Below are 72,089 nucleotides of genomic sequence, written 5' to 3' on the forward strand. Positions count from 1 at the left end.
TCACACTTGCGTTTAGGTGGATCATCTAGTAATTCGAGCAGTTAAAATATGCCCATAGATGAACTTGTTGACATATTACTTTCAAGAATCATGCAAAATTTTGTAATGAATAAAGAATTATTATTTTTTTAAATGTTGGGTTTAAGAAAGTTTTTAAAAATGTTGATTTTTTAGGGATGTTAGAAGTATGGGTATTTATTAGATCCAATCCAGATCTAAATTCAAATAGTAAAAGTGATGTGACTTAAAGTTTTATCCATCCAAAACTTATGGGAGAAGCAATAAAATAATATTTGTATTTTTATGGGACCCACTAGTTGCTTTTATAGAATATTTTATGTTGGGTCTACAATTATTTTGCGAGGTCGCGTATTTCGGGGGCCCTCAAAAGAAAGCAAAATTGGTCACAAGCTTCGTCTTATTGAGACCAACAGTTTGGTTCGTTAAAAACTTTTCATTTTGCTTAATGAAGCTGATATGACTGTCTAAACTTTTTTTGACAAAAATCATCGAAGAGATACGTGTACGTATTCTAAACATAAATAGTTGGTAGAAATTTTTTTGTTTCGTATTCTTAGGTCAATACGATAAATATACATAAGATACCTCATATATTTAACTCAAAATACCGCATAAAATTCAAAGGCCTTGCAAAACAATAACGAGGGGATATTGAGACCACTATTCTGAAAATTTAATATGCCATAATCATTAAACAGTAAATAATATGAGCAATGTGCATTGCACAGTAAACTCTAAAACTGAAAACCTCCTACAAAAGTGATCAGAAAGTCACTGCCTTTTTGAAAAGGATCTTACAAAACATTAACGAGGGAATATTGAGACCACTATTCTGAAAATTTAATATGCCAGAATCATTAAACAGTAAATAGTATGCACAGTAAACCCTAAAACTCAAAACCCCTTACAAAAATTATCAGAAAGTCAGCGCGCCTTTTTGAAAAATACGAAATTATGTCCATCTTCTTAAAATTTTAAAACTATACGTCATTGCTGTAATAATGATAAATCCGACCACCACTATGAAAAATTTTCAAACACAGTTTATTTTAATCACTGATTTATTAAATATTAATTTTTTGTGGTTCCATTCGCAAATATTAAAACAAAGAAATACACGAGAGAGACCTTAAAAATGAAAACTTTGTACTGGAAACCTACCCATAAAAATGAAAAACCGTATGCTTGTATTATAGGGTTATCCTCATCTCACCAAAGAAGAACTAAAGAAGGCGCAGCAATCGGGTTCCGACTACGGCGGCCGGCCAATCGGTCGGCGACGGCAAAGGCGGGGAACACACATACAGAGGCGAACCTCTCTCCCCCGAGCTTCTCAGTTTTGCATAGAAGATACAGGGGACCACACATACAACGGTGATCCTCTCCCTCTCTCTGATCTCGGTTAAACCCCGTTTTTTCTCTCTCTGTCGCTCGGTTTCTCTCCCCCTTCTCTCTAGAGGTATCTTAGTCTCCCTTACTCTCTGCGACGATTTTGGAGGGGTGATGTGTTTGGAAGCGATGAGAGTAAATGTCCCATAAGATAGGGCAATTAGGGTTCTGAAAACCTTCAACCAGCAGAATAGGATTAGGGGTTTTAAATGTGAAAAGAGCAGGGTTATGAAACCCTCAAACAGAGCACAGAGATCAGATTATTTGCATCCAAATGGTAAAAAAAATTCTGTTCACACGCATATCAATATACGGTGTTATGCATGTGCATATGTGATTGCAAAACTTGATTATTTTGTGTGTTTTTTTAAATTTTAAAATCGGTCCAGCCACGCATGCGGCTGTGTATGTGCATCTGAGCAATACAGAGACAAGGCATACTTCTGCATACATGCCCATTGTCGATCTTTATAAATCTGTGTTGTACGAGTTCACCGATTTGTCACACATACGGTGCCATGATATTTTTATGTTATTTTTATTTATTATTCATCATTTAAAAACTTATAATTACAAATTTATGTATTCATGCATATAGCTTTGTATCCCCATGATTCACGCACACATGATTTGTTCATTCGTGTGCATGTTAGATGTTAAACATGAATATGCACATCCAATTAGAAGATTACATGCATACATGGTATTGTGTATGTGCATCTAAATATGATAGTGATGTATGCATGTGCTCAAGTTTTCATGCATCCGATACATTAGTATATGCATGTGTCATGCTGTGAAGCAAAAGAGATGCGTGCAGAAATGTCCATGCACACCAAGTGTTTGCTAAAACGCCTCAAAGAGGTTGCAAACACAAACATTTTTTTTTTACCCTGGATATGGCGATCTTGGCGTTCAGCACCGACCGAGGAATGGGCTCTGAAACCACTGTTGAACTAAGTACGTTCTATAGGCTAGTTTGGGTGTGGTCACGAGTCATGGGGCATGTGCTAGAAGGAGGACTCAAACCTTCATTTTTGTGTATCCACATGCTCTGTCCTGTGTAAGCTATTCCAACCTGTTCTCCAAGCGGGCATCCACTCCATCCTCTGATCAAAACCCTTGACTGGATTTTTCATATATATGCCACTAGAGGATTGGATTCATCCCACCATCCTGGAGAATAATGCCTCATGTATTTCATAAGCATCTCCATAACCAAATCATGGTCATCCTACCACTGAATATGGGGATTGTAACCACCCATAACTTTCTAATTGCACTAAGTGGGCCCACCAATTTAGTGCTCCATTGGATTCCTTTGTGAGACCCAATGGCCATACTTTGGATCCAATACCGGACCCAACAACCCTAACAGACATCATTGGCAAAATTGTCAAGGGATCGCAAGGAGCAAGTTCGACGAGGTAAACCCACCAATTTTTTGCACAAATCACCTTAGTGGCTACTTGGCAGTAAATCGAAGGGTGAAAATTGCGATTCTCACTATTCGCCCAAGATGTATTATTGCTTTCCCTAAAAACACAAAGAAGATCATGAAAAATTGTAGAAAACCTCATCAAAAATCAATTTTTTTTTTAGGGTTATCATTCTAAATTATTGGTTGTGCATGAAATATGTCGTTTTTGCTGGAATGGTTCGATTTTGGGTTGTGTGTTTGGGAAAATATAATCTCCGCAAAGCAATATTAATTTCTAATTGTTTTTTTTTCTGTGATTTTTTGGGTGATTCCTCACGTTTTAGGGTTGCAAATGTCATCACTAGCGGCATATGTGAACAGCCTGTAACACAGGGTTATCCCCTGGAAGAAGCGTTGCTTACAACCAGCTTGAAGGTTAGTGTATTTTCTTGGACTCCTTTTTCAGATTTGCTAATTATTTTTCTTGTTTTTTATCGATTTTCTATCTGTTCTGTTAGATGATGCTCTCTCTCTCCCTCTCTCGATAATTTCATTCAAGTTTTTCTTGTATCCTCCACTCATTTTGTGATTTTATCATGATTTTTCAAATTCAGTATAGTCCCGATAGGGTTGCCTATTTTGAAAATATATTTATTTTGAAGAAGAGTCTGGATAGGGTTGCATATCTTCCACTTTTTCTTTATTTTCTTTAGGTTTAATTATTTTATTTTTGCTGAAATTTCCTGTAATAAAACACAAATTTATTGTTTCATATCTTTTTCTTCACCAAGAAAATCCTGAAACCCAGTTTTTTGAGAATGATCTAAAATGTTTATTGCAATGTTGTGAATAGCGTTGAGGCATAAGACCCGCTCATGAAGCGAGGCGTAAGCTTTACAAAAAATATAAATAAATTGACCAAATAAAAAAAAAATAAAGATGCTTCATTTATGTACTATTAATGAATTATTGAATATTTTAATAGACAATCTTTAAGAAAATCACAATAACTAGCATGAACCACTCTACATATTTGTATAAAGGACAACATAATGCTATACACCACACATAGTTATACATAGTAAACACAATTACATGATACAAATAGCATGCCACTCGTATAAAGCACAAATAAGCAACAAATCAATGAATTACTAAATCAATATATAATTAATTAATTAACAAGAATAAAATAATTTTTTGATTAACATGCCCGATTGTTCAAGAAGAACAACAAAAGAAGAACAAAGAGAGTGAGAGACAAAAATACCTTCTTCTTCTTCCGAGAGAGAGAGAGAGAGAGAGAGAGAGAGAGAGAGAGAGAGAGAGAGAGAGAGAGAGAGAGAGAGAGAGAGAGAGAGAGAGAGAGAGGCCTCCCCTAATTTGGGTTAAATGTGGGCTTTGACCCCCATTTGACCCAACTTCAATGAGGCACACAACAGCCTGACTCGCGCCTTGCCATGAGGCGTGCACCTCATAGCCTATGAGGGGCACGCCTCATGGCATTCACGCTTTTCCGGTGTGTCTCGAGGCACCAAATACAGTGCTTTGCCTCACCTCGAGGCGTGCCTTTTGCGCCTCGAGGTGCGCTTTTAACAACACTGGTTTCTTGGAAACATAACTCACAAGGTGAAGATGATACTTATTAGCTCATGGTAGTTTCATGGTGTATAAAACCCTTACAATACAAGTTTTGTTTTGCCAAGAACGATGGAGAAGGATGGCCTTGATGGTGTATGGGGGTAATGGGTCTGCTCATTCACGTGTAACACTAAATTATGTAATAGTTAAAGAACAACAAAAAATAATTTAGCTAATAGATTTGCCATTGTCTGTGGGTTTCTGTTTTTTGAATGTTTCATTAAGATTTGCGTAGATGTTATGAGTGAACTCTTTATGTTGTTTCAAAATTTTGATTTTTTGATTTTATATAATTTGTTGGATCAGGTTATGGATGCACAAGGTCTGTTAGGATCATTAAATCATTGGTATTTTTTTCTTATTTAACTATGTAATGAATAAGTAAAGATTGATAGGTTCTTAGATTGTTGAATTGGTTTCTCTTGTAATTAATTAATTAATTATTTCCAGTTTTTTTATTATCAAAATGTGAAGGTAATTTTGTTTCCATGTTGATCATGATTGTTTATTATGCCAATTAATCACAATTTGCCGAGGAATCTGACCGCCAAGGCTGACTGACATTTTTGCCAATCAATCATGACTTGCTGATTAAGAAACCCACACAGAGCTCCATTTTCCCCACATACTCATTACCTTCTATCCAGTGTTCTCTGAGTAAATTCAAGCCCTTGCATCTCTTCCATCTCTCCTTCGCTTTCTGAAGCTCTAAAAGTGCTCCAGTTTTGTAGAATGCCCTCTTCTCCAGCGTAGTTCCGATCAACTCAGGCGAGTACAAGTCGGTACTCTTTCCTTTTTTGAACTATGGTATTTTGTTTGTTTACTGTGATTTTCTGTATCCCTCTTTTTCCTTCAACTTCGGATTTTGGTTTTCTGTATGCCTTTTTATGTTTCTTCCTACAAGCTCAGAAATTGGTCTGTTGATGGAGATTCTTCCCCAAATCAAATATTTTCTTGGGATTTCCCATAATTTATTCTGATCATTTGCTTAGAACCTTCATTTTTTCTCACTAATTCTTATTCTTAATTCGTTCTGAAATGGGGACGTTTGATGGGGTTGTAGTAGTTTATCAAGGATATCTGATGGGAATTTTGAAGTGGTTCCTGAGCATCTGGTTTTGGTTAGTGGTTGTTAGCATAGTTGCTCTTGAACTGTAATGAGGTTTGGCCATCAATTATGATGGTAACTTCACTCACTCCTTTCTTCTGGAGCTTTCTTAGTCATTGAGAGTTGCAATTCTATTCCATTTGTTGGAGATGATGGCATTAATTTTGGCTGCTTTTCTATTACTGCTTGGCCTTGTTGTTTTCCTTAAGATCTTATACCGCCAAGCAGAGACTATAAGCCTTCATTGCTATTTGAGTGGAGTCTGTTGCTATTTGAGTGGAGTCTGTTTTATGAATGTTTTTGGTGATAAGAAAGTGGTTTCTGCGCTGTGTCTGTGTTATTTATATACAAATTCTGACACTACGCGAGACCTATTTCTAGTGGAAGCTATAAGGTATCATACCCTGGGGATTATGAAATAACAAAAAAGTAAAAGTGACATTTTCTCCCCTTGGGATGGGAATGGCAGAGCCCTTCAAAATGCTCGAGCCAAAGCTCATGGAGTACAACATCCAGGTACATCAACTCCTTGCTAACACTGGAGTTGCCAACAACCGATCCCTTTAAGGCGTTGAGCACAAGGTTGCTGGACTAGGAAGTGGAAGAGGGAAACGATACGGGAAGCAGAAGTGAGAAGTGAGAAGCGATGCATTTAAAAAATGTATAGGAAGCGGGAAGCGAGGAATAAAAAATATATATAAGAATTGAATGAGAATCAAAATGAAACACACATAAAAATCAAAATAAAAGTGACAAATATTAAATTTCATGTTTTTTATGTAAGAATTAAATTTTTAACAAAATTTAAAACTGATGACTACCAATTTAGAGAAAGCACATGGAAATGAGTGAGAAGAGTTAGAGAAAACACTTGAAAACAAGAAAAGTCAGGTACGGGAACATATAAGAAGAATAGATGAATCTTGTGGAAAGCACAAGAGAAGCGTGGGGGAATCAAGGTTCATTAAGTTTCGGAAGCAAGGAGTATCACACTTTTCAAGCAAGCTTCTCACCTATCTAAGAAGCTTCCGATAGCTCTGGTTGAGCATCTGCAAGGCCCCCATTTTGTAAAAAGATAATTGTTTCAAATGTTTTGATTACCTCAACCCCTCTACATGCTAATAACCAGTTCATCATGTTATCCATGATTTTCCATCTTGTATCCTACCCTCTTCTTTGTTTCCTTTCTTGGTGGTCTGTTGTGGGTATTTTGATTGTTCTTAGTGTTGTGAGTATGCTGAGTGGTTTAGTACATCCAGCAACCAATTGCATGTTCTGAATAACCGGATAAGCAAGAAGCCCACTTCTTCCTTACATAACGGGGCGGGGTTGCGACATCATCAGATTTGGAACATCTTGATTGCATTGCCACTTTTCTATGACATTTGAATCTCTAATGTCCTGAAACTATTATGTTGACACTATTCCTGTCCCACATGTTATTATGGTTTTTTCTTCCCGTTCTTGGTGGAGTGAAATCTTGTCGACTTTATGCTTGCGTTTTCGCTGAATAAAATAAATAAAAGTTGTAAGTTCTTCTTACTGTCAATGTATCTTGAATCTGTGGATGCAATATTTGCAATAATCAGTGAATCTGTTATGTTATAACATAACCATGCCACTTGTGTGTTGCTATTTCTTTATTTTAGACGAGTGGTACCTGTTATCATGTGATATTTTTGTTCTATTTAGGCATGGCAAACTCTCAAGATATTTCAAATGAAGTAGGATGGTATATACTTGGTGAAAATCAGGAACATGTAGGCCCCTATGCCATCTCTGAGTTGCAAGGTCAGTTTTCTAATTTACAGAAAGGCCATTTCATGATAGTATTTGCTGAGCCCATACTTGTGATATGTTGCTGCTGTTGTATTTTCTATTGCATGGCAACCTATGTAACATGGACACTTCTAAAAGGGTAACACACCCATGTCACAACCACACCAATGCGGGTGCGACACTTAGCTATGGCTTTCTTTGTGTCAGGTGAAGTCAACCACACTAAGGTCCATTTCTGTCCGAAAGTGTATTCAGTTAACCATAATCAAGTCCAGTTTTATCTATATTACATGCACACACACCTCTCTCTCTCTCTCTCTATATATATATATATATTAGTAATGCTACAGTGCTATAGGAGCACCTACTCCCACCCACTAGAGTTCATAGTTGTAGGCTGCATATTCTCAATCAGTTCTTATAGATGTATTCAACATAGTTTATTTGATGAAAATCACGTTTTCTGGACATAAAAATAGGTTTTTTAAGTCATTAAATTTTGGTACATTGTGAACCATTGATTTTGAAGATGTTAAAAAACCTACATGTATGCCATAATCACATGATCCAAAACTTGTTTTCTACTAAATAAAGCTTGTAGATCATATCTATAGGGTCTGATCAACAAAAAAGTTTGAAAATTTGAAATGTTATAGTTTTTATTAGGTGGGAGGAGTTGCTCCAGGAGTCTTTTGAAATTGTCGTGCTGCACCCCTCCACACCTGTATTGCATCTGCACCACCACCTATGTGACATAGATTGCAATGATTTTTTGCTGTCTCACACTTTGATATATGTTAGTTTTCTTCTATACTCCTGCTCCAGAGTCTGTTAATATTTATTTCTAACATACTCATTCTTTCATCCTTTTGTTGAATTATGACTTTTTTACTTTTGGATGTTTTGAATAAAAAAAGAAAGAAATCATAGTTCTATTTGGCTGGTTTGCACATTTCAGTTGTCAATATCTCAATCAAGAGTCTGTTGAGAGAGTTGAGACTATATTAGTTGGTTGACTGGGTTTTGCATTTTGCGTGGTCAGAGCATTTTATGAATGGTTACATATCAGAACGGACACTCCTTTGGTCTGATGGGAGAAGTGAGTGGATGCCACTGTCTTCAGTTCCTGAGTTATATACAAGTTTGCCTTCACGGGAACTCTCTTCTGATTTGCAGCATGATAATACTGCTGCAGGTAAAGATCCTGGCCAATTTGAGGACAACTAATCTCTGGTTTGTTGTATCTGAGTATGTACAGTTATTCTCTTATTTACAGAGAGTTCGAATACCGATAATGATTTCCTTAGATGGCAAAAAGAGGTTAGAGAAACAAAGGCTGAAGCTGGGGCTATGCAAAATGGTTCTAAATTGGACACTGAAGCTGCAGGTTTGCTTGAAGATGCTATTGCAGATGATGATGATAGGCCTCAAACCCCACCAGATGGGGAAGAAGAATTTGTTGATGATGATGGCACTAGATACAAGTGGGACCGTGGTCTTAGAGCATGGGTTCCTCAGGTGGGTCTACTTGATAAATAATTACTCATTTCTTTGTTCATTCTGCTGTTTATGCTGGCACTGCATGCACTAGTCATATGCAATATCGACGGCTGTTTGCACACAATTCTGTTATAAACCTAATGTGCATCTGTTGTGATATTTACTGCTTTATGTTGCTATTATAGATGTAAGATAGAATTGTTTCGAAGTTTTCCTTAGGTAAGCAGGTACCTTTTTGATATATCCACGAAAGGACATGGACATATACTGGAGAACATGCATGTACAGACACCAGAAAATGCTTTGATATATGATACTGAATGCCATTAACTGAATGGATAAAGTTAATAACTTAAGATATGATATTTATTACCTACTTAATGCTTGCCATGGCTCATATTTAGTGATTTGGATGCTAAGGTTACAAACTTGATGCAGTGAAAATAATGGTAACGATGAAAAACCTGGCGTGACTTTGAAAAGTTTACGATATGTTGATGGTTGTGCTGATCATCAGTGTCAGATTGAACACGATATCCAGCTGACTGTCGTTAATTTGCTTGGGTTCTATAAATAGTATCCCTTTTGATTTTCTAGTTGACTGGTCCTCTATATGTTTCTCATCCAAAGGGTGCCAGACTGAAAAGTGGAAGCCAGAAATAATTCACGAAGTGGAAGCTAGAAGCGAGACATTTTAAAATTTATAGAAGTGAGAAGCGGGGAATCAATTTGAAAGCCAAACAGGAACTGAATAGGAAGTGATATGGGAAGCAAAATAGGAATCAAACGGGAAGCAAAAAGGAAAGAGAATGAGAACTGAAATAAAATTGAATCAGAGGCAAAATAAGAAACTAGAAATAAAAAATAAAATAAAATGAAAAACAAATGGTTTTATATGTTTCCTATGATCCATGTGATTCTTGTGATATGAAATGAAAAAGTTATGATATTAAAAGTTAAAACTTAAAACTAAATAAAATATGCAACTACAATATTGTATTAGCTTTTGACTTTTAAACACCAAAAAGCCATTTGACATTTCATTTTTCTCTTGACGGGTGCATTGCCATTCTTAAAACAATTAGGCATCATACTAAGTAAACCATTAGCATATATGAAGTCAAGTTTTTATGTTTGAAAATGGACTTAGAAGTTGTTGGATGCCAGAGTAGAGAAGGGAAAGAAAGGAGAAATAATGCCATATTATAAATCAAATTTATTTTCTAGTAGCTTTAATTCTTTTTGATTAATATTATTATCTAACTTTTTTCCAAATATATTATACTATTCAATTTAAAAATTGAAATAAAAAAGACTGTTCTTAAATATCATGATTTTTTCGTGTAAGAATTAAAATGTTCTCAAAATCTAAAAATGATGGTTAACAATTTGGAGGAAACACATGTGAAGTTAGTGGGAAGCATGAGGAAGCACATGGAAATTGTGAGAAGTAGGAGAGAAGCATGTGGGAAGCAAGATTCCTAACAACTTTTGAGAGTGACAAGTATTGCGCTTTGGAAGCGAGCGTATGAGGAAGCACACTTTCCAAGGAGCTTCCTGTAACTTTGTCAGATACTGAATTTTGTGCTAGGTGCCATTAAAGTTCCGATCTGTTTATATATAACATTCCATGTGTAAAGATCCAGATCTTATTGTGTGGCATTTGATTAAGAGTTGAATGGCACAAACTGAATCTACATCTGGATATATTGGGGCTACCTACCTTTTGTAGGACTATTTTTACCTGGACCTAAGCTGAAACCTGCTTGTGTACAAGCTTGGTAGAATTGGACCTTTTATAGGTCACATTAATTTATTTTCTTTCAGCACTTCTGAAGTGCTGGTACCGGTTCCAGACCAGGGTCCAATTGGGTCTGCCATAAAATACCGTAGCCAGGTCCTATAAGGATTGCATGAACTGAACAACCTGGTAAAGTAATATTTTTTATCTTTTTTACATTGAAAAATCACGGGTCTAAATAACAATTCGGTTGAATCTAGGTCTGGTACGAAATTTCACAAACCATACTCGGCTCCTAGCACTTTTGTTGGTACAAAATAACTATCAACTTTAGTGGACAAAAGTGAAACTTATGCTATTTTTTATGTTGCCAAGAGTTTTGAGTCACTTAAAATTCACAGTGGCTACTTTTAGAACGTACATCTATAAAGTATCCTCCCCAAATTTATGTCTGTGTAGGCATGCATATAAGTCCATAGCTGATGAGGAGGACAAGAAAATTCCCTTAGAAATATACTTTTTTTAATATAGTGCACTATAAAAAAACACGTGTGAATAGTGGTTGAAGCATGTTGAAATTAGCTAACATGATGAACATCTTGAACAATATGTGATCTAGTGATAATGAGATAAGTGTTTCCATTGACATTATTGAATGGCTCACATTTGTATTTACAACTTTTGGAGTATCCATGTACTTATTATTAGACATGTCTGATCTTGATGTTATATCAGTTGCAAATTTCATTTTGTGAAAAAAAATGTGCTTATGATGGAAGTTTAGCTCTATTACAAGGAAGTATTGAGGGAATTCCATATCAGTCAGTTCAAATTGTATATGAAGAATTCCATATCAGTCAGTTCAAATTGTATATGAAGAATTCCATATCAGTCAGTTCAAATTGTATATGAAGCTGTTTGTTAATGTACAATACCCTTTTTGTTGCTACCAGTTATGATCATATCGTCAATGTAAATAAGTATAAAAACAACTATGAGTCGTGATATCATAAATAAGATTCAAAACATGTCTTTAACATTGTATTATTAAACCTTTCATGCCATGCTTGAGGAACTTGTTTTAGACCAAAAAGTGTTCTGAACACGTAAAATAAACCATTAAAAACCTTAAAATCTAGTGAGAGACATAGTCCATATACACTTGTAATTCTTCATCAAGAATGCATTCTTAACATCATTTTTTATGAAGTGCACTTTTTAATGGTGCAAGAAGACAAGTGTTCTAACCGTGATCATTCAAGCAACTGGAGAAAAGTGTTTCCTCCCATTTTATTACATATTTCTGGGCATAACCCTTTGCCATAAGTCTTGCCTTATAAAGAGTCCCATCACTTCGTCTTTATCTTGAACACCCATCTACAACCAATGGTTTTCTTCTCTCATGGAGGAACATATTATATTCCAAGTTTTTTCTCCTTGTTAAGTGTCAATTTAGTTACAATCAACTTCCTTGTAAGACATAGGTTCAGAGAAAGAATGAACTGTAATAGGATGTCTTTTATATTGAGGACAAACAGAATCATAGGATACAAACGACTTGGAGGAAGAATGATTCTGCTAGAGTTGGATCTGTCCGGGAATCATCATTCCTAGTTGCTAGAGATTTAGATGAAACAACCAGATGCACCATTCAAGATACTTTTATCTAGAGCGGGATGAAACTAATTTGCATGCCACCTTAAATATTGCACAAAATGATTGTGAGAGATTTGATCATTACTATCTAATCCCTCTGAAAGCTCGGAGTCATTTTAGATAGAAATTTTAACAGAAATGGATAATCATCATGCTTGAAATAAGAATCTCTTTCACATAATTAGACATGTGGAGATCTGGACATTGGTCTCCTTCTATGTCAGGGATTCGGCCAACAGGGTGCCACACCCGCGTTGATGCGACACGACTTGGGTGTGGGTGCGGCATCCGGTGCGGTCCGCACCCAGGATCATAAATGTTCAAATCTGGACTTGAAAAAAAATGGTAGGTGGCTGGGCGGGGGATTAGGGCAAAAAATTTACCCCCTCCCCTTGTCCTCTGAGTCCTCTTCAACTCATCTTCTCCTTCGACGCTCCTCCGGCGACTGCACGGGCAAGGTATGTCTCTCTCTCTCTGGGTTCTGCGCAAGTCGGCAACCCAGCCCAGCAGGCTGGGTTCTGCACCAACAAACCCAGCCCAGGGGGGTTGGGTTTTGTGCCGAGTCACTAATAAACCCAGCCCAGCAGTTTGGGTTCTGCTTGCTGTTGAACCCAGCCCTGCAGGGCTGGGTTCTGTGCCTACAAACCCAGTCCAACAGGCTGGGTTTTGCTCGCTGTCGAACCCAACATTGCAGGGATGGGTTCTGCGCCGACAAACCCAGCCCAAGAGGGTTGGATTTTGTGCTGAGTCGCTGATAAACCCAGCCCAGCAGGTTGGGTTCTGCTTGCTGGTGAACCCAGTCCTACAGGGCTGGGTTTTGCTTGCTGTCGAACCCAGCATTGCAGGGATGGGTTCTGCACCGACAAACCCAGCCTAGCAGGCTGGTTTCTGTGCTGACAAACCTAGCCCTACAGGATGGGTTCTGCTCGTTGTTGAACCCAGCCCAGAAAATTATTAGGATCATTACTTCGGTATGTAATTATGCATTATTTGCATCTTTTAGTAGTATACTGAATAATTTACTTCTTTTCTGCTTTACTTGTTTGATTGTTTCTGTAATATATTTAGGTTGATTTAATTGTGGTGTTAGTTTGTATGATGAAGAATATAATTGTAGATTGTTAATTTGATTTATTGCATTGATGATATGAAAATTGTTTTTTATTTCATTAGTGTTACTATTAACTGTTATATATATATATACCCTCCCGCACCCCTGCACCCAAGTTGTTTTAAAGTGCAGCACCCGTACCCATGTGACATAGGTGTCCTTTATGATTTTTAGTGTAACCAAGAAAAACACATGGAATAGCTTTAATTTGTCTGACTTAGAAGTCAAAGCATGGCACCCAAATACTTAAGAAAAGCAAGTCGAGTAGGACATAACCCCCTTATAAAACCCTGTGTTTGAGCAGCTACTTTGATGTATCAGAGTATGCTGGTGGTAGCTGACAATCAAAGGAAAAATCCTGCATACAAGGTCTAAGCTCAAAAAAATCAAACCACCAACTGAAAACATCTCTGAACTGGACTCTTATTCAACAGCAAATGAATCTGATGAAAAGCCCTAGCATCTGGTCCAGGCATAAGATGGTGCTTAGACTTCCTGGCAAACTAGCTATGCCCAAAGCAGGTTGGTGCAGATACTGTGAGGGGTCGATACCAACTAGCAGCAACTCTACCAGATAGATTTAGAACAGCACAAACTATGGAACACCTGTGATCGAAACCCCACATTCTGATATCATATTATTGCAGAGTTTAATAGTTGAAAGAAAAACCTGAAATTGTTTTTCACTGGAAATAGCCATTATTAATACATCTTATATAGAGAACATTACAACAGTCAATAAAAGAATGTAAAAGACCAATAGGTCCCTGTTTATTATTCACATTTGCGGAAGAGAAAAGGCTAAAGGATTATGCTATCCTTTCAGAATATATAGAAATGCTCAATAGTCCCTGTCACTTAACAGTGTTAGTCTTCTAATCTTATGTGCATGATATTAGTTAAAGATAATATTTCTATATCTTTTGTCCAAATGGTGAACTTCAAATGCTTTTGATATATATTTAATAAGTTTTCTGCTTCAGTTTAAGTGACGACTTTGAATATTTAAACAGGATGACTCTTTTGATGACATGAAAAAATACGCACTGGAGGAGATGACTTACTTGAATGAAGAAGAGGTCTTTCCAACACTAAGGGCTGCAGGCACCTCTGATGGTGTGGAAAACAGTGCTGAAGGCAATGTCGACGCAAAACCTATACCAAAAAGGAAGCAACCTGACAAGCAAAGTGATAAAAAAGTAATTTACTTGACATGTTATGCTGTAATCATGTTGTTTGTGATGCCTTCTTATTTAACATGTCATATTGCTAGAGGCAGATCCTTGTCTGTATATTAAGACACTTTCATATTTAACTGGTTTGGATTTGAAGAATTTCTCTTTTGTAAATACAGATGATTGGATCTGTGATACTAGGTTGGAGATGTGCACTGGTAATGGAATAACGGAGAGATACCTGACACATTCAAGGTCTTCATGTTACTTTACAGGAAGCTAATAAACAGCTGGATAGTTGGTTTGAACTAAAAGTCAATACACATGTCTATGTGACTGGGTTGCCGGATGATGTAACAGTTGACAAAGTAAGTACACACCATTTGTGACTGTGCTTTTCTTTGGTTATTTTGTTTTTCAGATGTTGTATCAATATGAAGTGTCTTAAAAAAATCCTAAACTATGTTAACTATGTGCTGTACCTATACAATGGTGTTGGCTCCTCATTTTGTGTATCACTAAGTTAATGCTGAAGTCCCACAACAATTTTCTTTTGAGATCCGATTATTAGACAAAAAAATAGCTAGAGCTCCATTCCTTAAATCAAAATCCTAAAAAAAAAAGCGTAGCCGATTCCTTTTGAGATCTGATTTCGCATGAAATTCAATCCGGTGCCAAATTCCAGCTTAATTTTTTGTGGAGATCGTGAAACTTTACATCAGATTGTGCTCAGATCAAGGAGTGACAACAAATCTAAAGAGAATGCGATCAAGACCGGAGTAATTGGAAGCCGATCCATCAAGATCTAACAAAAAAATTGGGTGAGAATCCTTTCTTGGCCGTTAATTTCAATAGATCGAGTTCCAAATTACAGAGTTCAGATTGCTGACGAGATCAAGGTCTGAGCGAAATTCATCAGATCTGAGCTAAGACCAATCACGTTTTGGACGGTTTTCATGCAATTCAATGTGAAAATCAAGTTTAACACTTTAACGTGTAGATTGGTGGGCGATTTGGATGATTGTTGTGAAATCTGATTGAATTAAGATTAATCTAGCATTCCCATGCTTAAATTGTCTTTTTGGGGGGGGGGATTCGATTGGAGATCTATGGTTGAACGCTAAAATTGTGCAAGAATTAAAGTTGTTGTAGTGAATTCTGGCCATATCTTGATTTTTTCTGGTGAGACTCTTGTTGTATTGATTGATCCGAGTAAATCGGAGTGCTCTCTTCTACGATGTCGGATCGAGCTTCCATATCATAGATCTATCATAATTAGTCTCAACTAGTGCACGGACACTGAAAATTCCAGCCATCCATCATCAGAATCTGGTAGAAAAGTGACCAGAAAGTCGCGCGGGTATGGGTACGGAGGGTATGACACGGCAATTTCAAAAAATGCGGGCATGGGGACACGCCTATATTTATTAAATATCACATAAATACAAAATAAATTCAAAATAAACTGAATATAATATAAATATATCTAAAATATATATTATATACTGAAAATATATTTATAAATTATAAATTGAATACAAACTTGTATGTACGGAGGGTCGTGTCGACATGGGTACTGAGGGCAAAATGGAGTGTCCGTGTGACATAGGTTGTGTATCATTTATGGCTGAGATTTAGAGGGTGGATTCTATAAATTTTGTGCTTGAGCTTAGAATTTTATCTCATTCAAATTGGATATCGGGTGAGTGCCAGAAGCTCCTTCAAGTTTGGCTAAGTTCAGATTCAGAATTTCTGTTACTGTACTGCTTCACAAAGACGATCTGAATTTGAAAAATTAGTTTGAAGGAGAAATTAATACAGTAAAATTTTGCAAAATTCTCTGTTGATTGCTGTATTTGTGTAGAAGGTGATAGAATTATATTTGAAGTGAATTAGGATCATGAAGTTGCAGAAACATCATATTTCCGATACCCTATCCTGTGTAAAATACCCCTCTGTAAGCATTCCTGAGAAACCCTGGAGTTCCAACCCCATTGCTCTCAAACTGTACCACCTCAAGACCTAAATTTTGCAGACATCTAGACCTATCCTATTACTTTCCAACCCCACAAACCTTACCTTCACCTGAATTATAGATACAATCATTTTACTAGACCCTATTTTTGCTAACTGAGCAACCTGTACTCTGTTGCAGAACTGAACAATGTAGTATAACTAATTTTCCTACTCTAAACCTCACATAAAATTCCAGAAAAATCACATCTAACCAACATTACCTACATTGAGAGCAAAGCGAACTCTTGGCCTGAACCTACCCAGAAGCCCCATTTTCACACCCCTCAAAGTCAGGACAGAACTCTTTGACGAGGGCAATGCAGTGCATTCTTGAGTAGTAGCAAGGTTATGACTACTAGGGGTGAACATGACCTGGTGGAAGGCCTTCAGGTTGAAACCCAAGAAAAAATGGATGCTATTGATGACAAGATTGATCAGATGAAGGGTGAGTTTAAGGCTGAAATGTAGATCTTGGCCCGTATATTGGAGGCTCTTCTAACTATAGGAGGGACAAGCATGCACACCATGCACCTCAAATATCAAGCAGGGTGAGAACTCAATACTTCATACGGAGCAATACAAGCCCAACAAACTCTATTGAAATTCCGTATTTTCTCTGGAGATGATCCCACAAGTTCGTTCTTCAAGGTGGCACAATACTTCAAAATTTCTCAAACTTTGAAACTTGAAAAACTGAGCATGGCAACTGTGTATTTGGAAGGAGAGACAATTTGATGGTATAAATGGTATGAGTCTTATGTTGGCACTCCATTTTGGACATCAATCATGAAAGCTCTTGAAATACACTTTGGAAAATCTGCATACGAAGATCACAATTGGGAACTTGTCCTGGATCTGCCAAAACCAGGAGTGCAGTGGAATATCAAACCAAATTCGAGCACTTCAGCAACTTAGGATCTGGATAGAACCAATACGCTCTAATTGGGAACTTCATTGCTGGTCTTAAAAGAGAGCTTAGAATTGAAGTGCAAGCTCAAAGACCGATCTCTCTTATTCAATGATTTTAGATGGCAAGACTAGCTGAAGATAGACTCCTACGTCAAGGCAAGTGGTGGGAGCAAGAAACCAGACTCAGTAAAGGCAAAGAGCATTCCAAGCATGATGAGAAGACCCAAGAGTTCATCAATGTGTCCTCAAAATCCCAGACACATGTACCCAAGAAAATGAATGTAAAAAGAGTAACCAATGAGCGCATGCTAGAGTGCCAAAAGCTAGGCCTTTGGTTAGCATCATAATGAAAGATGACAACCCGACCACACATGTAAGACCCTCCAATTGTACATTGTAGAAGAAAAAAATAGTGAAAAGAGTGACGATGAGGAGAGTGAAGAAGGGGAACAACAATCTACCTATCTGAAATTTCCTTTCATGTCTTAATGGGAAATCCAAATTCCAAAATCAATGTGGTTTCTTGGGTCAATCCAAAACTTTTCCATCTCCATCATTTTGGACATTGGATCCATCCACAACTTCATTTGCCCAAATACCATTCAAAAGGTCAAATGTGAGGGAATCCCAACCCAAATTAGAGGTGATAGTGGGTAATGAGAGCAAAATGTATAGTGAGACTAGATGTACCAACTTAGAGCTCACTATCAATGGGTTCGAACTCTGGGTTGATTTGGAGGTCCTACCCTAGAAGGAGTAGATGTAGTTTTGTGTACTCGATGGCTATAATCCTTGAAAAAAAAACTAGAGTTATTGGAAGCTTCATAGATAGGTGGGAAGCACGCTTCCCAGAAACTTGCTTCGTTAGTGCAAAACTCCTTGCTTCCAAAACTTGATGTGAATCTTCATTCTCCCACACTTCTCCTATGCTTTCCACACATTTTTTTCTTGCTTCCCTACATGCTTCATATGCGTTTCTGTCACACTTCTTTTCATGTGCTTCCTTTCACGATTCCCACTCACTTATGTACTTTTTCTAACTTGGTAATCATCATTTTTAGATTTTGAGAAAGATTTATTTTTTACACTAAAAAATCATGAAATTTAAGAATCATCATTTTTATTTTAGTTTTTATTCCCTTCTAGCTCGTTTAGTATTTTGCTTCCTATTCAATCTTATATCACTTTCTTTTTTAATGCTATTTTTTGTTTTTAAATTGATTCCTTGCTCCACGCTTTTTATAAATTTTAAATACCTCGCTTCTCATTTGGTTTCCCCCTTCCGCTTCCTAGTCTGCTAACTTTGAAAAAACACGTGATTTCAAAAAAGGAAGGTTATTTTTCAACATAATGGGGATAGGGTAAAATTCAAAGCTACCCAAGAGACGTCCATAGAAAAAGCAACCAATGAGAGCCAATTGAACACAATGTATGGAGCCTACATGCATGCCTTATGGGCTAAGAAGAGATTGAAGAAGGCCAACTTTAAGAGAGAAGAACCAGACATAAAGAAGCATGCATGCTCACATGCCACACATGGATTCTCACCATGGAAACAAGCAACATTTGCTCCCATGCTTTTTAAGGATACTCGCCATGGAGTAATGTTGCATTCTTAGAAGATGGAAGACATGGCCCTTGTGGTGAAAGTCTAAAAATAGTTTTGGATGAAAATGAATAAAGTGGGAAGAGTGCTTAACCTTGTTTTAGAACAAGGCAAATTGAAGGGTGGATTGGTATGAGAACGCCTAGCATGGCTCGTCTCATTGGGTCCATCTCCATTGTACTCTTTTTCTATTTGGTTCTTCTTTTATAATTGGATTGGATCTATAGGAAGCATAGATCCATATCCATGCTGTGGTGGCTCTTGTAACTCATACTTTTGCCCACTTTCTACTTACATTAGCCATAGAATTGAGAGACTCTTGGGGAGGATCTCTCACTTCTAATTGAGGACTTGACTCATGAACCCTACCTTTCACACTAGGTTTAGGATGATAAACCCTTCCTTCCGCTATTTCCCTCCATTTCCACTATTCCCAAGCTAGCCAACCCCCTTAAATTTCCCAATTTCCTTGCAATTTCCACCCAATCCTATCCATCTCCATCCCAATCAGATCTAGAAACCTAATATAAATCTGATTGGGTTTTGCTATTTCTGACATGATCATGTTCAGTTTATGTTCATGATCAGACTATTATACGTCAGGAGTCTGATCCATTCAATCTGATCCGCCCCATCTGCACACCTTGGTTGTTGCTAGGATTTAGTCCTATGAATTCCATGTGTGAAAAAGTATGACTTGCTATTCTGAATTTTGTGACAAAAAATGCATTTAGTTTATATCATTGCACTTTGGGTTTGACCATGTATAATCAGATTCTAATGCATATTAAGATGGATTCTGATCACGATTTGAATATTAAAGTGTGTTGACAGCTAAGATTAGCATGCACTCTGGTCCAATCTAAGCGTGAACTGTCAACATCAGTTGTTATTAGTGGTTTTTAATGTGGTTTTTGTTGGACTAGTTGTAGGATTGATGGTTCAGCTGTTGTGTTCAATTGGAAATTCAATGATCTTAGGTGTGTATCACTGTTCAGACAATCGATTTAATTGCTTTAGCTAGCAGAAACCTTTCTCGAGTCAAGCACCTAGTTATATTGATGTAATTGGACATATCACACACATTTGATCAAGCTGCACTTAATTTGACCATGTAACCCTCACTGGGTTGAACTACTTTTTAGTTTATGCGTTAGTATCTGATGTCTTTGCCAAAAAATCTTCTTATGGATATAACAACCTCAAAATGGGTTGCCTGACTTTCTATCTGCATGATGTTACTGATAAACTGCAAGCCTTGCAGGTAGTGGAGGTGTTCTCAAAATGTGGTATCATCAAAGAGGTTAGTAGCTTTATGTTGACATTGTTATTCCATCAAACAGTATATATCTATGCTACATACCCGCAGAACATGCAGTCAATTACTTATGTCCATGGTTTGATTTTTGGTGGACTGCATTTTTTAGACTTGTGTTATCTAGGTGATAATATTGTTTCTTCAATTGGGGTGCTGGTATATGGTCAGTATGTCTGGATGAATATAAATGAATATCTTGAGCTAGTGGAACTTCTGATACTGGTACCTTTTCTAAAGCTTATGCTGGTAAAGATTGCACATGATTTAGCTGATGCAATAGATTTTCTAATAATAGTGCTGTGTACCTTTCTTTTCTTTTCCTTTATTTGATAATCAAGTTGGTTTGATCAGAGTATCCAGTTTTATTGCATCTAATAACTGAATACTTTTATGAACATTAGGGGCACGTTTGGAAGTGAGAAATATGTAGGAAGAAAAAATCTGAGTTTTTTTCTAAAAAGTACAATTTTTGATAGGAAACATTCCTCCACCGGGGCGGGGGTCTGGAAGAATGTTTCCTACCAACAGAAAATATTGATTTCACACACACTCTCTCTCTCTCTCCACCACCCATCTCACCACCACCACCACCCATCACTACATCTCACCACCACCACCATCTCATCACCATCCCACCATCACCACCACCATTCATCTCACCACCACCCCACCACCACGACCACCACCACCACCCACCACCACGACCACCACGACCACCACGACCACCCATCTCAACATATCTGACCACCACCACCCACCGTCACCACCACAATTCACTGCCACCGCTTCCCCCCTTCTCTCATTTTTCTAACATTTTTCCATGTTATTTTTCTCATCCTACACAAACAAGTGAAAAATTTTCTTTTAAAAAAATTACCATATCAAAACTTCTCATAGGCAATTTTTTTTCCTATGAGATTTTTTCTTGCTTCCAAACGTGGCATAGGAGAACATTCTGGTGATTTATCTTCCCATATATGATTGGAAGCCAATCTACCTATCTTATCTAGGTAATTCTGTAGTCTATTCAGTTGGAACTCTCCTGGACACAATCTGGTTGAAGTGAAATGTGCAGTTGACTTGACTCTGTAAAACCTTGGTTACCCGGCACTTTAATGTGCATAGAAGACTCACAGTCCATAATGTTCCTAGTGTCCTTGTTTGAGGATTCTGCATCTCTTACATTTTTCTAAGGTTTCCCTAACACATTGGTTTGTAGCCATTAGCCTACTATTCTAGGTGTTGAATCTGTTGATTGAAATCTGTCGATTGGTTTGCAATAGTTATGATGAATACTTCATGTATGCAGCTTCTCATGGGCTTCTTTTACATGCTTTACATATCCAAATTGTTTTTCCATTATGTATCTACTTATACAACTAAGTTTAAGACAAATTACTTGAACTGGTAATTACTTTTATCTGCTTGATTCATTATACATGCACATGGACATTGCACACATGTATCATATTTTTGTTGTGCTTGAACAGTTGGGTTGTATCACAGATGGTCATATGAATGTTTTTCTCTCCAAATTGAATATGTAATCTCCATCCTTTATTGGTTTTGCCTTGTTTTTAACAACCCATGAACCTATACTTGTCCCATAGGAAGCATAAGGCAACATAAGTTGGTTTTGCCTTGATTTTGCTTGAGTAGATGCATTTTTAGTGGGCTTGCTTCAGGTTAGGATGAGCCTTGTCCACATTCATCATATTCAGGCTGATATAAATGTTAGTCTTAGTTCAATGAATGTCATCCCTGGCCTTCTGTTTACTTGTTTCAGGGCTTAAATCCGCTATGTCGATTCTGTATCCAACTGCAGTCTTCTTGCATGTAACTGTAATGAAATACATGGAAGTACATATACTAGCCACCAACGGCTTACAAGATCACACTTACACATGTGCACATACACAAGTTCACTATGGAACTAAACAAAACCCAATAAGGCAATAACAAGAGTGTAAAAAATACAGGATATTATTAATCAAATGCTTAAAACAAACATTCAAGAACAAGGGGGTTTTAACTCCTAATTATACACAAAGAGACCCAAGTAGGAGGGGCTGTTGGGACATCCAAAGAGTCGCTGGGAGCTCCCAACGGTCATATTTATGACCGTTGGGCAACCCCAATGACTCTTTGGGCTCCAAGTCTTTAGATAAAAGACAAAAAAGAAAAATTGAAAATGAAAATACTAAAAACTATTATCTGTAGTGGATATTTTATTACAATAAAAAAAGACCAAATTACCTTTGACTCAAATAAGAAATTACATACATATAATTTAACATCCCCTCTCAAACTTGTGATGTAAACATTGAAAGTTTGTTGAGAAGGAACAAAAAGCGTGGAGCAACAAGAGCTTTAGTGAAGAAGTCCTCAAACTGAAATTCATGAGGTGACAAAAGGGCAACTCAATAGTTTCAATGTGCTTGGTGCGCTCATGGAAAGTGTGGTTGCTGGCTATATAAATTACACTTTTGTTGTTACAACACATCTTCGAGGGTTTGGAGTTGTCGATACCTATGTCTCTGAGAAGATTTCTTAGCCATACAAGTTTCATAGTTATTGTTGCCATAACTTTGTATTCAGCTTCAGTAGAGGATAATAAGACCTTTTATTGCTTTTTGCATATCTAGGAAATCAGTGAATCTCATAAAAAAAACAGAGAAACCAGTAGTGGAGATTCTATCATTTGGATTTCCTTTCTAATCAACATTAGTATAGGCAAGTAAATCAAAAGATGAGGATAAAAAAAGCTTTTTAGTTATGGTGTTCTTGATATATCTGACGATTCTTAGAACAATACTCATGTGCACAATAGTTGGAGCATGTTGAAATTGACTAACAGAGTGAACTGCATGTGCTATATCTGGTCTGGTGATATACATATAAGTGAGAGACTCAATTAACTGTCTGTAAGGTATGGGATCTTTGAAAAAAGTCATATCCTCAAGTCTTAATTTAACATTCACCACTTCAAGAGTTTCTACATTCTTATCATCTGAAATTTCCTATTTACTATAGACATCTGCAACAAGTTTTATTTGAGAAAGTATGTACCCTCTTGGGGAATAAGCAATTTCAATTCATAAAAAATATCTTAAGAATCCCAAGTCTGGCATATCAAAATTTTCTTTCAAAACATTTTTAACATTACTAACACCTTGTTTGCCATTTCCTATTATTATCATATCATCTATGTAAAGTAGAAGGATAACAATGTCGATACCTGTACTTTTAACAAAAAAAGTAGTGTCAGTATAGCAGGAATGAAAACTCAAATTAATCATATCATTACTGAATCTATCGTGCCAGGCCTCAGGAGCTTGTTTAAGACCATACACGACTTTTAAAAAGTTTAAGTGATTTTTCTTTTTCAATAACAAATCCCAACGAAGGATTCATGTATACTTCTTCATTTAGTTCTTCATTAATAAATACATTTTTGACATCTAATTGATATATAGGCCATTTTTTAGTTGAGGCAACAACTATTAGAGTCCTAACACTAGTCATTCTTGCTACGGGTGCAAAAGTTTCCTCACAGTAAATTTCGTATTCTTGGGAGTATCCTTTAGCTACTAACCTAGCTTTATATTTTTTTAGAGTTCCGTCACTTTTGGTTTTGACTTTAAAGACTCATCTACATCCAATGGTTTTCTTGTTCAAAGGTAATATAATTATTTTTCAAGTTTTTGGTTTCTTAAGAGCATCTAGTTCTATGTTCATAGCTTCAATCCAATGAGAAACATTTTTTACTTCATTGTAATGTGAGGGCTCATGTTATTAGTGTAATGATATTAGGCAAGTCCTATAATTAGGAGATAGTGACTCGTAATAGACAAACCTATTTGGTGGAATAGGAACTCTACTAGAGCTTCCAAGTGAAGTTTCTTCTATAGGTTCACTATAACGATTTTTTTTCCAAGGCACTAGTAGGATTGTTTTGCTCACGCCGGGTATAAACATGAATATTTTTATTAGAAATACTAATGATTCATCACTACTTGGTGATGTCCCAATATTGGGATCTTAAAAAACATTATCTATATTTTCATGATGTCTCCAAGAATCATCATTGGCATGTATATCTTCTTTTGGAGATATATCATATAAAAACATATAGTCTATTTCCTCTTTCTTATTACTCTCTTCAAAACCATTTTCATCTTCGAAGAATGTCACATCTTTAGAAATGTAAAGTTTATTATTTTTGGAATCAAAGCAGTTATATCTTTTTTGTTTTTCACCATAATCGATGAAAACACATTCAATAACTTTAGGGGATAACTTGTCTCTTTTGTGTAAAAACACAAAATATTTATAGCAAAAAATGTATAAACGATTGAAATCAGGTGTTATCTTGAGTAATTTTTTCTCGTAAGGAGAAACATTTTTTACAATGAAAGAAGGCATTCTATTTATCAAATAAGTAGAAGTTAAAGACGGTTTCTGCCAAAAAATATTGCTTTGAAATAGGTAGAGTTCTAGTGGTTTCTATTATGTGTCTATGTTTTTTTTTTCGTTAGTCCGTTTTATTGAGGTGCCTTAGGACAAGATCTTTGATGGCAAATCCCATTTTGTTTTAAATAGTTTTGAAATTCATTGGATAGATATTTACCTTCCAAATCAGATCTAAGAGTAGATATATTGCTTTGAAATTAATTTTTAACTTTGATGTGAAAATCTTTAAAGAAAGAGAAAACTTTTGATTTAAAGTTTAAAAAATAAATTCACATATTTATTTAGGTCATCAATATAAGTAACATAATATGAGTAACCACCTTTAGATATGAGCGAAGAAGGAGCCCATACATCTGAATCTGCCAATTCAAAGGATTTTGTGGAAACAAAGGTTCTATTTGGAAATGGGATGAATTTCATTTTTTCAAGTATACAATCTTTTTAATTCATATATTTTTTATCACAAAAATTTCCTTCAAAAGAAAAAAATACATTTTAGAGTAGCTTGGATATCCAAGTCTTATATGCCAAGTTTCAATTCTCTTATCTTGGACATAGTTACAAAAAGATTTTAGAGAAATAGACAAAGAGATGAAGAATCCATAGAGTAAAGATCTCCCTTCTTATGGCTTTACCCGATCCGCTTCTCAGACCGAAGATCTTGCATAACACAACCCTTAGATGAGAAAGATATTTCACATCCATGGTCAGCAATTTGAGAGACTGAAAAAAGGTTTAAATTTAATTTAGGGACAACCCTACCTTTTGGAACAAATTTTTTTTTGAAAGTTTTTAAAAGTTCTTATACTTTTGATTTTCAAAGAGGTTCTATCGGCGATAGAAACATAAGACATTTGAATTGGTGCATGTATCTAATAAGGCATTCTCATGAGGGGTCATATTAAAAGATGTTCCCGAATGTAGAATCCAAGAATGCATATCAGGTGAAGAGGAAGAGGCATTGACAACACCCTATGTAGATAATGTGGCTTTAAGAATTTGTTGAAGCGTTATGGAAATTTGACCAAGTGTGTCTATAAGATCACCCTAACTTTTGTTTTCTTCGTCCTTGTAAGTAGATTCTTCAACGGAAGCAACCTTATACTTAAGGTTCCATTCAACTTAGGACAAGTGAGTTTAATGTGCCTCGACTTATTACAATGATGACAAATAATCATTTTTGTTCCACCACTATAGTTATTATTATTACTATAGTTGTTTTGCTTATCAAAGTGTAGAGGCTTATGAGTCTTAATATTATTACCGGGTTTAGATACTACTAACACTTCATCACAACATTTAGTTATTCTAAGACGATTTCCTTCTTTGACAATTTCGACAATACCATCCTCAAGAGGGAGAGGAGTAGATCTATGTAGAAGATAAGATCTAACTTGCTCACATTCGAGATGAAGCCCATACAAAAATTGGAAGAATCTCTCTTGTTCCATTTGTTTTTGCCTAAGTTTCACATCTCCAATGACAACCCACTTAGGCTCCAAAAGTGCAAGTTCATCCCATAGAGGATTCAACACACTAGAAATCTTGGATACTTAAGTCTCCTTGCTTGTTTGTCCTAATTTTTTCTTGCAAAAAATATGCTCTTGCAAGATCCTTTTGAGTATACATACCCTTTATGATGAAAAGCCAGACTTCATTCGTTTTTTCAAAATTTAGCAATATTAATACATACCTTAAGTTTGACATTGTTCATGAACCTGTTAAATTATGTATCAATTCTTGTAATCCCATATATATTTTATATATATATAAGGTGATACATATACATTTATTATATATGTATATGTATCTACTGTATATATATATATATATATATCTTTAATGTTAGTCATAGGGGTAGTTTAGTTATTTCACCTTGTGCATATTCACCTTTTGAATATGCTTGTAATTTTGTTTTTCCTTTTTTTCTTTTTGACCAAGTCAACTACCTTGGAGGACCCACTCTTATAGACGTTGGGCCCTTCCAACGTCTATAAGTGGGGGCCTTCCAAGGCTCTCTATGGTGTATATATATAGGGGTTCTCCCCTTGTAATTGGTATGGCTTTGGGTCAAAGCCCAAGCATTCAATAAAGCTTTTATTCTTTTTCGTAGTGTATTTGTGAGATTGATTGGTTTGTGCTTTTGTGCACAAGCGTTCTTTGTGTTCTTATTGTGCATGTGTGCACTTGTCTTTCATCAAGAACATTGGGTCTTGATTATAGTATCTTGTTGAAGATATTTTCACATGATATCATAGCTTGGTTTAAGGAAGAAAGATCGTGCATTCTCCACATTCTTGGGTGCCTCAAAAAAGTGCCTTCAAGCCATTGGAGATTTGAGTTGATCATTTCCTTCGAACAATATTTTAGAAGTCTTCTTTGTCAAGAGAGACTTCAAAATCTATTGAGCTACGTGTTCCTTCTTGTTTCTATCCTCTCTAATGGGCGAAAAAGACTCCCACTTCTCCCTCGGGTTTAAACTCAATGGTTCAAACTATCATGTTTGGGCCGGTAATATGGAAGCCCATATTAAAGGAAAGGGGCTTTGGGGGTATGTTCAAGGTTCGATACTGGAACCCGAACAAAAAATTACCATTATGGAAAAAGGAGATATAAAGATTCTTGAAGGAGAAGAAAGACAAAGAGCGCTTGAAGATTATTCAAAGAAATAAGACGAATGACAAATGAAAAACTTCATGATCTTATCGTGGTTCTTCTTATCCATTGAAACTAAGATCAATGCCAACATCATCAAATTCAAGAAAGCTTCCGACGCTTGGCTATATCTTGAAAAATGTATACATCAAGAGATTTATCACACAAGTACTACCTTCAAAAGAGGGCATTAACCCTATAACAAAATGAGATGACTATTCGGGAATACTTTGCCGAATTATCTTTCATTTGGGATGAGCTTGCTATGCTTGAACCCAAATGGAGTGGTGAAGTTATCGAGCTTAGACACAAGCAACTTGAGGAAGATCGATTTTTTAACTTCCTAAATAGCCTTAGACCCGAATTTAAACAAATTTGGTCCTCTCTTCTTTTTTCTTTCTCGTCTCCCTCCATTGAAGATGTTATCACTAAATTGAGTGGGGAAGAAACCCGTATAGGGTATTAGTAAGAACAAACCTAGCATCCTTGCTACTTCTTCTTTTTAAGAAGAAAGTGAAGGAGTGAATGCCGTTTCAAGACCGGGTAACAATGTGAGGATTTACAAACTTCCTCACTTCAAGAATCAAAATCAAGGAGACAGTGGGCAAAATGAAAAAAGAGACTATAGCAAACTAACTTATCATTTTTGTTAAGAACCGGGGCATATCAAACCAATTTGCCCAAAATGGAAGAAACTGCTTGCAATGACTACCACATCTCAACCGGAAGAACGACCATCCTCTTCCAATGAGTCTCTCTCTTTACAACAAATTATGGAAGCTCTTCAACCACTTCTCAAGGGAGGAACTTTCGGAGTCGCTATGACAACCTCTTCACCCCCTGGTAAGATATCTTGGCTTTTAGATTCTGAGGCATCATTTTATATGACCCCAAGTGCTTGTTCTCTTTCCGAATACTCTAAAAACTCTTTTCCATCTTTTGTCTCAACAACGGATGAAATATGTCTTGAAATTAAAGGAATAGGCAATTTCGAAAAACAAGATTTTTTTATTCTAAAAATTAGATTCATACCAAAACTAAATTTGAATTTGCTTTCGGTTTCTCAACTCTTGGACCATGGTTGCGATATAAAATTCTCTTTTGATAAATGTTGGATACAGGATCACCGGTCTGAGAGGTTGATTGGGGAAAACTCTAGGAGAGGAGATCTCTATTATGTTGACTCTCTTCAAGTTTCCAAGAATCAATTTTGTAATGTTGTCCAAAATAAGGATATTCATGTATGGCATAAGAGACTTGGACATCCCAACATTGTTAAAATTTCATATTTACCTTTTGTTAAACATCTTTGTAAATGAGATTTTGTATGTAATGAATGTATTCTTGGGAAAATGAAAAGTTTACCCTTTTATCAAAGATTTATGTTTACAACAAAACCTTTTGAAATCGTTCATTCCGGTGTATGGGGTCCGGCTCCTGTGATATCTAAAGGAGAATTCTCATATTATGTGATTTTTATTGATGATTACATTAGGTATTGTTAGATATACTTTCTTAAACATAAACATGAAGTTTTTTCGACTTTTAAAACTTTTCATATGATGATTTTAAATCAATTTAATGGAAACTTAAAAATTCTTATATCCGACTCCGGAGGAGAATACCTCTAAAATGAATTCAAGAGTTATCTTGAAGGTTGTGGTATTCTCCATAAAAAATCTTGCCCAAAAACTCTTAAACAAAACGGATTAGACGAATGAAAGCATAGGCATATTATTGAAACAACTCAAACTTTGCTTATTTCACAAAACATTCCAAAAAACCTCTGGGTTTAGGCAACCCTTACTTCAGTCTATCTTATAAATAGACTTCCATCAAAGAATTTAAACAAAATTTCTTCTTTTGAAAAATTATACGAGAAGGAACTTGACTATAGCGGGTTAAGGGTTTTTGGTTGCAAATGTTTTGTCCGTACAGATAAAAATGATAAGCTTTCTGCAAAGGCCATTCCTTGTGCCTTTCTTGGTTATTCGGAAACCCAAAAGGGTTTTAGGTGTTATGATGTTAGAAATGACAAATTATGTATTCAGAAATATGAGTTTTTTTGGAAAATCTTAGTAGTTTTGAAAGTCTTAAAACTCATAATGAGAATGTGGATTATTCCTTTCTGTTTGAATTGTTGGCTAAAGATGATGATACAAGTGATGATGAGTCAACTCAAAATGACTCAAGTGATAATGAAATCGAGGAAACTATCACCCATCTGTATTCCCCGCCACATCAACATATCGATGAGGGATCATCTAGAGATCCCATCACCTATGTTCATAGAGATAAAAACACCTTCAAAAGTGCTCTTGAAAGATATGATGACACCAGTAGGTCTGTTCCTCCTAGAGAAGAGAACCTGCGAAGAACCGAAAGACCTAGGAAAGCTCCCTCTAGGCTTATCTCATATGACTCTTTTTCACCTAAATATAGGGCCTGTCTTAGTGCCATTCATTCTTATGTAGAACCTAGAAATTTTGAAGAAGCACGAAAATGTTCCGAATGGGTAGAAGCTATGGAGAATGAACTTGGTGCTCTAAGAAGAGCCAAAACTTGAGAGTTCCAAGATCTCCCTAAGGGTAAGAAAGCAATAAGATGTAGATGGGTATTTAAGGTAAAAACTAAGAGCGATGGATCCCTTGAGAGATATAAGGCTCATTTAGTTGCAAAGGGATATAGTCAAGAATATGAGATTGACTATGAAAAAACTTTTGCTTTTGTGGCTCAAATAGTCACTGTCCGATGTCTTATCACCGTTGCCTCCATCAACAAGTGAAACATCTATCAAATGAATGTTAAAAACGCTTTCCTAAATGACGATCTGAATGAAGAGGTATATATGGATGCTCCACCTGGAATAGAGACTTCCAAAGGAAAAGTGTTTCGCCTTTGAAAAACACTTTATGGTTTAAAACAAGTCCTTAAGGCTTGGTATGATAGATTTAACTTCGTAATGTTAGAAAATGACTTTTCTTCCTGTTTCACTAACACAGTCTTGTTTGTTAGAAAAACCAATGCAGGGAAGGGTTAAACGTATAAAATCAATTTTGAAAGATAAATTTAAAATGTCTGATTTGGGTTTTCTAACTTATTTTTTGGGCATTGAAGTAACATACTCTCATAGAGGGTATTTCTTATCTCAAACTAAACTTGCCTTTGAGATTATCGATGGGTTTGATATTACAGATGACAAGGTTTGTGAAACTCTTGCTATAGTGGGAGCCAAGATGAAGATTGATGATGATATTCCTCTCTCTGATCCCACCCTCTACAGACAACTTGTGGGATCATTGATGTATCTGAGTATTACTAGACCAAATATTTCTCATGCAGTTTATACTGCAAGTCAGTTTCAACATGCACCAACATCCGTTCACATGAGTGCAATTCTGCGGGTCGTAATATACATAAAGGGTACATTAAATAAGAGAGTATTCTTATCTTCTTTTGAATTAAAGTTAATTGCTTATACTGACTCTGACTAGGAAGGTGACCCAAATAATCGTCACTCCACTACTGGTTTTTGTGTGTTCTTAGGAGATTCGTTGATCTCATGGCCATGTAAGAAGCAATAAAAAATATCTCTATCATCAACTGAAGCTGAATATCGGGTCATGACAACTACTACCATGAAAATCATATGGATTCATAAGCTGCTAGAAGACATGGGGATCACAATAGAAGAGCTCACTAGGCTATGCTGCGATAGCAAGAATGCAATTTATATTGCCAAAAATTATACATTCCATAAGCGGACTAAGTACATTGAGATGAACTGTCACTATATTCGAGAAGCCTATCTAAAAGGAGTCATAGATCTTTCATATGTTACTTCAGAATATCAATTGACAGATTTCTTCACCAAAGCTTTGTGCACTCCGCGATTCAATTTTCTCCTTGGCAAACTTTCGGTCATCTTGCCCTAAGTTTGAGGGGGGGGGGGTGTTAAATTATGTATCCAATCTTGTAATCCCATATATATATATATATTTCTTTAATGTTAGTCGTAGGGGTAGTTTAGTCATTTCACCTTTCTTGCACATATTCACTTTTTGAATATGCTTGTAATTTTGTTTTTCCTTTTTTTTCCTTTTTTTCTTTTATTTCTTTTCTTTTTGACCAAGTCAACTACCTTGGAGGGCCCACTCTTATAGACGTTGGGCCCTTCCAACGTCTATAAGTGGAGGCCCTCCAAGGCTCTCTATGGTGTGTATATATATATATATATATATATATAGGGGTTCTCCCCTTGTAATTGGTATGGCTTTGGGTCAAAGCCCAAGCATTCAATAAAGCTTTTATTCTTTTTCGTAGTGCATTTGTGAGATTGATTGGTTTGTGCTTTTGTACCCAAGTGTTCTTTGTGTTCTTATTGTGCATGTGTGCACTTGTCTTTCATCAAGAACATTGGGTCTTGATTATAGTATCTTGTTGAAGATACTTTTACATAACCATGCGAAATTTTTTGCATGATTGCTCTCAATCTTCTATTTGCTTATGATGATCTTCAATGGCCTTGAGACGAGCATTTTTCTCTAGAGTCTTCTCTTGTCCTCCTAGTTTGGTAAGCTTGAGTTGAGGTTCGGGGATTGTGCCAATCACATAACCCCAAAGCTTCTTTTCCTTGAGATTATTCTCCATGGTGGAGGTCCACATCATGTAGTTTTTTTCATTTAGTTTGAAAGAGGTTGATTTTGGTCTCTATTGGTGAAAATGTGTGAGAGAGAGGAAATGAGAAAATGAGAGCACAATTAGAAAACTTTGTCACTAATACAAACACTTATAGCAACCTTCCACAAGTCCAAGAGCACAGTGACTCTTATACCATGTAATGAAATACGCAGAAGCACAAATACTAACCACCAAGGGCTTACAAGATCACACTTACACACGTGTACATACACAAGTTCACTATGAAACTAAACAAAAGCCAGTAAGGCAATAATAAGAGTGTAAAAAATATAGGATATTATTCACCAAATGCTTAACACAAACATTCAAGAAGGGGTTTTTAACCTCTATTCATACACAAAGAGACCCAAATAGGAGGGGCTGTTGGGAGCTCCAAAGAGTTGTTGGGAGCTCCCAACGGCCATATTTATGACCGTTGGGCATCCCCAACGACTCTTTGGGCCAATGCCCAAAGCGCCCCTAGTCTTTCAATAAAAGGCAAAAAAGAAAAAGGGAAAATTAATATTCTAAAAACTATTATCCCTAGGGGATATTTTATTACATGAAAAAAAGATCAAAATACCCTTGACTCAAAACATAAATTACATACATATAATTTTAACAGTAACATGCATTATTCGTCTACTCAAATCAGTCGCTTTGAGTTCCACATACCTCTAGCATCTTCTTGTTGGTTAAAATTTATATTTGTTGGAAGTTCATTATCCATCTGAAGGGTCTTGGAAGAAATTATTAATGGGAGCTAGGTCAAGTGCTTTGTAAGTTTGAAGAATGGAAGAAGCCTAGGTGAGATTTGGGTGATCAAAGCATTCTTCCCCAATAAGAAACGTTCTTCAATTTGGCATTTTTTCCTAGTTTTGTATGGCAGCTAGAAGCTTTTTAATGTTATTATGAAATGTAGGTAACATTTAGAGTAGCATGCTTCTCAGATGTAGCGTATGCTTAACCAGGATGTGAAACCCTCTGCAGGCATGTTCTTTAAATTGGTGTACATTAATGGCTTCTCTCTGTGTGTGTGTGGTTTTTCTCCAGGATGTAAATCTCTTTTATTCAGGTGTTCATCCATCTAATTAAAATTCTTTCGTCTAGTAACATTTCATGCTACAGGCCTGTCATGTCTGGTAATATTTTTTTTGGTGCCGTTAAGTCATCATTTCAGTGTTATGCCATAATTTTAGGATCCAGAAACTAAAAAGCCTCGTGTAAAACTGTATGTTGACAAAGAAACGGGCAGGCAAAAGGGTGATGCACTGGTATCTTATCTGAAGGTATTGTTGAATGATGCAATGACTAGGTTTGAGTGTTTGATATCTTTATCTTTCTCAAGGATGTTTTTTCTTTTCTCTTTGAAGTTCTATCTTTTCTATTTAATTTTTGCTTTTTATTGAACTCATAGGAACCTTCAGTAGATTTGGCAATTCAACTTTTGGATGGGACAGCATTCCACCCTGGTGCACCAATATGTATGTCTGTTAGTTGTGCTAAGTTTGAACAAAAAGGTATTTTGTCATCATTTCTCAGTGTTTCCTTTTTTGTGATGCATATGCATTCAAAAGACACTTTAGTAAATGAAATGGTCTGTTTGTCTTATAGTAGCCCATATTTTTGTAGGAGAAAAATTCATTGCCAAACAACTAGATAAGAAAAAGAAAAAGAAACAGAAGAGGCTTGAGGAGAAGATTCTTGGCTGGGGTGAGTCTCTTTATTATTGTTTTTTTGTGCATATCTTTCTACTGCATGTCGGACTGTTTTTATGAATTTCACAAAGCTGGGCTTGTCACTGGAATGAAATGTGGGATTACCATGTGAAGCTCACATAAGACAAGGCATACTCTGCTGGTATTTTATTTTTAACTCTAAGTTGGAGGCAAGATCTACAAATCTTCTTTTTCTTGTATAATTAACGTTCACTGGGAGTATGACTTATTCCTTCTATTATACACAACTTTTTATTTATTTGTATTTGTAAGAGGCTTTCAGTTTTTCTTGTCAATTTTACATGTCATCAACTGTAACCCTAGAAACGGGCACATGTATGCAGATTTTGTTGAAGGCAGGATATATGACTCTCACTTTCTCTCAATTTCTGTTGCTGGATTAAAAGTTGCCAGTTCAAATCTGAAGATCATTATATAATATATTTTGTCATTGTCAAAATATTAAATGATAATATAACAAGTAAAACATGTCCATCACTGGTTTCTAGGACATGGTGTTACCTATGTCCAACACTGGTTTAATTGCATTTGCAAATCACCACAGTGATTTGCAGGACAGTGAGTGTCACATAGATCATCAGTCTGTATATTTCATGATTTATTTATTTGTTTATAGTTTATACCAAACTTGTGCATATATGGGTGTCTTTGCTTTGAATGGACACTTAAAACCGATTCTTTTTGTTCAAGCCATTCTGCAGGAGAGGAGCCCCTAGCATTTCATGCTGCTTCCATTCTAGTCCTTTTTCCTTTACGGGACTGCTTATGTTGGCTCTACTTTCCACGTGTGTGTGTGTTTATCACTATTATTTTATTTGACTTTGCTTTTATGATATTTCCAAAACATATGGTTTGCTGAGAATTTGTTCATAAGTAATTGGATTAATTTGCTCTTAGGATATGCATAGTGTGGAATGAAGCAATTTTTACACCTTTCTTGTGCTGCATGTCTGGCAGTTCCCTAGAAATATCCATATTTATAAAATGAAGCCTTCGTGTTATACTTTTTCTTTCTTGGTCTATGTATCAACGTGTGTTCGTGGAAGTTATGGTGTGATTTGTAGAGCTTCATGCTAGTACAATACCCATTTCAATATTAGCCAACTCTTTTAGGGACATTTTTGTCCATAGCTTGTAAATTCAAAATTGGGGTGTTGATATTTTTTGTAGTTCAAAAATTCAAATCTTCTCATTATATGCTGAAACAATCTTTATTTATGCTATGAGGAAATAATTTGCTGAATCTAGACTTTTACCATTTTCACTCTGTATGATTAGTGTCAGAAATAGACTCTGCCGTTCACTTGCTCATTTACCTAGAATTTGAGTTAGACACACAGAATTGTGGATAATCATTGAAAGCATGAAACAAGCATAGAAAAGAAAAGAATCATCTTTTAGGCATTCATTGACAGGCTGAAGTTGATATCATTGCCACCACCTCTAGTTTTCTGGAAATCTACATTTGCTTGTTAGAATGTCATGATAACTGTTTGTGGTTCAGGTGGCCGTGATGATGCGAAGGTGTTAATTCCTTGTACAATTGTTCTTCGGCACATGTTCACACCTTCTGAATTGAGGGTAATTCATTCTGGAGCTCTTCTATCCTTTTTTGGTGTGTGTGTGAGCTTATAATCATTTTTTTCTAAATTATTTAGGATGACCCAAGCATGCTTTCGGAATTAGAGGAAGATGTTGCAGAAGAATGCAACAAGCTTGGTCCAATTGATTCAGTTAAGGTAAGAGTGGTTATTTCTTCAAATTCAGTTTTAGTTCCAGTTTTTAATATTCTTGCATGTGCCACACGACTATAAGACAAGACTGAAGGATGCTAGATGGGATGAATGCCTTTGTTTTTGCTATTCCTTGAAGCGTTACTCTTTCTTAGTGGTAGGTCTAACTTGGCTTCATTCCTTGATGGAAATGCCTTTGGTTTTGCTACTTCGAAGTGTTATTACTATATTTTAGTTGGTAGCCCTAACTTGGCTTGCCTCCTATTGCATCTCACAGGCTGTTATAGATCAGAGAACATGTAACTTGTTGACTTTCACTTATTATGGTTGGCAGCAGCTGATTTTTTTTTTTGGTGATTTGTGACTGTTACCTTGAAAAATGTATCTCAGCTTTTTGGGGCTTATCATGTTTTTGAGCTCTTTAGAGTTTGTTTCATTAGAGATTGTTAGATTCTATACTTTTGTTTCAAGAATTGATTATAATGGTGAAAACCATTCCCAGCTTTACTAGTTTCTGGAAACCTCAATTTTTGTTCTGATTTCAGGTGTGTGAAAATCATCCGCAAGGTGTTGTCCTGGTGAAGTTTAAGGACCGGAAGGATGGTCTGAAGTGCATAGAGCTGATGAATGGCAGATGGTAAACGACTTTTTTGTTGATTGTTTCATTTTGTTATTTTCTTGCAAGTGATGGGTTCACAATGGTATATATTGTTTGTATCCAAAAAAAATTTGAAACTTTTTTTGAGGGTCTTGTTATGTTCATTGTACATAGGAATGTTTACTTTGTGTATTAGGTTTGGTGGTAGGCAGATACATGCAAGTGAAGATGACGATTCAGTCGATCATGCGAAGATTTGTGATTTTGATGCGGATGCCGCAAGATTAGATCAGTTCGGTGCGGAACTTGAAGCTGAATAGCTGATTGAACACTACATGAGTTTTATAAGGACATGGTGCCATCCCAACCAATGAGCAGCTGTGCATGACCATTCATTTTGGTCCTCCTTTAATGTGTCATCAGTGTTGACAGATCCCTTTTATTTGTACAGGAGTGCCAGGAGGTTATGACGGTCACTCCTTTTTTAGTTAACAGCGGAATGATATGAAATATAGCTTTCTTGAGATGGATCTTGTTTTTTTGGATAAGCATGTGGGCCTTATTAAAGCAGTTAAAAAAAAAGGTTTTATGAGGATGGTTCCTGGAAGGACCGTCAGACATGCTTGGGAGGATGTGCCACCACCACCTCTTTTAACTTTTTCTTTTACTATCATGTGGGCTGCCGTCACCATACTCGATCGACATTCCCTTGCATGATAGGAAAAGCTTTTACTCCCTTTTTACTCCCTTTTGCATGTTTGAAATTCCATTTATGCCATACGTTTTAAAAAGTTGAAGTTGAGCTTGCTTTCCATCTCCACATGAAGGCTGACTTAGATTTCCCAATAGATAACCAACCAAAGCCTAATTAGCTTTTTAGTGTTGTCAATTGTTCCTAATCCATGAATAAGGGGAATGCTAAGCCATCGATCTTGATACGCCAGTGAAACGAGTCTCAGGTATTTATCAGAAACTTGGGAGTTCAACAGGCAATACGTGTGGAAAATAGATTGAAATAGCTTTAAGAAAAGCCATAAAAGCGGAGAGGTACACATGCGATCTGTATTACCTTTGTTTTCGGTTTGATAGTCAAGTTGGGATTAAGCAGAGCCCTACCAGTACACGAACAAACTGCATATCAGCAGTTGGGTGGGTCCATGTAATTCCGACGTGATGTTAACCCTTCTTTCGTAGCATGTGCTTGAGAGAACAAAAAACTAAACCCATGCTGTTGGAGGGAGCCACAGTTTTGTCAATATTAACACGCTGATTGATCTTCTCAGAAGACCCACGTTGAATTGACTTAGAGACCCGTCCAAAAGAGAAGAAGCTTTGGAGGTAGGGGTGTGTGAACACCCTAAATTTTTCAAAATTTGTAAAAAATTCTCTTTTTGCCCCAAGCCTTCATTTTCTGAATAATTGAGTTAGTTTTTGATCAAAATTTCATTTATTTCTCGGATTCACTGGAATCCAAATCCATTTCCCATATCTGACTCAATTTTAGATCTAGATTTGATATCAAAATTCAATTCTGAGCTTTGTTATCCGATTTTTAAACTAAAATTATAAAAATACAAAAATAATTTTTGAATGGCTCAGACAGTTCATCCGGTATCCATTTGGATTCACTGCTTTGTATTCCTCGATTCGAGGTCCAAAACTCGAATAGTTTCTCAAAACTCCATATCCAGACCCATTTTTTGAAGAAATTCCTGAAGATTAACCCTGTATTATCAGAAAACCCCTCTTTTGTAAAAAATTCAAGTTTTACAAAATATTTCAAAAACCCTTATTTCTCTCATAATTTTATAAAGTTTTATTTCAAAAACACAAAAAAATATGGAAAACACAAAGAAAAGAACAAAGAAAAAAAATATAAAAAAGGAAAATTCGGAAAGTGGCTTAACCCCCTTTCTTGAAAAAAATTCGTAGTTAAACCCCCTTTTTGAAAAACCTTGTAAATAACAAACCATTATTTTGAAATTTTTCAAAAGATAGAGGGACCTATTTTGAAAAATTTCTAACAGTTTTTCGTTATATATACAAGCCGAAGGAGCCCCTTCTCCTTCATCGCCTTCACCCTTCCACCCTTCTACGCGCATCCTTCTCCCCTCTTCTTCTTCTTCCTATTTCCTCTCCTTTTTTTTTCATCGATCGAGGGAGCTTTGATCTCAGTAACAACAACCAAAGGTAAGTAGTCTGCTCTCCCCTTTCTCTTATGTATTCTTTTACGTTTTCTTACCGCATTTTCTTTAATCCTTCATGATCTTCTTCCCCTTTATCTCATTTCTCTGGGTTTTTTTTCTTCTTTTTTTTTCACTTCCTTTTATTTTAGTTATTTCCACTAAAGCATCCCTGTAACATCGGTTTGTTCATAGCAAAACCAATCTACAAAATGCAATATCAACGGAATACATGTATTCCAACATTTTTTTTATTTTCTTTTTCTTCTCTCTTTCGTTTTTTTTCTGAGTTTTGCTGTTTTCATTGTGTTTCATCTAATGCTCTGTTCCACTTTAATGATCATGTAATATTTTTTTAGATTTTCCGAATTTTTGTTTTGATAATCAATCGATCTTGATTGACGCATTGGTTTCCCATTCACATCGGATTTTCCTGTTTTGTAGCCAGTTATATCATGTGAATATTTTTTGTTCTTTGTTCTTATTCCGCCCAATTCTGCATCTCATTTTACATCTGGCTTCATTTTTTTTATTTATTCCTTCTGTATATCAGTAATTCCATGTTTGCAATCCAACTTCCTGTTCATGATGTTTTGATTATCCTCCTACCTATCACAAGTTCTTTTTTCTGTGTTCATGTTTAATTTATATTTCAAGTCCCAATTTACATTTGGTTCTCGGTTTTGATTACGTTCTCATCAATCTCTGCGTTCATTCATTTTAGTTATATCCTGCTCCTGCGTCCTCGTGGTTTCTGCAATTGAATTCCTCTTTTTTTTTCTTTTCTTTTCTCTTTTGTCTTTGTCAATGCATTTGTATTTGATTTGTTATGAGATGCTGGCCTGATTCCATACGAACTCCTGTTTTGTTGCAATACTTTGTTTACTATAAAATTGATCAAGAGCTGCCGTGAAAATGTTGGGTTCGTTGACATTCGTAGTAAGACCCACCAGGTTTGCTGTTGTTCATGTGCTTACTTATGATTCTTTTGCACTGCCTAAACCTGGGAAACCAGGAATACATGGCAGCATAGGTGGTCATTTTATTGGTTTCATGGGTACAACTTCCACTGATCATTCTTCTTCTGTAACTGCATCTAATTACTCAAAGTATGATAATTCTATGAGTATGTCAATTTTTGATGGTAAAAGAAAAAGAGAAAACGTTCATACAAGATCCACTTAGGCCATCCCCAATCAGGAGTTCACTGAACCTGTTACGCTTCACCTGAGCTGGATCAATCCCATCACTAGCCTCGGCTCCACCACAGAGGAATCTCCACATTCACCAGAGCCTCTCTATATGTCACATCCCTGAATTTAATCCTGAGCCAAGGATGCATCAGCCATATATATGGTGATATCACCACCCTTAAAAAGATAGAGTTACTGTACCTGTTAACTGGTGTCAATACCCTCAATATTTCCTGAGAAATCCACCATGTTTTTCTCTGGTCATGAACAACCCAGCTCTGCAATCTTGAATGAATTCCGAATCCGTTTTGCCATTCTCAAGGAGGTCCAGTCCATGTTGTTCTATAGCACCTGTAACGCCCCGAAATCATAACCCAAATTTTTGAGGATTTTTTTTTCATAACAGCGGAAACAAGTAATCCCATGGGGTTAAACATTTTAGAACATTACAGTGGAGAGCAAGCCAAAAAATTTATTTCATTTCATTAACAATGAATAATAACATCAAAGTTTAAATGACATGTTCTAATAAATGAACTCAACTACCCCGGAAACAGTAAACCCAAAATCTCGATCGAAACCTCATCCCGAAGCTGCTCATAAACTTTACTCTTTACCTGAAAAATAGTACATTAATTGAAATTAAACTACAACTGTCTAAGTAGGTAATTACTGTGAATTTGGCAAATTTACTAAGTATCAAGTATGCAATGTGTATGATTACCTAAAGGCAGTAAAGCATGATGTTAAGCATGACTTAAGAAATAAGTAACATGAATTTAACTTATTGCATATCACAATTCTAACATAACATGAATTAATATCTAATTAGATAGGTAAATACTAGTTTAAATACTTAATCACATGTTCACTTTCTAATCACAAGTAAACAAGTTCAAGTATAACGCTCACATTGTTTTGTACGATCTCACAATTATAGGTCTCTAACTAGAATATGTGGACAATAGGAAGCTCAAATCAAACTCACAAATATACTGAATTTATTTTATGCTAATTTAAACATTCACATACTAAAAGTAACTATTGACATGTTAAAGTGCAAACCTGCCAAAGGTCGAAACCAAAACACATTTATACAAGCAGTAATGACTAATTACACAAATGTTGGATATACAATTCACTTAATTAAAGCATTTCATGATCTATTGCATAAATTAAAGACATCAATGTACAACAGATCATTTTTATGGCTCACATTTAAGCTATTACATTTTTCATGTAAAGGAAACCAGATATGAGTTAAGCACCATACAAGTGAATCACGAACATACTCTAACAATTTCAACCTCAAGCATTATGCAACTACTTGAAGATTTTCAGAAATGCACTATCTTTATGTGTTCTCTTGTTAATTACCCTGTGGGTACGCACATGCATTCGACATCGTAGCAGATCGAGATCATACGAGGGTTTGTTATGCTTTTTCAATTAATAACCCGCATGACTAGCCGTACGGAGGTCCAAAGGAGACGGTTCACGATCGAGAGAGTACTCTCCAATGGCTAGAACTGCAATTAGAATATACCCTGTACTTCTGCATAAGACTTGGATCTACCACCTAGGACGAATTGGTAGTCCTGCACCTCTAACTTCGAGGACTGGGGACCGAGTGAGACGCCTAGCTCTCACAAAAAACTAGAATGTCCCACGAAGTTTGTACTATCTACCCTCTCCAAGGTAGACCATGGGTCCAGTAACATACACCGTCTTTCAGGTGTACCCAGAGTCCTGAGAAACCAGTAACATATACCGTTTTCAGGTACACCCAGTATCTCGGGAAACCAATAACATATACCGTCTTTTAGGTATACCCAACATCCCTTATTTATTTATATGTGAGCATATTTTTTTATATTTTTTTCATTTATGTTTTTGTGCGAGCCATCGCACCACGAGGGGTTCGGTAACATACACCGTCTTTCAGGTGTACCTAGAGCCCAGAGAATTCAGTAACATATACCGTCTTTCAGGTATACCCAGAGTCTTGCAAACTTTATGATTATGCATACATTTTTATTATTCATTTATTTTCTCGTGCGAGCCATCGCACCACAAGGGATTTCCAAAATCTCAAACTCGTGTTTGGTTCAAGCACATAGTATGCATCTTACCATTTGGGGTGTCTCAAAAGCATTGCCCAATCATGTATATTTCTCAGAACTCGGCTTGACTTGGAACCCACATTTGAACATTCATTTTCTGAGCTATGGTGTACGCATTCTTACCCACGAACAATGCCATACTCGCGGCAAACTTTGTTTTGCACACATTTTTTTTCATACTTGAAGCCTACGAATGTTGTTCCAAGCCATGACAGAAAATACAAAATGCAACACGACAAAGGATCGATCAGAGATCTTATATTCACATAAGGTTTGGAACTACACAAAATATAAGAGCATAGCTATATGCAAGTGAAATTTTAAATCTTCCCCAATATGCAGGTTCACGTTTAACAGCATGTGTCTATACAAGGCAAGCATCGTATCAGTTTGATCTGCATGTTCATGTTTAACATACGTATGTGCAAATCCATGTTTAACAACATGTGTAAAGGTAGATAAAAATCTGATTTCCTTAACATCCAGGATGTACACCTATCAATAAGACCCTCTATCAGTTTGAGGTTCAGTCCAAACTGAACCCGTCAATCCCGATTTAGGTTTTATCTTCCTAGATCTTCCACAGAAATTTAAGAAGATAGCTGAAACTGTCTATGTGCAGTTAGCAGGCTAACAATGCTACATAAATAGAAAATTTTCAAAACCTGCGATCACAATGTATGCAACCCATTCGTGCATGCATAATATAAAAGAGTCATTCCCCATAACTTTCATGTATAATGCAACAATCATAACCAGATAACTGAAATTTAATAGATGTGTATTAAGTCTAGAGTAAGATCTCAAAACGTTCTTTCAAACTAATTAATGAACTATATCTTATCCTATCACAACCCATACTGCATAGTAGCAGTTTTCACAATATATATATATATATATATATATATTAGCTTTGATTTATGCATATCCATAATTGAAGTCCTATCACGGTTCCTGTTAACGTAATTCAGAAACACACATGTACTCGTATATAGGTTGTTCGGAATTACAAAATTACAACAGGACAACAATTTCATTTTTTCGAAACCAACACTTTTCATAAATAAAAACTTACATACATACATGTTGTTCTCTATCCTATCCATGGTGATCGAAATCTGTATGTAACATGCTGCTCAAAACTCAGAACAAGTAATTTAGTGTTCTGGATCAGTCTTAACTTATACCTATTGGTCATTGAGTGTAATGTAGTGTATCAAACAATAGTACATCATATTTCATCGCAATATTTTCAGATAGCAATTTCAGGAAATCTAATACACACTACAAATCTCTCTCTCTCTCTCTCTTTTTCAATGCAAAGGTATGTAAGACATATTACATTTTGCCCAAATCTAAGCAGTCATATGCAGACATAGTTTGGGATAAAGACACACAACCTTATTGATGCAAAAACACATATAGTTGCATTTTTAGGTTAAAGCACAATTATACAAATTTATCAGTGTAATCCTACATGAAAATCAACAATTCAAAGTTCCTTTAATGACAACAATAATCTGGCCGACAGAGATACTGGACTTGCAAACCCAAGTTAGGCTAAAAAAAACAATAGCATGCATGATTAACAACATTAAATGTAAAGAACTTGAATCGTGAACATAATTTTGACGAGCACAACACCCAATCACATGAACAATATCTAGAACAGGGTGCTTGCTCATACTCGGAGACATATATAGATATTTTCAGAAAACATTCAGTATGCAGGTCGTAGATCCAGGTAATGCAAAGGACATCATATCATCCAAAATTCTCATTCACAACAGTAGGTAAATAGAATACAGAAAAAAATGACAATACAAGAATTTCCCTCCTTTTTTTTGGGGGGATTCACGGGGAGACATTTCATGCTTTGACACAGGGTACTTAATAAACAAGCATTGTAAATCCTACTGCTCACAATATGATACACCAGGGGGCTGAATATAGCTTTCCCACTGTATTTATGCAAAAAAATCATTTCTTTGTGTGCAGAACCGAAATTTTGCATTTGTGCACAAATTGACCCTAATGGATGGTTTGTGCAGCATTATTTTACATGCTTGAAACAAGCACACCACGAACACGGTAAATCCTACCTCAAAAATGCAAAATCCCTAATTTTATTTTTGATTTGGGATTACGACAAATCCAAAGCATGCTTGAAGACTTAGTAAGTATGCAAAAACATAGAAAAACCTACTTGATCAAAACTTTTTGCCCTTGATGTTGTGATTCTGGGTGCAGCCGAACGCCTCTTCTTCTAATCGTGTGCCCCAGATCGAGAGGGAGGGAGGATAACGAGAGGGAGAGTCGTTGTCAGATGGTGCTGCCAGAAAAGAGGAAACAAAGGTGGCGGCGATGTCATCAGAGCTCGCAAAGGGAAAAAGTTGCAGAGAGGATGTAGAGGACAACAACTCGGGTTGCCGGCAGGCTTGGGTGGTGGCGACGGTGTCAGTAGGGGACCAGGAAGAAGAGTTATTGACATCCCGCCGAAGGTCACAAAGAGACAGAGAGAGAACAAGAAAACGAGGGAGACGGAGATCGAAAAACAGAAAGTGCGGGAGGAGAAGGAAGAGGCGAGTAGGAGGAAGAGAGGTTCAGGACCCCATTTGTAGGAGGGTGGCCTCTCGAAAAGGGAGGAGGCCATTACCCTCACCCCGGCGGCTACGCATCCCCCATTCCCCAGCCTTCTCTCAACGTGTTAGGATTCAAAAGAAACCCTAACACACGATTTATCATTTTTTTTAAACATACCTTTACACGGGGCGCGGCCCGGGTCCGGATCCGAGACCCGAGATCCAACCGCATGTTGGATTCGTGTCTCTCAGGCGATGTGGATCCGCAACAACTTGCGGAGTGAATCCGAAGATCAAATCCAAATGGATCCAACTACAAACTTTTTATTATATATATACCAGAGTGGATCCACAGCAGCTTGCGGGAGTGTAGTGAAGCTTGGTGAGCAAGAAATATCGGTGGATGACTGTTTTAAATATTTGTGATCTATCATTCAAAAGTATGGAGAAATTGATGGAGATGTAAATCATAGGATAAATGTTGAATGAATGAAATGAAAAAGTGCAACTGGAGTGTTGTGCGATCGTAGAATGCCATTGCGGTTGAAGGGAAAGTTTTATAGGATGACAATTAGGCCCACTTTACTATATGGTACAGAATGTTGGGCTGCCAAGAGACATCATATTAAAAAAATGAGTGTAGCTGAGATGGATGTGTGGAAATACAATAAAAGATAAGATTTCAAATGAGGAGATACGTAAGAAGGTAGGCATTTCATCCATTGAAAATAAGATAAGAGAGAATCGTTTACAGTGGTTTTGACATATTCGACGAAGGCCTAATGATGCGCCAGTTAGATGGATGGAGAAATGGACAAATATATTAGTTAAAAGAGGTCGGGGTAGGCCTAAGAAGACTTAGATGGAGATGTTCCCCTTTCAGGTTAAGGGACAAACCTCAATCTTCCCGCTCAGGTTAAGGGATAAAACCTGAACCTCATTCTGCGAGGTTCTTTCTTCAGAATAGGGGATAATCCTAAAGTCTTTTCATCATTTTTCAAGTGTTATCAATTTTCTGGTAATTTTTACCAATTTTTCATCAGATCTTTGTCAATTCTTTATCAAAATTTTATTCTTCATTAAATTTTTTTTCAATTTTATTAATTCTTTATTAAATTATTATCAATTCTTTTTGTGTCTTCATCGACCTTTTATCAATTTTGTCAAGTTTGCCAATTTTATTCTTTTCCCTTTCAGGTTAAGAGATAAGCCTGAATCATTCTCCATAAATTCCTCAATTCTATTCGATTTTCTCTTTTTTTATTTTGAAGATCTGAGTTCTGACTCAGATTTTTCACCTTTTTATCCTTCGTTTGAAGTTTTGAGTTCCGATTCAGACTTTCTTTTGGATCCAATGCTCGTGTTGGACCCAATCGTTGCTTTAAAAATTCAAGTTTTCAAAACTCAGGTTTTTCTTTTATCTTTTATTTAAAATCTGAGTTCCGAATCGGGTTTTTCTCCCTTTTATCCTTCATTTGAAGTCTTGAGTTCCGATTCAGACTTCCTTTTGGATCCAATGCTCGTGTTGGACCCAATCACTGCTTCAAAAATTTGAGTTTTTAAAACTCGGGTTTTTCTTTTATCTTTTATTTAAAATCTGAGTTCCGACTCGGGTTTTTCACCTTTTTATCCTTCGTTTGAAGTTTCGAGTTTCGATTCAGACTTCCTTTTGGATCCAATGCTTGTGTTGGACCCAATCGTTGCTTCAAAGATTCGAATTTTTAAAACTCAGGTTTTTCTTTTATCTTTTATTTAAAATCCGAGTTCCGACTCAGGTTTTTCTCCCTTTTATCCTTCGTTGGAAGTTCCGAGTTTTCAGACTTTCTTTTGGATCTAATGCTCGTGTTGGACTCAATCGTTGCTTCAAAAATTCAAGTTTTCAAACTCGGGTTTTTCTTTTATCTTTTGTTTTGAAGATCCGAGTTCTGACTCCGATTTTCCCCTTTTATCTTTCGTTTGAAGTTCCGAGTTCCGACTCAGACTTCCTTTTGGATCCAATGCTCATGTTGGAACCAATCGTTATGTCAAAAATTTGAGTTTTCAAAACTCGATTTTCTCTTTTATCTTTTATTTTTAAGATCCGGGTTCCGACTCGAGTTTTCCCCTTTACATATTCCATCTTCCTTTTAAATATCCAAGTTTTGACTTAGACTCTTCTCTCCTTTTCAAAAACCCGACTCTCAGGTTGGTCCATCTTTCTTTTTTTAAGTATCCGAGTTCCGACTCAGACTTTGCTCTTTTTCAAGCTTCAGGTTTACTCTCTTCAAAAATTCCTTCCTTCCCCTTTAGGTTAAGGGATAAACCTGAGTTACCCATTCAGGATAAGGGAATAATCCTGAAAGTGGCCCACATACAGTTGACTATGAGGGTCTAATGAATTCAGAAAATTTCCCCAAAAATCTTTGTTTTCTAAATTCAGTTTAAAAATGAAGCTCATTGGAAAAACCCAGTCCTCGCACTGGGTATTCCTTAGAACTTTCAATCATATACCGAGCTCATTTACAAAAACAGTCCTCATACTAGGAACTTTCAAAATTCAATCTTCTCATTAAAGTTTGTTCCTTCTAAAATTCTAGTTCTGACTTGAACTCCCAAAATTGACTTATTTCAAAAAGATCCAGCCCTCACTGGTCATACATTTCAAAGGATCTAGCTCTCGCTGGTCATATACTTCAAAAGATCAAACACTCGTTGGTCATGTATTTCAAAAGATCCAACCCTCATTGGTCATATATTTCAAAAGATCTAACACTCGTTGGTCATGTATTCCAAAAATTCAGCTTTTGCTAGTCATGCATTCCAAAGAATCCAACACTCGATTGGTCATGTATTCCAAAAGTTCCAGCTTCCGCTGGTCATGTATTTCAAAAGATCTAACTCTCATTGGTCATATATTTTAAAAGATTCAACACTCGTTGGTCATGTATTCCAAAAGATCCAGATTTTGCTGCTCATGCATTCCAAAGGATCCAACACTCGATTGGTCATATATTCTAAAAGATCCAGCTTCCGCTGGTCATGCATTTCAAAAGATCCAACTCTCATTGGTCATATATTTCAAAAGATCCAACACTCGTTGGTCATGTATTCCAAAAGATCCAGCTTTTTCTGGTCATGCATTCTAAAGGGTCCAACACTTGATTGGTCATGTATTCCAAAAGATCCAGCTTCCACTGGTCATCCATTTCAAAAGATCCAACTCTCATTGGTCATATATTTAAAAAGATCCAACACTCGTTGGTCATGTATTCCAAAAGATCTAGCTTTTGCTGCTCATGCATTCCAAAGAATCCAACACTCGATTGGTCATGTATTCCAAAAGATCCAGCTTTCGCTGGTCATGCATTTCAAAAGATCCAACTCTCATTGGTCGTATATTTCAAAAGATCCAACACTCGTTGGTCATGTATTCCAAAAGATCCAGCTTTTGCTGATCATGTATTCCAAAGGATCCAGCTCTCGCTGGTCATGTATTCCAGAAGACCCAGCTCTCGCTGGCCATGTATTTCAAAGAATCCAACTCTCATTGGCCATGTATTTCAAAAGGTTCCAGCCTATGCTGGTCGAACTCCCAAATCAATTGTTTACTTCACAATCAAACCTTTGGGTTTCAATTTCTCAATTCTATCATTTCCAAACCTCTGAGTTTTAATTTCCCAAATACTATCATTTTCGAACCTTCAGATTTCAATCTCTCAACCCTATCAGTTCCTAACCTTTGGGTTGTAATATTCTCAAAATTTCATCATTTTCTCAACCCTCGGGTTATAATCTCCCAAATTCAATCACTTTCAAATCATCAGGTTAAATCTTTCATTCAAATTCAGTTTCTCATAACTGGTCGGGATTTCAAAATCCAGTTTCTCATAACTGGTGGGGATTTCAAATCCAGTATTTTTCACTGGTCGAAATTTCAAAATCCAGCATTTTTTACTGGTCGAGATTTCAAAATACAGTTTCTCATAATTGGTCGGGATTTCAAATCCAGTATCTTTTTCTAGTCGGGATTATCCAAATCCAGTGTCTTCATTGGTCAGGATTTCAAATCCAGTATTTTTCACTAGTCGGGATTATCAAAATCCAGTTTCTTCACTGGTTGGGATTTCAAAATTCAATTTGTTATAACTGGTCGGGATTTCAAGAATTCAGTTTCTTATAACTAGTCGGGATTTCAAATCCAGTGTTTTCACTGGTCGGGATTTCAAAAATCCAGTTTCTCATAACTGGTTGGGATTTCAAATCCAGTATTTTTCACTGGTCGGGATTTCAAAATCCAGTATTTTTCACTGGTCGGGATTTTAAAATCCAGTTTGTTATAAATGGTTGGGATTTCAAAATTCAGTTTGTTATAACTGATTGGGATTTAAAAAATTCAGTTTCTCATAACTGGTCGGGATTTCAAATCCAGTATTTTTCACTGGTCGGGATTTCAAAATCCAGTATTTTTCATTGGTCAGGATTTCAAAATCCAGTTTCTCATAACTGGTTGGGATTTCAAATCCAGTATTTTTCACTGGTTGAGATTATCCAAATCCAGTGTCTTCACTGGATGGGATTTTAAATCCAGTATTTTTCACTGGTCGGGATTATCAAAATCTAGTTTCTTCACTGGTCAAGATTTCAAAATCCAGTTTGTTATAACTGGTCATAATTTCAAAAATCCAGTTTCTCATAACTGGTCGAGATTTCAAATCCAGTATTTTTCACTGGTCGGGATTTCAAAATCCAGTATTTTTCACTGGTCGGGATTTCAAAATCCAGTTTCTCATAACTGGTCGGGATTTCAAATCCAGTATTTTTCATTGGTCGGGATTATCCAAATCCAGTGTCTTCACTGGTCGGGATTTCAAATCCAATATTTTTCACTAGTCGGGATTATCAAAATTCAGTTTCTTCACTGGTCAGGATTTCAAAATCCAATTTGTTATAACTGGTCGTGATTTCAAGAATCCAGTTTCTTATAACTGGTCGGGATTTCAAAATCCAGTGTCTTCACTGGTTGAGATTTTAAAATCCAGTATTTTTCACTGGTCGGGATTTTAAAATCCAGTTTCTCATAACTGGTCGGGATTTCAAATCCAATATTTTTCACTGGTCGGGATTATCCAAATCCAGTGTCTTCACTGGTCGTAATTTCAAATCCAGTATTTTTCACTGGTCGGGATTATCAAAATCCAGTTTCTTCACTGGTCGGGATTTTAAAATCCAGTTTGTTATAACTGGTCGGGATTTCAAGAATCCAGTTTCTTATAACTGGTCAAGATTTTAAAATCCAGTGTCTTCACTGGTTGGGATTTCAAAATCCAGTATTTTTCACTGGTCAGGATTTCAAAATCCAGTTTCTTCACTGATCGGGATTATCAAAATCTAGTTTCTTCACTGGTCGAGTTTTCAAAATCCAGTTTCTTATAACTGGTCGGGATTTCAAAATCCAGTTTTTTATAACTGGTCGGGATTTCAAGAATCCAGTTTCTTATAACTGGTCGGGATTTCAAAATCCAGTGTCTTCACTGGTCGGGATTTTAAAATCCAGTATATTTCACTGGTCGGGATTTCAAAATCCAGTTTCTTCACTGGTCAAGATATCAAAAATCCAGTTTCTTATAACTGGTCGGGATTTTCGAATCTAGTGTCTTTTCACCAGTCAAGATTTCCAAAGTCTGTTTTACACAATTCCTCTAAATTTCAGCTAAAGGTCCTATCAAAATCTATATTGAGTAATTATTTCACAAAAGGATTCTAAAAAACTTTGCCAATCTGCTAAAAATGTGTTGATTCCAATATTTTACCGCACAAAAAATCACCTCAGATTACCTCTAGTATTCTTTCCAAAAAGGTGAAACTTTTTGCAAAAAAGGGATAAAATTCAAGTCTTTTCCCTGTTGATCAACCAAAAGGATGTAAGAAATATCTTTAGTATGATTAGCGAAAGAAATATTCAATGATATTGAAAAGTCAGAGGCGAATCAATATTGATCATAGCTATGGCGCATCTTTAAAGGCGATTTTCTGGCAATCAGGCAGTGGAAATATCCTGAGCGATAAAAAGAATCCACTCAATCCATATCTCCTCATTCATTCATTTTAAGCTACAATCAAATATCTGCAAAAGGGATCTCTCAATTGTCGTCAAGTTGAAGGTGAATATGCGAGCTAGACCCTCGGGGCCAAAGAAGATTTGGATCATCTCCAAGATGAAGGAGTTTGTGACAGATCCTTTCAGGAAAAGTTCAGATCACCGTTAAGATGAAGGCGAGTGCGATGAACCTACCGACAAACCCTAAAAGATATTTGATTTCTGCTATCATCTAAAGATTTTGACCAATGAGCTAATATCACCAGTATAATTCTTGAGAAAAAGAAGGATCAGAGCATCTCCAAGACGAAGAAGTTTGTGACGTACCCTTCCCCGAAGAAAAAAAAAGAAAAGCCAAGACATCTCCAAAATGAAGGATGATGTAATAAACTTCCCCTGAAACCCAAGAAAGCTTAATGTCTCAAAAAGAGTGCCAGAAAGATTATTAAAGGAAAAGCCCCAGAATGTCAAAACATCCAAAATTACCAGAAATCATCTTTTCTTATGCAAAATTCTTTCATCAATATTTTTTCACTACTTGCTTTTTAGAAATTAAGAATATTTCTTCTCTATTCATATCAAGGAAATGGATAGCTTCCTTGAAGAAACTCAACAACATTAAAATTTGAATTCGACTCTGAAAATCGGGGAGTTAACCTCATTTGGAAGAAATACTCTAGGTAAAGGAGGGAATATCTTTTGCACACACGTGCACGCTCTCAATCATTTGAATCAACTACAAATTTTATCTCATTGGTAAAACTTTCTAGTTATCCAAGAATGAAATAAATATTCAATATCTATTTTTGATGCAACCTAGTGTTGTTTACATTTTTTCAAAAGAGTTGTCTCATTCAAGCGAGGTATCTCTTCTAGTCCCATCACGATTTCTTCATTCGAGGATTTCGTACGGTCCCATCCGCTCAGGATAACGGTTAAAACCTGAACTTTCTGTGAAAGATCATCCATTTTCAAAAGCTATTTCAGTCTCAACAATGAGACACCCAAAACCATCCATTTTCCAAGCTTTAGGGAACCCCATTTTCCTCCTTTCTCAAACCCCTTTCGGATTTGTTCGTCTAAACTCTGAAGGTCCCATCATGGTTTCTTCATTTTGAGGATTCCGTATGGTCGTCCCGTTTAGGTTAAGGGTTAAGCCTGAACCACGTGTTTTCACGAGGTATTTTCCGTTCAGGTTAGGGTTAAACCTGAATCTCATTTCAACGAGGTGTTCTCTCAGTCCCCTCATGGTTTTTCCCATCAAGGAATCCATGCTTTATATACCCATTCCGTAAAGGATCATACTTGAGCTTCATATCGCAGGGCATCTTTCTTAAAAATGTCCCATCAGGTCCTCATGTATTCCTTTCCCATTCAGGTAAAGGTAGAACCTGAAATTCATCTTGCTCTATCTTTGTCCCATCCAGGTTAAGGGCAAAACTTGAATCATTCCAAAAAGCTTATCTTGTCTCACCCATGAGATTTGATCAAAATTCTCATTTTCACCGTTCTAGGATCTTCAATCCAAAGTCCCATCATGATTTCCTCATTCCTGTTATTTAGTCATATCATTTTTGAGGATTTCGTCTCCCCAGAACCATTCATGATAATGTGTTAAGCCTGAGAAATCATGTCTTTCCAAATAAATTCTGCCATACCCAGTTCGGATCTGCTGACTAGGGCATTTTTCAAAATTTGGAGTGTTTTCTTTACCACTAAGCGAGGCTTTCAACCGACTTAGTAGCAAAGAGGGACATCTGTGAACACCCCAAAATTTTCAAAATTTTGCAAATATTCCCTTTTTGCCATTGATCCTCAACGGCTTCTCTCATCTTCCATGGCTCTTTTTCTCTCGCTCAGTGGCCATCCGTCGATCACCACCCACTATCGATCTCTCTCGATCACCGATCTCCAACCGTCTTCATCTTCCTTCGCCGCGTCCTCTCCCGTTCATCTGCAATGGAAGTCTCTTCCAGACCCTTCCTCCCCTCTCTATAAAAGGGGTGTAAGGGGGGGGGGGGGAGCAAAGGTATCGATCAACCCCATCGCCATCTAGCATCTGATTTTTTCTTTATTGCTCTTCCCCTTCCTCTTTAAAAGGGGCATGCAGGAATGATCTTCGATTATCGATGAACGTCACCAGCCATCGACATCCATCTTCGACCTCACCCCCGCTATGTGCATGATTCCCTTTCCCTCTCAATCTCCCATCTCTGATCTCTCCTGAAGTGATCGAAGGAAGCCTGTCTCCCTCCACAAACTCTGCAAACTACGGTGCCTCATCTACAGTGGTTGAAAGAAGATCAAACCCCTCTGCAAACAAGGTAAGGATCCCCTTTTCTTGTCTCCGATCTTCGATTTTCTTTCGTTCTTTCTCCCAATTGAAGCATCCATGGTAACATTGGTTTGCCTATAGCAAACCAACTTACCTCAATGCAACGATGATGTAATCTTCAGGTTCCAACATATTTTTTCCCTTTATAGAAATTTACTTTCTCCAGTTTTTCTTAATCTTCAGTGTTTCCCCTTTATTTTGCATTACATTATGTGGATTTTGATTTAATGTTTACATCATGATCATTACACTCGATACTCAATTTCGGACCATTGTACCCTGGTTTTCATTAGTATTATAATCCTCGTCATTTGATATCGTTCATTGCTTCATTTTTTTTAGCATTATAAACTTGGTTGAACAACGGATCTGCAAGCTTTTTAGCTTCAGACCTGCGCCCAAAATCACATTTCGTGGCATCCGCATTCCATCTTTCTGTAATATAAGTTCCAGTTCATCATAACATAACAACATCATATCACCCTACACCATGAATCCATATTCGTATAGATGAGAGCTATTGTGTCACCGATATGCATATCTTCAGAAGGATCAGAGCCACCTGAAGCAAGTATTGAGATCTTCGCTAAGATATGGTATTCTAACATCAATCCGGCCATACTGATTCATTATAGCGATATATTTTGATTCCAGCATATATCAAATAAAAAAAAAAACAAAAACAAAAACAAAACAAAGGGTGGTTGTGAACACCCCAAAATTTTCAAAATCTTTTAAATATTCCCCTTTTGCCCCTAAATTCATTTTTTGAGTAAATAAGTCATTTTTCTGGTTCATTTCTCAAGTTTTATTGAAATTAAATTCATTTTATATGTTTAAATTGATTTTGGATCTGGATCCATTGCCCAGATCCAAATCTGAATCTCCTTGTTCAAATTTTAAATTAAAATTATAGAAAATATCAAAAATAGCCTTTAAATAGCTCGGATAGTCCATTCGACATCCGTTTGGATCCATCACATTGTATTTCTCGATTCGAGTGTCAAAACTCGAACATTTTCTCAAAACCTGGGTTCAAACCCATTCTTTTGAAGAAATTTTCCCCAAAATAACCCTGATCTTTCAGGAAAACCTTTCTCTTATGAATATTTTGAAATTTTGTAAAATTAGTATTTTTCTTAGTTTTAGAGTTTTTGTTTTTACAAATATATGTTTTAAAAGAAAAGAACAATATATATATATATATATATCAAAACTCCAAAAAATTTCAGAAACTATGCAATCTACCTTCTGTTTTAAACTTTTTCTTGAAACCCCCTTTTTGAAAAACCAAAAGCCACTTTTTAGAAAAATCCTGAAAGGGGATCCTCTATTGGGAATTTGAAGAAATTTGCAACGGCTTCCCTCCGCCTCCCACCATCGATCTTCAACGAACCTCCCTGAAGTCTCCCTCAACCTCTGATCTTCAACCACCCCCCTTCTCGATCCTTCCTCCTCCCTCTATAAAATGAGGCACAGGGGAAGGGGTCAAGGATCAGATTTTTTAGTTCGTTCTCTGCCTCCCCATTGCATCCGATTCATCGTTAACACACATTTTCTCCTTCTTCATTCTGTCTGAAAGGAGTCCAGTAGCCAAGCTCTCCTCTAGTACAGATTTCTACAAATCGCTTCTTGGGCAAATTCTCGGATTGTCTTCGGTAGCTTGATATACGTAAGATCTTGGTTCTTTGATCTGTCAAGAAGATATCCAGTTATCAATTTTTCTTGTTAGAAATTCATAACCCAAAACGCAGGTGTTGGATTTTGACTCAACATGCACCATTAGAACCCAAGGTTTGATGATTACAGTTTTAGAGTGTTGATGGAGTATCCAGACATCGAAATAATTTCTTTATTTTTACTGTCTAGAAATTTCTGTTCATGAAATATTGGAAGGTCAGGACTAACAGTTAATTTTGAGTTTTACTCTCTTCCTAATTCAGATTAAAATTTTCTTTTCTCTTCTCTGATGAATGATGTAAATGAATCCTTCCTACTTTGACAGAGCCAATTCCCCTTGACAAACAATCATTTTTGCTTATATAGCTGTGCAATATATATATACTCAATATTTTCTTTCTTTCTCAAACCTGTGTACATAATATATCATCCCCACACTTTATGTCCATTCACAGATATCACATATTAACCACCTGTATTTCACACTAGGTCTGACATGGCATGCAACCTTAGTTTATAAGGCAAACTATTTTCATTTGTCTGCATTACCAGCCTTAATACTTGCCTTTCCCAGCATCTGCTGTAAACATCCTTCCTGCAAACTACATCATCCCTTCACCTTCCCATATGTCTTGCTGCAAACAATTGCCACTACCAAACCCACATCACTGCATTGTTCCACAAATCCATTACCTCACTACCTTAGTCCATAATCATTTTACCTATGATATGATGATCTAGTATAGTATCATATTACCTGCCAAAATGTACAGTTTTGTTCCCTGCTATCATCTACCTTGAGACCAATCTTTATTTTCTTATTGGTATACGCACAAACATCTACATCAGCAAATTCCATTTCGCTGCTACCCATACCTCCCCGCTATTTGTTCTTCTTTATTACATTGCCTTATGCAACATTCCAGCCTCCTCTCACAGCTGCCCCTGCGGTTCAGCACACCCACTTGCACAACCGCCTACAAGGCAGCTTTTTACCTCATAACCACACCTAGTGCATGCTTTTATTAGTATTGTCACACAGCATACCACTGTGTTACACTTATCACTTCATTTCCTTGTACTATATATATTGTATCCACATAAATTTTATCTGTTACAAATATCACCATATACCTGCGCCCGGTCGTTGCCCATGGCTACCAAGCTGTTTGCAGCAACCTGAGTCAAGTTCATTCCCTGTTGCACAACCCCCTGTACAATGCTTTAATGTTTCCATTTAGGCATAGCTCACTGCCAGCACTGTTGCACCTACACATTCCCTTCGTATTCATCATTCCATCTATATACATATACATATATATATATATATATATATGTATATATATATATATGTGTATAGGTAAATATATACATATATATGTACATGTATATTCATAGGTATACATCATTTTCATCTTTTGCACTTTAGAATTGGAACATCTTGGCACATGAGCACTGTATCATTAACATCTATATGATAGGTGTAATTTCTCTCCTCTTTTCCATACTAATCAAGTTCTTTGCAGGGCGTATGTGGAAAATGTCATTGCTCGGAATTGTACATTCAATTTTATATGTTGTAATAAGTTAGGACTTAATGAGAATTTACATTTTCGGTTTTAGATAGAATAAATGAGCATTGTAAATGCCATGAATTATTTGTTTTCATGCTTTTTGCCTTTATTTCTCAGAATCTCACATTGGTGAAACACGAATGGCACGTGCACCATTTCGTAAGAGATAAATTAATCCTAAGTTGATGATCCACATCAATGGCCATAGTCAGGGTGTGAACAAAACTTAGTATTTTTATCTTTTACAAAATAACATTGGATCCACACTGGACCCGTTTTCAAAATTCATCATATTTTCCTTAAATATTTTCTTCTTTTATCAGAATTTAACTTAAAATTAATTCAAAATATATACCAATGGCCATAGTCAGAGTATATTGAGAGTTAATTTCATTTTAAATTCTATAAAAGCGCCAAATGTGTTTTATTCTTCACCTGAATTTAAATATAGATTATTATATAATGCATCCAATGACCATAGTCAAGGATGTATTATATCTTCAATCTTATTTTAATTCAATCCAAGAATAAGATAGCTTTTCTAAATCTAAATTCAAATTCTTCAAGTTCATTCATCATATAGGATAGAATTGCATCATATTTTAAAAATTCTTTTTCAAAAATCCAAGTGATCTTGAATATCTCTCTTCAAATTCTACTTTATCAAATTCTATCTCATTTTCAGAGTCCAATTCGACTTTGAAAATTCAAATTCATTTTATATTCAAAATTCCATGCAAAATTCAAGTCCAAATTAAACTTTGAAATTCATTTTCATATTCAAGATTCAAATTCTAAACTTCATTTTCCAAGTTCAAATCAAACTTTGAAATTCTTGATTCATCTTCTAAATTCCAAATTCAAACTTCAAAAATTCGAGGTCTAATTTGACTTTGAAATTCGTTTGTATATTCAAAATTCAAAATTTCGCTTTTCAAGTTCAATTTAAACTTGAAAGTTCTTGATTCATCCTCTGAATTTTAACTCCAAATCCATTTTAGGATCCAGGATTCACTACTCATATTGGATCTCAGACTTCAGATCCAATTCCTCTTTAAGATCCAGACTCCAATTTTACTTTGGATCTAAGACTTCAGACCCAATTCCTCTTTAGGATCCGGACTCCAATTTCACCTTGGATCTCAGACTTCAGATCCAAATCCATCTTAGGATCCAGAGTCCAACTCTACATTGGATCTCAAACTTCAGATCCAAAATCCATCTTAGGATCCAGAGTCCAACTCTACATTGGATCTTAGGCTTCAGATCCAAATCCATCTAAGGATCCAAAGTCCAATTCTATATTGGATCTCAGACTTCAGATTCAAATCCATCTTAGGATCCAGAATCCAACTCCATATTGGATCGCAGACTTCAAATCCAAATCCTTATAGGATCCAGAACCCAATTTTATCTCGGATCTCAAATCTCATATCTTAAATCCATCTTTAGGTCCAACTCCATTCCCAAATTCTAGATTTCAAATCCAATTCCATTTTCAGATCTCATCTGAAATTCCCTAAATCCATTTCTATTCCTAAATACCATTTGATTTTCTCAGTCCATTCCAAATTTCAAACTTCAAAATCTAAATTCAATTCCATCTCAAATATTCATTTTCCTTTCTTAAATTCAAGTTCAAAATTCAAAGTCCCTTTTCCGACTTTTCAAAACTTCAAATCATTCTTTTTCAAAATCAAGATCTATTCCTCCAAACTCTAATTTACTTCAAAGACTTAGAACTTCTCTAATCTATCTCAGGTTCTAAAGTTAGATTCAATCATTTCTTCACTCCTTTACCAAGTTCATTTCAGAATACTTGGAAATTTTCAAAACATCTTTTATGAGCATACATTCTTACATTGCACAAGTATGATTCATTGTGCATTTAGAGTTAGAATAAATTCTTAGATTATATTTAGGCAAAGCAAAAGGCATAGATTCGATCCTTGGTTCGATTACCCTTGGTAAAGGCGCCAGGAATGGTCGAACCTCGTACCGACGAGCGAATCCCGTCTATTTATCTTTTTCCCGCAAATTTTCAAAACGGAGGCGAGTTATTTGTTAAATATTTTTCAAATCAAGGTCAAGTGAGACCGCGCAAAATAGTTCATCTTCTCTCTTTCTTTTCTTTCTTTTCTCTTCTCTCTTTCTTTTCTTTCTTTTATTCTCCTCCCTTCAAAAAGGAGGAAAATAAAGGTTAGAAAAGGAAAAGGAGAAGGAAGAGAGAGAAACCACCAGAGAGGAAAAATTTTGCGATGATCACAGGTTTGGCGACCGTGATGGGACTCGTCTTCGTCCGGTTGGATCTATGCCTTTGCTTTGCTTTTATATAATCTAAGTCTTTATTCTAACATATGTCAGCTACATTTTCATGCAAACCTTAGGAAGCCTAGATTTTGTCCTAAGCTGACATCATTGCATATAGGATCTAAGTATGGTTTGGTAGGACCATATTGAGGAGATTATCCATGTTCACATTAGACTTAGGTCTTAAATACAACTCTCCTCAATTTTAGGGATTGAATGCAAACAATGTATGCAAGTGTATGCTTCTCTTTTTAAATCTATCTCTTTAGGACTTGCATTAGAGCCTTCTGATTTTATTGCATGTTGATCATATTTTGAAAACATCCATACCTATATTGTCCCGGTCTTCACGTTGCTGGGCTGTCTCACTGAACCATAGTTCGGGAGAGAGCCTCACAACTGGACCACTTATTTGGGTTCGCGCCCCCTACCACGTACCTAAGAGCCATAGTTCGAGGTATATCGGTAGGTGCCCAAGGATGTTGGGGAAGCCATTACCTTAGAACCGGAGAAATATCTTATATGCCACGTACTTCGAGCTTCGGCTTGAGTATATCGGCGTATCTTGATTGGAATCAGATGATATAAATCTTAGAGTTAGGATTAAGGTCCTATCAGCCATTTCAAATATTGCATATAGAGTCAGCTTTAGGGAGTGCTGTTTGTGTATCCTTGCTTGTATATTTGTGATTGTATGATATTTTATATATATATCTTCCTTATATTTTCCAAAACCCTGGGTATATGTTTCAAAATATCATCTTTATTTTTAAAACCCAGGTGTATTTTTCTTTATCCTTTTCTTCTTCTTCTTCTAAAAATTCTTCAAAAAATTCTTCTGATCCTGCCTGCAAGTTCTTAAAATTTTAAATCTTTACCATTTGTTCTCAAATTTCATTTATTCTTTTATTTTCTTCTGATTTTATATTCTTGTTTATATTTCCATAAAAACCTCTTTCCATCGAGAGATATCCTTTTCGAAATGGTATTTTCTTTCATATTTTAGTTGGTTACTCTCCCTCGTAGAGTAAACAACGCAATTGTCACAATACTCAATCCCTAGTAAAAGGATACATTTTTTTTAGATTTCAACCTAAATCCTCCCTCTTGTCAAAACTTCTCCATAAAGTTTTCTTTGGTCTAAAAACCTCCCCTTTCCTCTACAGAGAGAGCTCTGATATTTCAAAAATGGTCACGACAAGAGGGGGAAAAGAAACAGTTCCTCAACTCAGCGACAGTGAGGCGGAAGAGATAAGCTCTCCTAAATCAGTCAGGGGACAGAGTCAGAGCAAGAAGGATGACATCGACCCTGCTATGTATGACATGTTCCAAAGGATGATGGCAAGGATGATGTCAGAGCAAGCCGAGGCTAAGCTGAAAGAGGCAGTTCCTAAAAGCAAGCTGAGGAAGAAGCCTGTAAAGAAGCAAGTCAGAATCATTAGAAAGAAGTTACAGCCAGACACTACTTCTGAGGAATCTGAGTCAGTCGAGGAAGAATCAGAAGAAGAAGAGCAGATTGTCTACAAACAGAATCCTCCGAGACAGACTGTAAAGATAGCTGCAGAAGAGCCTGAATCCGTCAACAAGCCCAAGTCTGGGGCTCCAGCAGAGGACCTGATGAGCAAGCAGATGAAGGAGATGAATCGAGCTATTAAGGATATTCAAGCCAAGGGTAAGGGCAAGCAGACCTACACCGGCGAAGATTTTTATGATGGTCTAGATGGGGATGATAACCTGGAGAATCTTCCTCGCAAGTTTCTCAAATTTGACGGGACTGGCAACCCTAAAGCCCACTTGGCCACATTTTATGCAGAGTGCAGCCGTTTCAGGAAAGATAACAGGGCTCTGTTCATCTGTTTTCCCCGCAGTCTGGAGGGTGTAGCAGCCATATGGTATGCTGATCATGTGAATCCTATCGAACTACGAGAGTTCGATAAGGTAGTAAATCTGTTCATCGAGCGCTTCTTATTCAACACTGAAGCCTCACCTACATTAAATCATCTTTACAACCTGAAGCAAAGAGAGAATGAAAGAGCAGGTGATTTCATTCACAGGTGGAGAAGCACCTGTAATAAGATGAAGGTACCCATTCCTGAGGAACATGCATTGCAGGTGATCCTCAATAATTTCTCTCAGCCCATAAGAAGCCTCATCGCCACTTCCCCGGCGAAATCCTTCATCAAGTTGATTGAGCGAGCTGAATGGCTCGAAGCAGAAATAGAAAGCGGACTTTACGAGGGCGCGCCTCTGGTCAAGAATGTCCAAGACCAAAAGAAGAAGGCGCAGTTTTCTTATTCAGTTGATGCCTCTTGCAATAATCTTGGCAGCAGCAGCAAAGGAAATAAGAACAACAGTAGCAGTGGTCCGAGAGCAGATCAGAACAAGGGGCAGAAGGAGGGATCCTTTAAAAACAATAATAAACCGCTTCCAATCGGCCTTCAGCAAAAGGGTGATCTTCAAGAGAAACCCAAGTACATCAAGTGGGAGAAAGATCGAGTCTTCACTCCGTTATATGAGAGTTTAGAAGTGATTATGAATTACCTTTTGAAGCACGGGATGATCAAACTCCCTAAAATAGCAGATCCTCCCGTAATCTTGGGAAAATTCAAAGATCAATTCTGCAAGTTCCATAGAGCAACGAGGCATGACACAGAGCATTGCTTCGTCCTCAAGCACATGATACAAGACTGCATTGACAGAAGTGAGCTGATAGAGGACGAGGAAGAAAAGCAGCCAGCAGTCCTGACAGAACCATTCGCGGACCACTCAAAGAATTGATAAAGCCAAAGTTTTTGTTTGCTTTCGTCTCTTTTTGTCAGTTGTCTTGTAGAGGCTAGTCAGCACAGTCTTCTATGAGTCCTTTCCTTTTTCAAGTTCTTGTAAATATTCAGTTGTTATCAAATCTTTTGCTTATCAAATGAAATGTCAATTTCCTTTATATCTTTTATATCCAATGCTTCTTCTCCCTTTGCCGTACTGAGGCATTTAAATTCCTGTTCTTTTCAGAATGCGAGACAATCCTGACATCATTCATGAGAGAAATGATATTACCTATGAGGGCTTTTTCAAAAATCATGAAATTTTAAAAATCTTCGTTATGCCCAAAGACTTCAAATATTCCTTGGTCTAACCTTTGACAAAAAAATCAACCCTCGTGTTGATCATGTCTTCAAAAAATAAGTTTTTCAAACCATTATATTGAAAGATCAACCCTTGTGTTGGTCTTATTTTCCAAAATGAATTTTAAACTTTTATATTCAAAGATCAATCCCTGTGTTGATCTTATCTTTCAAAATGGATTTTAAAAGATCAACCTTTGTGTTGATCTTATCTTTCAAAATGGATTTCAAATCTTTATAGATCAAACTTTATCTTTCAAAGTGGATTTCAAAGCCTTTATATTCAAAGATCAATCCTTGTATTGATCTTATCTTCCAGAATGGCTTTCAAATCTTTTTATTCAAAAGATCAACCCTTGCGTTGGTCTTATCCTCCAAAATTGATCTCAAAGCTTTTCAAAGATCAACCCTGGCGTTGTTCTTATCTTTTAAAATGGATTATAAATCATCATATTCAAAGATCAATCATTGCATTGGTCTTATCTTCCAAAAATGGGTTTTAAATCATTATATTCAAAGATCGACCCTGTGTTGGTCTTATCTTCCAAGATTGGTTTTTAAGCATTACCTTCAACGATCAACCCTTGTGTTGATCTTATTATCGATTTCGAACTGTTATTTTTAGAAATCAGATCTATTGTTGATCTTCTTTTTCAAAATTAGGTATTCAAAACCATTACCTTCGAAAATTAACCCTCATGATGATCTCTCATGTTTAGTTTAAAGGATCAGATCTCGCGCTGATCATTCTTCTTGTGGTGGATTTTCTTCCCCCAAAATGATTTCTCATTTATCCTTTAAATAAACATTTTTCCTTCCAAAGATCCCATATGCAGGCAGGATCAGAAAAACTCCTTTTTCTCAAATCTTGTAAATCTTCAGTTAATTTTGATATCTTTATCAGTTTCATTCATTTTATTCATATTTTTATCAAGTTTACATCAATTTTATCAAGTTTTATCAAGTTTATCAAATATTTTTTTTTTCAAAATTCCATTAAATTTTATCAATTCCTTTCCCTATCAGGTTAAGGGATAAACCTGATGCCTCTTTTCAATGAGGTATTCTTTTTATATCTACCCCTTCAGGTTAAGGGAAAAACCTGACCCTCGTTGTCCGAGGTGTTCCCCTTCAGGATAAGGGAAAATTCTGAGACCCCTCGTAGGAGCAATAACGCTACCTATGAGGATTCTTTTGTAAATACAAGTTTTGCCAATCTTTATTGATTTTCTAGATTTATATCATTTAATTTTCTTAAAAGGGATAATCCTGAGACCCCTTGTAGGAGCAATAACGCTACCTATGAGGATTCTTTTGTAAATACAAGTTTTCGTAAACCTTCATTGATATTCTAAATTTATATCAATTTCTCTTCATTTAAATTCCTTAAATTCTTTTTCCCATTCAGGATAAGGGAAAATCCTGAGACCCCTCGTAGGAGCCACAACGCTACCTATGAGGATTCTTTTGTAAGTACAAGTTTTATCAATCTTTGCTGATTTTCTAGATTTATATCAATTTCCCTTCGTTAAATTTTCTTAAATTCTATTCTTTTTCCCACTCAGGATAAGGGATAATCCTGAAACCCCTCGTAGGAGCAATAACGCTACCTGTGAGGATTCTTTTGTAAATACAAGTTTCATAAATCTTCATTTGATTTTCTAAATTTATATCAATTTTTCCTCGTTTAAATCCCTTAAATTCTTTCTCCCTTCAGGATAAGGGATGATCCTGAGATCACTCATAGGGGCAACCATGCTACCTGTGAGAATTCTTTTTACAAAAAATAAATCAAATGTTCTACATTTTTTTCAAAGTTCTATATCCTTCTGTCTTCAAAAAGTTTATTCTTTCTATATTCCCCATTCAGGATAAGGGTGTAATCCTGAAAATCGGACCGCACACAGCTAAATGTGCTGGTTCATCTAAATCATAGATCATAAATTCTAAATCTTGTCATATCCCTCCTAAATTCAAGTCTCAGGTTATCTCTTCATAAAATCTTCTATTTCCCCTTCAGGTTAAGGGATAAACCTGAATCATTCTTTTCCTAAATTCTCATCAAATGTCTATTTCATTTCCCCTTCAGGTTAAGGGATAAACCTGAATCATTCTTTTCCTAAATTCTCATCAAATGTCTATTTCGTTTCCTCTTCAGGTTAAGGGATAAACCTGAATCATTCTTTTTCTAAATTCTCGTCAAAAATGTCTATTCTATTTTGCCTTCAGGATATGGGATAATCCTGAAACCCCGGCCATTCTTCTTGCTTCAATATCTAAATATCTTAAATAGGCCGATCTTCTTCCCAACTCTCAGTTGGAAAACCTAGGGTTCGCATTGGTTATTTTGCTAAAGTTTCCAAATCTAAAAATCAAGTTCATCAGTCCTCGTGCTGATTGCCTCTCAGAAAGTCTCAATCTTAAATCAAATTAATTAAATGAAATGTCCCAGCTATTTCGCTGGTCGTTAAATGATTAAATGAAATGTCCCAGCTACTTCGGTGGTCGTTAAAAGATTAAATGAAATGTCCCAGCTACTTCGCTGGTCGTTAAATGATTAAATGAAATGTCCCAGCTACTTCGCTGGTCGTTAAATGGTTAAATGAAATGTCCCAGCTACTTTTGCTGGTCGTTAAATGGTTAAATGAAATGTCCCAACTACTTTTGCTGGTCGTTAAATGATTAAATGAAATGTCACAGCTACTTCGCTGGTCGTTAAATGATTAAATGAAATGTCCCAGCTACTTCGCTGGTTGTTAAATGATTAAATGAAATGTCCCAGCTACTTCGCTGGTCGTTAAATGAAATGTCCCAGCTACTTCGCTGGTCGCTAAATGAAATGTTCCAGCTACTTCGCTGGTCGCTAAATGAAATGTCCCAGCTACACAGCTGGTCATTAAATGAAATGTTCCAACTCCTTCGTTGGTCGTTAAATGAAATGTCCCAGCTACTTCGCTGGTCGTTAAATGAAATGTTCCAGCTACTTCGCTGGTCGTTAAATGAAATGTCCCAGCTACTTCGCTGGTCGTTAAATGAAATGTCCCAGCTACTTCGCTGGTCGTTAAATAAAAGGTTCCAGCTCCTTCGCTGGTCGTTAAATGAAAGGTTCCAATTTTACTGATCGGAATGTCCAAAATCATAAATTGCAACTAAGGGTCGCATCAAAATTGAGTAAATATTTCACATAGAAGTCATGAAAACTTTGCCAATTTGCTAAAAATATTTGTTGATTCCCAAATAAATCTTACTGCACAAAAGAATTACCTCGGATTACCTCTAGTATTTTCTTCATAAAAGGTGAAACTCTTTGCGGAAAAGAGGTAAAATTCAAATCCTTCCCTGTTTGATCAACCAAAAGGATGAAAGAAATATCCTCGGTATGATTGGCGAAGGAAATATTCGATGACATTGAAAAGCTGAAAGCGAATCGATATTGATCATAGCTATGGCACATGTTTAAAGATGATTTTCTGGCAATTAGACAGTGGAAATATCCTGAGCTATAAAAGAATTCACTTAATCCATATCTTCTCATTTTAAAGCTGCAATCAAATATCTGCAAAAGGGATCTCTCAATTGTCGTCAAGATGAAGGCGAATTAAGCGAGTAGACCCCCGGGGCCAAAGAAGATTTGGATCATCTACCGAGATGAAGGAGTTTGTGAAGGATCCTTCTAGGGAAAGTTCAGATCACCGTTGAGATGAAGGCGAGTGTGACGAACCTACCGACAAACCCTAAATGATATTTGATTTCAGCTATCGTCTAAAGACCTTTTGAGCCAATATCATGAAATCAAGAATCAAAAGTGAATATTTGAATTTGAAAATGGAATTAGAAAATAAAAGATTGAATTTTGAAGTTGGAACTTGGAAATTGAGTTTGTTTATGAAATGGAACTTGAAATGGAATCAAACTGAGACTTTAATTTGATTTGATATTTAGAAATCAGAATTGAACTTGGAAGATGAATTGGAGTTTCAAAGTGAATTTCAAAACTTTGACTTAGAATTGAATTGAACTAAACTGAACATTAAAACTCAAAAATTAAATTTATAATAGAATTTGAAAATTTGAAATGGAAATAAAGAATTTGAATGAAATTTGAAGTTAAAATGTAAAATCTAAGAATATAAAGTTCAGAAATTGAATTTTGAAATTGGAAATAAAATTTAAAATTGAATGAAATTGAAAACAAAAGGATAAATATGAATTTATGAATGAAAGTTGAAAATGATTTTGAAATTAAAAATGAAAACTGTATTTCTGAAAATTCATTTCAAAACCACTTGAAAATTTGAAAGTGATTTGCGATAATTTGGAAACATGACAAAATAATGGTGCAAGATGATGAATGTATTGAAAGAATTTGTTTAAAATTGGGATTTAAAAGCAAATTTCATTCTTTAATAGAATTGAAATGAGATTAAATTTGAATATACTCATGACTATGATCATAAATATATTTTGATTTAATCTTTATTTAAATTCTAAGAAAGAATAAAATTAATTTTTGTACTTTTATAGAATTTAAGGCAAGATTAAATTTCAATATATCCATGACTATGGCTACAAATATATCTTGATTTAATCTTTACTTTGAATTTTGATAAAAGAAGAAAATATATTTTTGGAAAATATGATGATTTTTGGAAAAGACCCAAACTGTAGGTCAAGTTTTATTCTATAAAAGACAAAAATCTTAAGTATTGTTCACATTTTGACTATGGCCATAAATGTGAATCATTTACTTAGGATTAATTACCTTTTATGAGAATGGTGCACGTGCCATTCCTGTTATCCCACAGTGCTTTTTAAAGAATAAAACAAAAGAAAATGCCACAAGCAATTATGAGAATTTGAAATACAACTATATGCTCATACATTCTATTCTAAACAGAAGAATGAAATTTCTCATTAATATAAAATTATTACAATTAAAATTAAATACTGAAATATTTAAATTCTTAATCTAGAAAAAGAAATCAGCATCTTCTAAGCTTTTCCTGTAAATATGAGTTAGCACAAGGCAAAAATGCAAAATATAGAAGAAAATGGAAAATGCCATGTTAAAACTAATATGCAAATGATTATGCCTAAGTGCAATGCAAATGTTAATGAAGAAATGCATATGCAATGCCTAAGTGCAATGCATATGTTAATGAAGAAATGCATATGCAAATAGAAAAATGTATATGCAATGCAAGGCATATGCTAATGGAAAAATGCATATGCAATGCCTAAGTGCAATGCATATGCTAATTGAAGAATGCATATGTAATGCCTAAGTGCAATGCATATGCTAATGAAAAAATATGAGAATGCATACGCAATGCATCATGTTAATGAGAACATATATATATAAGAATGCTCATATAATGCTAATGCTAATGAAGATATACATATGAGAATGTATACGAGATGGTGATATAGCAACTCATGGGCTGCTACGAGACTACAACAACTCATGAGCTGTCGTGAGTGCTTATGAAATCACAGCAGCCAAAGGGCTGCTGTAAGACTCAAAAATTTTCTGAGAAATTTAATGTATGATGTGATTTCGAGGTGTGTACTTTCGTATGTTTATGAGGTTGTCACACACATAATTAGATATAAAGTTGAAATATGCTTTGAATTTCGATTCATAATATACCCATTAACGAGCGAGGTCCGAAATTGCGTAAGTAAGATGTACATAGTAGAAAGAGTATAATTTTGGAAGAATTAATTTCTGAAAATTCTAAGGTAAGTTCATAATATATATATGTTGTTTACCCTTGAATTTGGGACCCAAACGAGGAAAAAACCTTGTTATTTCAGATGAAAAACTGGAAAGCGTATATCAATAAGATGTGGGTCATAACAAGGGCGATTTTCACAAGAGATTAAAATTTAAATTTTTGAGAACCTTACAGTAAATTCATAATATATTGGATTAGCCAATCTTCAAATCTGAGACACAAACGAGGAACAAACCTCGTCAGTGCATGTGAATTACTGAAAAATGCATATCGATAGTATACGAGTTGTAACAAGAGCAATTCTCGCAAACGATGGAAAATTTTACAAAGGAGCTTTGAGAAATTAGTGGTAATTGGGAAATTTAAAATGAAAAGATGTCGTGCTAATTTTAATTTTTATTTAAAGAATTAAATAAGCATTTTATTTTTATTTACTCATCATTTTGGAGTTGGGTACGACTAGGGGCAACCCTAACCCATGGGGCGACCTTCACATGAACGGTGGTGGCCATGAGGACCAGTTGGTCAAGGGGTTGACCAGTCTGGGCGATGGCAGAGAGGTAATACTGCAACTTTCCTTTAAATGCTGGCCATGGGTTGGCCAATTTAGCGGCAGCCTATGGCATTTTCGTAAAGTTTCAAGTGTAGCCAAAAGGGCACACATGCATTAGCTAAAATGGGCGGCAGCCTTGGGACTCCCCGTGTAATTTTTCAAAAACATTAATGGCAAATAGAAACCTTCTTAAATGGCATTTTTGAAATGCTTTTGAATGATTTCAAAATAGGATTTCGATTGGCTTGTTGGGCAGCTATGGGGGGGCGTGATTCACCTCAACCCTCCATCTCATCTAAGCCAATTCTAACCACCCATTAGAAACCCTAAAGTATTTATACTTTTGAAAAAAAAAGAGGAGAGAGAAGGCTGGGCAATTTTGGCTCTTTTCTCTCTCTCCTCTCTTGCTCTCCCCTCTCTCCTCATTCTCCCAAACCGTGGGGCTCTTCCTCCATCCCCATTGACGAGCTCCCCTACTCCTCTTTGCTAGTATGTAGGGTTGGGTACTACGTGGACTCCACCCTACACGCCCAAGCAAAAGGAGGCCCTCTTTGACGTTTTAAAGCCTTCGGAGGTGAGATTTCCTCCACCCTCCATTAGCCTATTTGTGCTTTCTTTTAAGAAAAATATGTATGATGGTGCTCTCTTGTTCATCGTTATGTGATACAAGGGTAGTATGTGGTTTCGGTTCATGCTTTGCATAGGGGTGTAGCATGATCTTCTTATTCTTCAAATGCTGCATTTTCTTTTGGGGTTCATGTCTTTCTTTTAATTTCTGTGGGAGTTGTTGGGTCTGAGCTTGGTCTGCTCGTTTTGCAGCTACCACACATGATGGAAGGGTTGGCAGTAAGGCTTCCACCTTCCCTTTAGTGCTCGGGTGGTGGTTCGGGCTTGCACCTAGCCGAACCTTCCATCTCTCTCTCTCTCTTTCTCTCGCTCCTTCTCGGTCTGTCCCAGTCTGAACTGAGTTGGTTCAGACTAGACCTTAGGCACCTCTCGGTCTGAGCACACGGCTCAGACAAGGAGGGGTGGAATTCGTAGTGTCGTGACCAAAATCGAGTGCTGGACACACACTCGGTTGGCCATCAGGCACTGACGCCCTTGTGGCAGATGCTGGCACCTTTGTGGCATGCACTGGTCTGCAGCGTCCTGCCCCTTTTCTCGTTGGTGCGATCAGCACCCTTGCTGGTCTAAACATCCCGGTCCAGACCAGTGCTCAAGGTCCGAGCAAGGGCTCAGATCTGTACCAAACCTGGGCCAGACGTTGCAACACCTAAACCGAGCCCGGTTCAGGTGGTGCATGGCAGACACGGATTTAGGCAAGTCTGGACCAAAAGTCCAGACTTGTTGTTGGTTTTCTAGGGACCACCGGGTCCAATGGAGTGGGTCTGAATCTCTGTCCAGACCAACAGACTGCTAGACCTGCGTGTCAGCAATACCCTGTATGGGTTTCTCGGGAGGTGTCTTTTTTGAGCCACAACGGGTCGTGCAACTACATGTTTGGGTCGGCGGCCTGAGTATGTGTGTTGCAGTTTCGAGTCTAGAGCGTGGCCATGGTGCAACCACCAGCGATGTTGTTTGCTGTAGCAAGCTGTTGGCCTCCTCCCTTGCTGTGTTGTGTTCCCTTGTTGACGTGGCTTAATAGCCGTTTGTGTTAGCTTTTCACAGTTAGAAGCGCAATTAGTTTCTTTTGTCGCATCAGATTGTTAGCATATGTTGTTCTTGTCCCCTTGACAACACATATATATCCCCCATTTGTGTGATGAGACTTTTCACGTGCACACCTATGTGCATTATGGATGGCCTTTTCGAGGTGGTATGGGTTACGAAATACATGTAGCAAAAATAATACCTCGTGTGAAGTTATGATTCAAAGAAAACAAGGAAGCCCCTTGCCTAAAGGTTCTCGCACTATTTGAAATTACTTGTAATAGTGTTCAATGAATTGGGCACTACGTTCCCAAGGCGTTTTTATATCACTTGACACTTGTACACCTCTCAACGCACATGAATTTTAGTCGCGTAAATGTATATCGACCTTAATTTCTAGACATTGTAGGATAATGACAGGTAGCACGATGACTGATTACGTATTAGGCATGTCGATGAAATGGAAATACCCATGTCATGGAGACTTGTGGTTGATAGAACTTCTTGGCAAATTATTTTGGGCGATAAACCCACCTCGTGAGTTAAGATCACTGATGACAGGAATATGGTGCCTCATGTACTTTCACACCTCGTGGATAGAGTTCTAGAGATGCCTTACTCTGAATATATAAATATATATATTCGTTGAAATATTGGTTGTTGCCATGAAATGTTAATGATGATTCCCAAAATGTGCTAATTTTGATCATAAACTTATTGCTTGTTTTATGATAATAGAGTTGTATCTTTTTGCTCCTTTCCTTAAATAATTGATGTATCTGCGTAAATAAGTTAGTGCTTGGCATTGTCGTTTACTTCTTAGTGCTATCCTTTACTGCTTCTCACTTGTTGTAGTTGTCTTTGTTTTATCATTTTAGATAATATAACTGTTTCATCATGATGCACAAATATGTTCACTTGTACATTCACAGTGCTTGCGTTATTTTGTCATGATATATTCTCTTGTGCTGTTACTCTGGTTAATTATGTTATTAGATGCATATCTTGTTAAAAATGCTATGATTTGCACAAATGGATAGTCGTGGTTGATTTTCTCACCAGCTCGCAACAGTATTGACCCTGTTTTATGGGGCTACAAGTGTTTTGCTTCTTGTAGCGCGATGGAGCTCGATGTGCGGCGGAGGACTAAACCCACACTTCTAGAACGTTGAAGATCTTGGCAGTTGTTTTTATAAAAAGGAAAATGTTGTATCATCTTGTAAAACAATATTAATAAAATGTTTCTTCTTGTTGCTCACTCTATAACCCACCCATAGTTTCCACTTGTTTTTCCCTTGTGGTTTCTTCGCTTTGCGCAATGTATTTTAAAAAAAAAATTCCCTAAAAATCTAAAGGATTTTCCAAGCTGGGATTCTGGGGTGTTACAGTTTTGGTATCAGAGCAGTGTTTTAGAAGTATGATTCAAGTCTTTGCACGGATCGACAATCGCAGTGTATGCCTAATTTAAAAGAATTGAGTTTTTGTTGCTTTATTGCTTTATCTGCATGTTTAGATAAATTGTATGATATTTCAGGGTCATCCGATGTAAGATACAATTTTACGCTTAAAGCTTTGTATAAATTGGCTCAAGGTATTGAGTGTTGGAACCAAGAGGTTCAGACTGCTATGCGAATAGAATTCGTAAGGTGAATTGGTCTCAGTGAGCTGAGCTTTTTGCACCTATTGTGGCCTGAGAGGACACTTAGAGATTAAGTGTCAGTTGAATTCGGTGTAGAATTCTTGAATGATAGTGCTTTTACGCTTGCAGATACAGTTTTCTAAGCTAGTTTGTGTCAACTCCTATGAGAGTTGTAGTCCTAGACCTAGAGACTGCTTGTGTATTTCACCTCCTCATTCTACGTTATTTGAGTGAGGACGATTGATGAATCGTAGCAACGATTAAGCTTTTACAATAATTGTATGGAAGATGATATGGTTTTGATAAGAGTCAATAGATGAGGCTCTAAGTTAGTGTTTTTCCTTCTCTAATTTTGTTGGAGATGTTCGTGACCCTGTCTTTGATGAAGGGTACCTCTTCAGGTGTGATCTTCGGACAGAAGGCGAAAGCCTTGTCTGTGCCGGTTGAGCCTTTGAGTTCCTCGTTGGAGGATGTTGTAGATTCTCAATTGTTCTTGGTTATGAGAACATTCACTTGTGCGCCTAGCATATGGCTTGTGTGTTGCCAGTGATGGCAATTGACCTTTGAGAGGGTCATTGTTGGGGACTACATAACACCGGACTTCGAGATGTTATTGCCTTTGAGAGAGCGCCCTGGGAATTCTTGTTTCCCAAGCACAGTCGCAAGAATTGTGGTGTTGTGTTGGCTCAAGTGGTGATTCTTGGTAGTGACAGAATTGTCATTAGGGTGGTGATGCTCTAATGATACCGTTAGAATGGTGACTCTCTGACGATTCCGCTAGGGTGGTGATTCCCTAACGATGTTATTAGAATGGTGATTCTCTAATGAAGGTTGTTGGAGTGGTGATTCTCCAGGAATGCCGTTAGAGTGGTAACTCTCTGACGATGCCGCTAGGGTGGTGATTCCCTAACAATGCCATTAGAGTGATGATTCTCTAATGAAGTTTGTTGGAGTGGTGATTCTTCAGCAATGCCGCTAGAGTGGTGTTTCTCTAACGATGCCATTAGAGTGGTGATTCTCTAATAATGGTTGTTGGAGTGGTGATTCTTTAGCAATGCCACTAGAG

The 72,089-nt window shown here is 36.5% G+C and overlaps 1 protein-coding gene across 3 annotated transcripts; it reads left to right on the forward strand.

The window, feature by feature from the left end:
* Positions 1–1,180: 1,180 nt before the first annotated feature.
* Positions 1,181–36,816, forward strand: ELF9 (RNA binding (RRM/RBD/RNP motifs) family protein). Of its 3 annotated transcripts, XM_090016135.1 has the most exons (15): positions 1,181–1,395; positions 3,175–3,265; positions 7,272–7,370; positions 8,401–8,553; positions 8,635–8,876; positions 14,380–14,565; positions 14,817–14,909; positions 20,337–20,375; positions 33,398–33,487; positions 33,616–33,718; positions 33,831–33,911; positions 35,442–35,518; positions 35,596–35,676; positions 36,216–36,307; positions 36,465–36,816. In XM_090016135.1, the coding sequence occupies exons 3-15, from the start codon at positions 7,274–7,276 to the stop codon at positions 36,586–36,588; spliced, it is 1,458 nt and encodes a 485-aa protein (XP_089872261.1). In that variant the 5' UTR covers positions 1,181–1,395; positions 3,175–3,265; positions 7,272–7,273; the 3' UTR covers positions 36,589–36,816. The 3 variants fall into 3 exon arrangements, with proteins under 3 accessions (XP_089872261.1, XP_089872263.1, XP_089872262.1); XM_090016137.1 differs by lacking the exon at positions 33,398–33,487; XM_090016136.1 differs by lacking the exon at positions 20,337–20,375.
* The last annotated feature ends 35,273 nt before the right edge of the window (positions 36,817–72,089 follow it).

Source organism: Nuphar pumila, chromosome 8 (assembly GCF_984573655.1).
Source record: "Nuphar pumila chromosome 8, dmNupPumi1.hap1.1, whole genome shotgun sequence".
NCBI classification, from domain to species: Eukaryota; Viridiplantae; Streptophyta; class Magnoliopsida; order Nymphaeales; family Nymphaeaceae; genus Nuphar; species Nuphar pumila.

Coding starts and splice junctions, on each gene's coding strand:
- ELF9 (XM_090016135.1), top strand. CDS start 7,274: ATGGCAAACTCTCAAGATATTTCAAATGAAGTAGGATGGTATATACTT. Junction 20,376..33,397: donor AATGTGGTATCATCAAAGAG/GTTAGTAGCTTT, acceptor CCATAATTTTAG/GATCCAGAAACTAAAAAGCC. Junction 36,308..36,464: donor GAGCTGATGAATGGCAGATG/GTAAACGACTTT, acceptor TTTGTGTATTAG/GTTTGGTGGTAGGCAGATAC.